The sequence below is a fragment of the Eschscholzia californica genome, unplaced genomic scaffold, assembly GCF_041429995.1.
Source record: "Eschscholzia californica isolate CP2 unplaced genomic scaffold, dmEscCali1.0.p SCAF_2, whole genome shotgun sequence".
Classification (NCBI taxonomy): Eukaryota; Viridiplantae; Streptophyta; class Magnoliopsida; order Ranunculales; family Papaveraceae; genus Eschscholzia; species Eschscholzia californica.
In genome coordinates this window covers 13,442,696-13,513,280 of record NW_028238309.1, presented here as the reverse complement: position 1 = coordinate 13,513,280, position 70,585 = coordinate 13,442,696, and the positions used below count along the sequence as shown (strand labels likewise).

The window sequence follows — 70,585 nt, the reverse complement described above, 5'->3', positions numbered from 1 at the left end:
AATTATGTAAGTCAGATGATGAAGATATTGATCATATATTTTGTACATGTTAAATTACTCGTGAAACATGGATGGCGAGTCCATTAAATCTCCGGTTGGATGGGGGCATGGAATTCACAGAGATCTTGTGTAAATGGTTAGTAGGGGAAGAAGAGGAAGTTATTGCATTGAGATTATATGTCTTATGGCATTTGTGGAAATCCAGGAAGAAGTTGGTTTTCGAAGGGATTATACCATGTAGTTACTCGACCATAAACTTGGCGAAAATCATGTTGAAGGACTTCTCGATGATCACCAAACTATCAGAGGTCGCAAAAGGAATGAAATACTTGCTACATTACCAAATTGGACTCCCCTAAGTGAAGAAAAATTGAAAGTTAATTTCGACGCATCTGACAAGGACGGGAAAGCAGGGCTAGCTGCTGTTAGGGGTGGCAATGGGTACCCATTTACCTCGAACTGTACCGAAACTGTTTATGCCGGTTCTGGACCCTTATTTTCATACCCGATAAGACTTTAATACCCGACGGATATTACCCGATTAGAACCGATAAGATTAAAATACTTATTGGGTATATCCGAAGGGTACCTGATGGGTACCCGCTACCCGAAATTTAATGCGTAATTAGTCGATTCTTTCACATATTTTAAGGTTCTAACAACTTATTTTATTTTAATTATGTTCTAATCATGTCATATTGAGTTTCTCACTTAACATAACATTCTTAATCGATAATCAAACTATATTTAATAACAAAGTTTATAACAACTTAAAATATACAATAATCAGATTTCTCGTAAATTTTAATAACTCATTCATGTATCTTTTACTTAATAAATTCTATAAAAATATTTGAGTTTTTGAATGAAGTATAAGTGTATAACCTTCCTAATTAGTGTTAAAACACAATTAAATAAAAACACCTAAAAAGAACCGATAAATATCCGATACCGACGGGTACCCGCATTTTTTATAGGTTCGGTTCTGGATCCTTAAGTTATGGAACCGGACCTGGAACGGCTAGGAACCGGAACTGCAATTTTTAATAGGTTCCGATTCTGGGTAGTGAGATACCCGAGCCGGAACCGACCCGTTGACACCCCTAGCTGTTATGTGTCGGAATGGTAATGGTGATTTTGTTCTAGCAAAAACAGGAAACACAATGGCATCCTCACCATTAGAAGCCGACGCAAAGGCTGCTAAACTCGAAATTGAAATTACAACGAATCTGCACCAATATGATTTCATCATTGAAGGTGATTCGATGATGGTGATACAAGTTTGTAAGGCAAGCGAAGATGAAGTCCCTTGGAAACTATGCACTTTGATGGTGGAAATAAAAGAACGAGCTCCGTTATCCAAGATTGTTTGTTCACTCATTGTAATCGTAATGCTAATCAAGTAGCGCATCAACTAGCGCACTTTGTTTTTAATTCTGCTTTGAACACAACCGAGGAGCTCTTGGAACCTCCAAGTTGCATTGTAAGCCAATTGGCTAGTGATAGAGTCATATTTGCTCCAATAATTGATTAATAAAGCTAGGCTTGGGCCTATTTCAGGCCTATTTCATTAAAAAAAAACTTCCAAACAATTTTGTGTAAATTCTTACTATACATGTTGGATTACTTTTTTTAAGTATATTACGTGGAAAACATTTAATTATATCCATTTGCGGATGATTTTATCGAATTATTTTTCTATTTTTGATCTTTTGTCAAATAATTGTAGCAGTTTCATGTTATGAAAAATACTGTAATGTCATGTCTTTGTTATCATGTTTTTGGACGAGGGAAACTAAACAAAGCCCATATTTAAATTTTTGTTTTTGATATATAAATATAAAAAAGAACTGTGCAATTTTGACGGATTTGATAAAATGGTGGTTCACATGAGAAAGAAAATCACCCTCATCTGAAATGTGGCGCAAAATCTTTTTTTTTTTCTAAAAGAAAGTTACATTGTTGAAAATGTCAAACTCACCGAGAATAAAAAATCTCCTATTACAAAACTCGTGATGGAAAATCAATCTTACTTCTTAAGATAGTAAAATGACTTTCGAACTAAAAGTGTCAAACATAACAGATAAATCATCACAGAAGAACATTTATAAACATCTAAACGTGCCAGAATTTAAAAAGGTATGGGAGTGGATCAGACATTGGTAAACATTTATGGACAAAGTGTATATAGACACTAGTTAAGATATTTTAAAACACTTCAAAACTGACTAAATGTCTGATAGATGTTTCCAGACCTTGCTCTCGTAGACAAAATGTCTTTTTTCAAGAAATTTCAAGACATTTTGTCTATGGACAAAATGTGTAGTGCACATTTTTAAGATATTCATTGTTGTTATTGTTACTATTACGATTTAGCCGTCTAGGTTACGATTTAGTTTCCTACCTTAACCCCTAATTTACACAAAATACCTATATATTTGTGTGTTATTTAAGATGTTAGGCGAGAAAGTGGCCACAAACTGGAGGTCAAACCAGAAATAACTGTTGTTATTATCATCAAATATTGGTGGATTATTACTATTTGTGTTATTATTATTATCATTATGATAATACGAAATATCATATTTGTACGGAAATTTCAAAATATCTTGTCGGACTTTTGTAAGCAATTGGTGGATATTCACTATTCTAATATTACTATTATCTTATTATATGAAGTAACATATTTTTACTGATATTGCGTAAAATACAGTATTGACTTCAGCAGACATTGTAGATATCAGTGGGAAATTGTTGAATATTTGTAACAATGATATTATTTATTATCTTATTAAATGAAATAACATTCTTTTGTGATAGTATAAAATATCTTGGTGAAAATCTGATGAATTTTCTTTATTATTATTATTATTATTATTATTATTATATTATTATGAAATAAAGCATTTAATGATATTGAATAAAAAAATATTGAGACGTCAAATGTTCATGATACTAAAACATTTCTAAATGTCTCTGAATTCATGTTAATCCCAATATTGTAACATTTAAAATTTCTCAAACTAGTGTCTCGAATATTGAGATATATTTTATGATCTTAGACAAATACTAGATACACAGGTTAACATTGCTATGTTCACTTACTTTATAGTTTATACTAGATACACTGGTTAACTTTGCAATGTTCACTTACTTTCAAATCTATTCTGCCTAATGATAGGAGAAGAAAACTTGAGAATTATCAATTATCATCACATGGAGCATTCAAAGCATCATGAGCTGAAAAATTCTTCAACTTCTATTTTAATCAAAATCAATCAAACTAGGAAACAAAGCAACATGGAGGCATAAGACTACAATTTTCATATATTTCCACCCCATCTTTCTCAACAAATCAATAAGTATGGAGTTATTTTATGAATATTTAGTATTTTATATGATTCAAAAGAAACAAAGGAACGTGGAGAGAAGTATTAATTCCCCTTGATAAGAGGAAGCAAGGTCTTGTATGCACGTTTGGTGAGAGTAAAGCGGAGGGTTGCTGCTCCGCTGGACCCATGCTGGTTCAGGGTGGAAATATCTTCACTTTTCCATATGGAAAGGCTTCAAAAATTGGAATTTCATATCTAGAAGAAATTAATTTCAGATTCATAGATAAATGCAAGTAATCTTGATTTAGTTACGAAAATTAATAAAAGAAAAGTCAGAGATCGATTTTTTTTTTTCTAACTAGTGAAATCCAAAATCCAACTTGAGGCTAGAATTGAGATGAGTAAGATTCATATGTTTTTATGAATGGCTAACTCGGTCTGATATTAGGTTAATTTGAGTCAGGCAATTCAGATTTTGACTAGTAAAACGAGTCAGATTCAGACATTGTGAAAAAATAAACACCACTTAAGTTTAGAAAAAAAAAGGGTCCGTGAGAGATTAGTCCAAAATAAAAAATAAATTAGGTTTAAGATCCAAACTTAATATAAAATAAGTAAACAGTCAATTTTTTTGAATATTTATTTTTGTCCCGTACAAATACACAAATGTATCACTAATTGGTTGATTGTTTAGTGAATGTGTAAGAATAAGTTTGTTTTTTACGCAACACAAACCAAATTGCGTGAACGTCAACAGTAAAATGTATAAGACTGCTTACATTTTGTTTAACGCAATAAGATAACGATGTCATGAAAAATATTTTTTTTTTGGTAAAAGCCAAAAATTGGTATATACAAAAATGATTTGTTCGGTACATTTCTATATATTATGTTTTTGGTCCATACACCGGACCTTTTGGACATACTTAGATGGATCTAATACATCTCTCTTATCTTTGTTTCCTTTATTCATATCTTTCTAGTCAAGTTGACCCTCTTTGTGGTAACCCATTGCAGGATCTGGTCAAAGTTACCCGCGGATCATATAGTGATTCGACGATCGTAGTTGGCTTCTAGTCAAGCATTACGATCCTTAAAACGATCGGACTTGATGATCTTCTTCATCATTTGCAATATCCGACAAATTGAGCACATTGACTTGGTCGAAGGACATCTCCTTCGAAAAATACCCTTCTTTGTAAAACTGAGTACTTTATGGTTTTATTTCCATTGTTTTTCAACAAAAACACAAGTCGCCTCTTTATCTCTCACCCTCACTCCGCCCGTTGTTGCTTTATAGAGAGAAAGTCTTCACAAGGCGAAAGCTTCTTTTTTGTCAACTTCTCTTATGGAAGAAGATTAAAACGACCCTCTCTTTATTCCTTTTTATTTACTTAGGTTGATATAAAGATGTGAAAAACATATTTGAAAAAAAGGTGAACTATCTAAATTTTGATTTAGGTTTTCAAATCGAAGGTATATTTTTGTTTTCTGGAATGGTAAGAAAATAACATTTATTTGATTTTTGATGATCTGATTTTTCGATCGTTTGTGCTTTTTATTTGGCTATTGATGATTTTGTTTATTGATTTGATCTTTGTGTGAATTTTTAAAAATACGATCTACTTTTGTTTCAATGATATGACTTTCTATATCTTTTTTCTCGTATCGATTTCATGTTGGAGATTTTCAATATTTAAATGTTGGGAGCCACCAATAGTAGCAAGGGATGGGTATATACCAACTCAGATGGATGCAAACTTCCATCAAATGGATACATCCCATGTGAATGGATGTATATCCATTAGTTGGTATCTCTTGATGACATATAAATGAGTTTCTCACCATTCGACAAAATAGATTAACAACCCAACAAATTTTCCGTTTCTCTCTCTCTCTCTTGCTCTCATTTTCTAATTTAAATAAACAATGAAGGTTCTTGGAATTTCAATCAAGTTATTTTGTGAATTTGGAGTTGATTTCTTTGGCATTATCAGTTTATTAATACAGAGTGTTCTTGATCTTGGTCAAAGCGTACATACTTTGAACCAAGCAGTTGTTGAAGGGCTTCATCGTATCCTGAAGGCATAATTCCTGACCCGTTGTGTACTTGTAGTTTCATACCATAAGGGGGCGAATTACTGTCTAAAAGAATCGATTTATCGAGCTTTGAAGTCTAGTGATCAACATTATTTTATTTATCGATTTTCTTCGACCTTCCATTTCAAATTAAACGCTATTTTTTTCCAACATTTCACATATATATGATGTATGATCCACTTTTTGTACCGATGATTTGGTTTTTCATGATATGCTTTATGTATAGGTTTTGAAAGTATATCTACTTTCTTGTTTCCGATTTTATTTCATTTTTTATATGATTATAAGATCATTCATGATATGTTGTTATCTATGTTGCAAACATTGTTATTGGTAAACTTTGTGATCACATTTAATGTCTTTAATCTTGTGATTGTTTGGATGTTTGATCTTCACCATTTTGGTTGAGGTTTGTTCTATTTAGCTTGGGGCGAAAAAACATGATTGAAATGATCAATTAAAATTGTGTTTGTTTTCTACAAATTGTTGTTTGTTCTAGAATACGATGTTCATACTTTTCTGAAAAGAATGAAGAGAAAGAGCTCAAACAAAATTTAGTATTTAAACAAAAAAAATAAAAAATCGCATGTTTGTTCGATACAAACTAGTGTTTGAGTTTGTTTAAAAATATGCTCTTTTCAATATTTTGTAAAAGACAATCAAAAACAAAAAAACAATAAAGAAACAAAAAAGAACCAAGAAGACACACCTTCAAAATACAAAAGAACAACATTTGGCAAAATCAATGAGGAAAATAATCACCAAAAAAATGAAAAAACAAACATTGTAGAAAATACACTGAAAATAACGATAAAAATATTTTAGGAAAAAACAACTAAAAATACGGCCAAAAAGAAAAAAAATAATTTGTTGAAGTTTTAGAGGGAAATGAGGAATTATGATATAAACATCATTTGTGGATTTGTTGTTGTCCTTTCAGTGATTTTATCCCTAGTGATTTTATCCCATTATAAAATTGTAGCTACCTTTTCTACCATTTCAAAAAAAATTGGCCTATTTGGCCTATTTGGCATGGCCCCGAATTATTATTATGTGAAATTTACGTATTTATTTTAACAAACGAACTTTCAATCTTTTATCTTTTGGACTATGTAGTTGATAATAATTATTAATTTAATAAATTTTACAAAATGCAAAATACAATGGTCAATGCTTTGGGGAAGTAAGAAAAGTTTTCGAGGAATAAAATATCAAGGGGCAGAAAATTAAAAATGTCCCCCAAATGCACCCTCTGTTTTATCTCGCCGGCATAGTCGTCGGTTGTCGAACTCGCCAGAGACTCATTTCTCTCTCATCTCTGTCTTCGCCAGACGTCCGGTTTGAAACTCAAACAAGATTTTGCCTGGTTTGGTTTCGTTTGGAAACCAGAACTCCAACGAAGGGCTCCTCCCCTTTTCCAGAGATAGAGAGAGAGAGAGAGAGAAGAGAGAAAGAAGAACGAGAGAGGAGAAAAAAAATGATAGAGGAAGAAGTGTTGTCTGAATTCAGGGTGGAGGTCTTCGGAGTTGATGGTTGTAGTGGGAAAGGAAGAAGAGTGAAGAATAAGCTGAAAAATATAAAGGGTCTGGTGTTTGGGGGAAACAAAACATTAACATCTTTTTTGTTTCCGCCCAAACTTTGCATCCAATTTTTTTTTATTTTCCCGTAACACCGACCAGTACAATTCATGTGTGATAATATACCGTCAATATTAAAAAATATTAAACTACTTTGAACTAATAGATAGATACTTGCTATGCAACAACAAAAAATAGATAGATATTTGCTTCTGGTTATACAACCTATTTTATGATCTTACACAAACTTTTCTCAATTTGGACAAACTTCAATATCCTATTTAAATATTTTATTAAGAGTCACGATGCTTTTATTTACACCTCATTAACATATTTTTTTTTTGTTGAAAATACACCTCATTGACATGCATACCTGTAAAGTTTGACTCCATAACTCAGTGCCTTGTGTCAAAAGAAAATTCTTGTCTTGCTCTTTACATCTAAGAGGTCGGCATTCATGCACCTTTGAAGAGGTTCCCTAAAATCTGAAGATGAAGGTTATACTTAGAATTTTATGGGAAAACTGAATTGTTGAACTTCATCCCGATAGAAAAACTATTATAGAAAAGATATTCCTTAAAACAGTGGCGATATTATGCCCGATGAGTATCCCGACCGAAGCACTTGGACGGACATGATCTAATTTTCTCTCACTAGATCACGCCGTCCAAGTACCCTGACCGGGATTCGGTCGGATACTTGTTGGCCATACCATCATTTTTATCCTTAAAATTGTCACCGTTAAGAAAACTTAGAACGCCTCAACAAAAAAAAAACTTAGAAATTCCTTTTTTGTTGAAAATGACAACTTAGAAATATTAATAAATAAGTTCTTTTCCAGAAAAAGGGAAATATAGTACCTGGGTGCCAAGATGGTACAAATGGAAAAGAGAAAGAGTGTGGCTAAAGGCCCGCAACCAAAGTGTTGTAGGCTCTTGGATTACACATGGGGTTCATTATATTATTTACTTTATATATTGTCTAAATTACATGGGATAAATTTTGATGACAAACTGCTTCCATCGAGACTCGATCCTACAACCTAATGGGGGCTTAAGAGGGGGTGTCAACCGCTACACCAAAGAGTGGTGGACGTTTTGAAGGTCTTAACATTTGAATGTGACCTCCAAAGTAGGTCGGATGTTATTTCGCACCACTACTAAAAAATTCCTCTATTCCCGACCCTTCCTTAACTTCGATTTTGGTCGTTTTAGTCGCTTGTCTCTATTTATTGCCGTATCGATTTCTTCCATGTATTTTCGCTCAATTCTTCTGCATCATTTATTCTTCCAAACAGTGACTAAGGCTAAGATAAATAGATTCCCCAAATTTTTCCTTAAAAGCCCTTATATATTGATACTTTGATTATTTACTTTCGGGCCATTCAAATGCAAATTTCGATGTAGAATCCGATGTTTACTCCGGTTTTATAACTAAAAGAAAAATAAATTATTTGCCACCGACCAAAACAAATCTAATTATACATTTTATTGTCTTGTTGGATTATCGTCTTCATCCATACCGACTAGTCAAAGTCACCATAAAAATAAAATAGAATTTGACAGGTGAGTTTATACTTTTGTCTACACTGGGCAAAGTTGGTTGTTTTATTTCCCCATAAAGGAGATTGTAACTTATAATAATAGAAAGTTAAGTCTTTCAAGTTAAAAAATGATAAAAGAGAAAACTAGTACTGCCTCAGCAAGCAACAACTTTAAAAAAAAAAAAAAAAAAGGATTTGGTGACTAATGTTGAAATGTTTCGATCTCCTTTGCCCTTTTCTAAAATTACAAGTTAGGAATCATAAAATTCTAACAACCAAAGAAGATTGTTGTAGTCACTTGTGGAGTTCTTGGTAGTTTTTTTTTTTTTGTTGAACTGAGTTCTTGGTAGTTGGATACTTGGATTTGGTATCCACCACCCATAGGAAACAAACCTAGGGAAGAGATAAATGTAGTATTTGATTAAAAGAAAGATAGAACACAGACTATTTCTCCATAGAATATATATTTATACAGATTTTCGGTTGACACGTATTTACTGAGAAACTATTAGATAATGAAGTCTTGTTAGTGCCCCATTCTTTTATTGCTTTTCTTTTTTATTAATCAATAGGATTGTCGATTACAATTTAGTTCTATTGCATCTTAATAGACTAACAATGCAAGATGGGACTTCTGTCTCCCTCTATTGTTTACAAATGTTGAACTCTAAAGCATTCTTAACTAGAGCATGAGCGACTTTATTTGCGGTTCTCGGAATATGTCGGAATGTGAGTGCTCAATTTTTGTAGCTTCTCTTTTTATCTCAGTAATCAGGTTCTTTATTTTCCAAGGGATCAAGGCCCTCTCTGTCGTACAAGCTTGGATCACATTGATCGCATCACTTTCTAACTCTATTTCCTTTATGTTCAGCTGAATCGCTAGCTTTATCCCCACTAGAACTGCTTGAGCTTCTGTTTCTATAGGATAATTAGTATCAAACCACATTGCTTTTGCTGCTATAAACTCACCATTTTCATCTCTAATAACAGCAGCTGCAGCCCCTTTAACCTCTTTGTGTGCCCCATCGACGTTGATCTTTAGTTTATCAGATTGTGGTGGTTTCCAAGTCTTGCTCGACTCATCAATGAACGTTCTCTATATTGGGACCAATTTCTGTTTTTCCTCTCTTTTGAAAATCTGACCACATGTTAATGGCGTCTTTAATCACCTTGATGCTATGTGGAACTTTGTTTTCAAACACTTTCTTGTTCCTTGTTTTCCAAATGTACCACAATAGGTAGAAACTCAATTGAGCACCTTCATCTTCTATTTTATGATTGATCCAATGTTGGAGTCTTTCAACAATTGTTTTCCCTGCCTCAACTCGAAAACCGAGTGGTGAACCAAACCAAACTTCTTTCGCAAATTTGCACTCTATGAATAGGTGATCAATGTCTTCATCCTTCTCGTAACATAGTTGACATAGTTTAGATTACAGCTGGTTATATTTTAGCGATTTCACTTTCGTTGGGAGGTCATTCATCAGTAATCTCCAAATAAACATTTGGACTGTTGGAGAAACATCCAGTTTCTTCCAAAACTTTTCCCATGAGACTTCATACAGCGAAGGATTGGTTGAATAGGAACAAGATGGTGTTTCGTTTATAAAGGACCGGTAAAAAGATTTTGATGTAAAATTTCCTTTCTCTGTATGTATCCAAATGATCTTATCTTCTTCTTCCAAATTGCCTAAGTGTATCTTCATTATTTCTCTGGCTGAGATGTCATCAAAAATCTTGCTTACCAAGTCAGATTTCCATTGCTTTTGGTGACCATCGATGAGTTCACTTACTCTGTAACTATTGTACACCTCTCCTATATTTTATTTTCTGCCTGGCCGAAACCCTCTAATGGTGGGGATCCATGGGTCCTCCCAAATGCGAGTGTTTTTGTCGTCTCCAACTATACAACATCTTCCGTCCTCGATAAATCTTCGTAATGCCAACATACTCTTCCATGTCGCCGTTGAGGATCCTTTACTTTTGTGCTTCCAAAAGTCTTCATGTTTTAAATACTTCGCCACAAGTAAACGTACCCGAAGAGCATTTTTTTCTGTTTGGAACCTCCACACCAACTTGCCTATTAACGAGTGATTTACTAGTTGCATATTTCTGATGCCCAAACCTCCATTGTTATGCTATTTATTGAAAACCATTCTTTTATTGTTATGCTATTTATAAAACTACAACTTACAATGCTTTAAGAAAATGTAAATGACCTCTCCATCTTGTCAGAGGATGATGTGGCACTAATGCACTCCCGTTGATGCACATCATCACTTGAGCTATGTTTACGATCAGGTCATATTAATGTCCGTAAAACAAGAAATTCTAGCAAGAGAAATTTTATCTATCGATATATTCAGTAGATAACAAATGAAGATAGATTAATTATAACAAACTTAAACTAAATTGTCTTTATTAACCCCTCTAGAGTACAACCAGTGAGACTACTCTAGTAATAGGCTAATAGCCCAGGGTCGGCATAGTGGTTGTTACTGTACCATTCTTAACAACGGTAAAGAAAAAAACTTTCAAAAATGTGTGAAAAATACATATTTAAAGGTGAAAAAATTAAGGGAATAAGTATAGTCGAAACTCCCTATAAATTTCTGTTTTGGTGAAAAAAGATTACTCGACTTATTTTTGGCTCCCAAAGTATTTTCTTAATTTACAAGTAATTGCAAGAGGTTTGCATTGATTCCAAAAATGTTGCAATTAGTTTATGAAAATATTACAACTGCCTACAAAAAGAAATTGAAAAATGATTGCAAAAAAATTGCAGCTGCTTCAAAGAGGGTTGTAAAAGTACTAGATTTTTAACTAGGGCTGTAAACAGTAGTTTATCGGATCAGATATTGACATATCCGTATCTTGTAAGCTATCCGATATCCGATAATTATCCAACGCGTATTATATATCAATATCCGAATCCGATAATATTAACATATATTGGATAATATCCGATATCCGAAAAAAAAAATATCGAATTTTAAGTTTTTAACCATTAGATATAAATAATAAATTTTAACCATACATTATATTTATATATATATATTATTAATAAATTTTATATTTTATTATATTTATATATTCTTTATCGGATACAAATATTTATCGGATCGGATGTTGGTGTATCTGTATCTGATAAGCTGATATCTGATAAGGAAGATCTGTATCCGAACAAATTTTTTCTTAAAAAGCGAATACAATACGGATTGAATGTCGAATGTTCGGATATTAATTAACAGACTTATTTTTAACCAAACAAAATACAAATATTAAGTTTTTAACGAAATAAAATGCATTTTACATTCAAAAAAAAATTTAAAAGTTAGGTTTTAGGAATACTTGTTTTTTTTTTCTGGAAGATTAGGAAAACTTGTTAGACAATCCAATTAATGTTCTTTCCGTAGAGAAGGTAACTTAAGGCCTAGGGGGAAAGATCTCAGAGATGAACAAGTACAACGTCTTTTCAAGTCTTTTTTTTTTTTTGTTGAACTAGTCTTTTCTCTCCTATTAAGTGAGGACCACTTTTCTTTTTAATAGAAAGACTTTTGAACAGCAAAAAAGTCATTAAAGATGAGGAGTACTTTGGTATATTTCCTAAAGAAGTAAGTTGAATAAAAAGAACCTTCATCAAAAAAAAAAAAGTTGAATAAAAAGAAGAGTCAAAGTGTTAATGCCTTCTTTGGCATTATTTGAAAAGAAAAGATAGAAAGTAGAAAAGAAGGAAATCTTAGCTCTATTTGTTAAAATGCTAATTCTACTTACATTCACACGGCTTCTACTGGTGTCCTTCCATCTTTGTTGTGATTGTGCTAGGATGATGCATGTGGAAATCCCTAAAAAAAAATAGAGTTGTTTCCGCACTAACCCCCTAATTAAGTTCATTTTAGGGCCACACTAACCCCTAATTAAGTTCATTTTCGAGCATAGGCCCTTTGTAAGAGGGGCGCGTCTACAAAGGCATCCCAAAATTTCTCTTCGTGCCTCCATCTGTAGGCGCCCTCCGTACGGCCCAAAACGCCTCCCCCCACGCCTCTTATTTTTTTCTTCTTTTTTTCGCACTCTTCAAAAATCTTGCAAGAAAGATCTAGGGTTTTGGAGTTTGAAGATACAAACTTGCTTATGGATCTGAACTTAGATTTTTCGCTCGCCTGTGAAGGGTTTGATGCCCTTGCTTGTCTATGAAGATCCGAGTTTGCTTATGAATTTGAGACTTAGATTTGCTTTTAATACCCACAGATTTCGAGTTTGAAAAGAGTTTGATTTATGTCCTAGATTTCGAACTTGAAGAGGGAGAGCGTGAAGTTTCAGACCGTTGGGTGGTCAGTCCGAGACCTCTTGGACTCGCCTCGAGTCCGAGCCGTTGCTTTGGGTCTTGGACGGGTCAGTCCGAAAAGGTCACTATAGATGTCGGAGATGAAGTCTGATGGAGTAAGGGAAATAAAAGGAGCTTTAATGTTTTTTTTATTAATTATATTTTAGCTCCAAAGGTAGTTCCCGAAAAGTTGGAACTTTTTTGGAGTTCTTTGAGACAAATTGAACCATTACCAGTAGACACTTATAGGGCTAAAATGGCGAATTGGTCACAATTTGAGAGTCAAAACGGAATTAACCCTAATTTAAATGTTGAAATATTCGTAAGTAATTTCTATCTTCAAACTTGAAATTGGATGTTTTATGATTGGTAGATATGTATCACTGTACTAGCTCAGTAGTCTATAATCAATGCCTACCTTAACCTTATTTAATAGAGTTACAAGTTTAAAATAAAAAACTAACTCCTAATTTATTATTGAGTGGATATTTTTTTTAATGGTCAGCGTGCCTCGAATTTTTGACCTCTAAAGTGGAAGACCTTGTCTATATATACACGTATAATCGATGTGTTATTCGATTTAGTTAAAAATTAAGTTAAAACTAGGTTTGAGTTGAGTATTTTGATACCAATTGTTTTTAATTGAAAGGGTTTTAGTTGAGTATTTTGATTCTAAATTGTGTTTACTTGCACTTATTTTTGGCATTAGAACGGTTAAAGAGATATAATCCAAAACTAAATTCACAGCTACATTTCCCTTTATGGACCACGTCTCCTTTCCCTTCCCTTTTTAATTTTACAGAATAATAGAGGGAATGTGATCACATGGTCAGGTCATGGTATCCCCACATCAACTAGAATGGAACTTTATGACCTCCCATAAATAAGAACAAAATTTCACTTGTAATTTGTCTAAAAACATAACTGAGTATTAATGGGCATAACAGCTACATATGTATAACCGACGGTCTAGATCACTCCTCGTGGAGGATTAACTCGAAGATTCTGGAGACTAGGGTTAAACCAGGCCCAGTCTAACGAGACGCTCAATTACTGTCCACAAAAGCTAATATCTGGCCCACGAGTTTATGGCCCAATAGAATATTTTTACATTTAGTCCTTAATTGGCAAACGTAATCTTCACTACTACTTTTAACTTACTGTGTTTCACTGCAGCCACGCCAACTTTATCAATGAAGTTAAGTTCCCAAAAAAATAACTACTCAAAGAATATAGATATATATTGAATTCACTTGATATTCCTAGCAATTACATAAAATCTTTTTAAGAGTTTTACAAGAGAGAAATTTTAACAGTTGTACCATGTGGGGGATTATATAACTTATTCTAATATTTTCACTCAAACGAATGACTTTTGCTAGTGAAACATTCATGAATTCGTTAAAAAAAGATGTCGTAGAGCCTAACTTGTAGTTGCTTGATAGGGGGACATCATTGTGAGGTCACTCTATCTGTATCTTGTATTTGTAATTTGTATCCTTTTACCGGTTATCTGTTATCCCTATTTCCTCTTTTCACTATTTGAAGGACAATGACTAACCATTGCGCGGTTTTGACAATTACCAACCATTGTCCAGTTTTGACAATTACCAACCATTGTCCAGTTTTGACAATTACTAACCATTGCTCGATTTTGTTTTGTTTTGTTTTGTTTTGAAGAGTTGTTTCACAACTATACACAACTATCCGGTTTTGTTTGGCGTTCCACCTCCCTGTTTTGACAATTACTAACCATTGCACGATTTTGTTTGAAGTTTCACCTCCTTTGTTTTTAATAGTCTTCACACACGATTTCTACTCCAACATCATCAATGTAATAAAATTCAAGCCCTCGATCTCACTCTTTGTGAAACACTAACAATCATCATTCTTGATTTTCCTATTTGTGTTCATTTGCTTCTTTATACTTTTCTCTTATTTCCTCTTCATTTGATCTTATTGAAAACTAAGGGAACAAAGCATCTAACTAATCTTAACAAAAAAAAAAGTATCTAACTAAAGAAACAAAAGTTTGAGCATTCTCAACTTGGATATAAGAAGTATGAGATCAAGTATGACCAAATCACATACACCATCATATTTTCAACAATGTTTCTTACTTCATAACTCTAATGGCAGATTCGAATGAAGAATGAAGAAAAACAAAGGCCATTAATGAAACATGAAGAGAAGAAAAATAATTGATTCTTCTTTTTCTGACTTTTAAATTGACGATGAAGGGCCAATTTTAAAACCTAAATCAGAAATAAAACTACTTGATATTACTAGATCCGGAACTTGAATCTGATTTGATGTAGAATTTATCTCTTGATCTCCTCAACAGATTACTCTTGTTTCGATATTTCTGCTTTTTGTTAATCTTCATCACTATCAAATACTATTGACAAAAGTATTGAATAATGACTAGATTTTAACAATAAAAGGGAACTACTCTTATTGAATGAAAGCTAAAACTGAAAACATAAAAGTAGAACTTCGGTGAAAGTCTGACGTAGGGTAAATGGGACTATTGATGTCGGCTAAGAGAAAGACTTTGCTTAACTAACTATCTTAAAAAAAAAATTAGGCTCTTGTACCATGAAAGAAAAGAGAAATTTATTTAATTCACTTGACATTCCTTTCCTACCAATTACATAAGGTCTTAAAATTTTACGAGAGAGAAGTTTTGAAATTGTACTATGTGGGACTACATGTATTATTCTTATAGTTACATAATAGAAGAGTATACAACCTTTTCAACAACTAGGAAAACACGATAGAGGTTATCCATTTTTTATGTTATTTTCTCTCTCACGAATATTTTGAAAACACTAGTCAAGAGAGAAGTTTTAACAATCGTATGATGTGTGACTATATGACTTATTCTAATATCTACAAAATAGAAAGTAAACAACCTTTTCAGGAATTAAGAAAACACGATAAAGGTTATCCATTTTTATGTTATTTTCCCTCTGACCAGTGTTTTGAGAAAGCTAGCCAGGAGAATCATAAATCTTTTCTTCACCAGTACACTATATTCTAGTGAGCATTAGATTCCAGTGTTTTGAGAACATTAGTCTTCTGTAGGTAATAACATAAGGTTAAATATCTTCACGCCTTTTTTCCTCTTTCCTACATTTTATATAATATCTCATCTTTTTGAAAGGTATGTATTTATTTTTTTATTCATATGTGATAAACTTACAAATGTGAATCAAATAACCATAAAGAGGTGATGCTTCTATACACATATGGCATATAGTTAGTGACTTGAGAGTTAAGCAAACTCAAAGTCTAAAGGTGTAGGATTCTTCCTATCTTATATGATTTATTTGTTGTTGTTGCAAACTTGCAATATATCTTATATGCTTCTTGGGATGTACATAGTGTTACTTTTGAAGATGTAGTTTTTTTTTTTTGATGAACAAGATGTAGTTGATATGGTAATTAAATAGTGGAGTGCTTTAATTTAAAAAAAAAATAGTGGAGTGGCCTAGGTACAATACAATCGACCGGGCGAATTTTTTTGTTAGCTCGGTATCTACTTTTCTTGAGTTTAAACTTCAAAATCCTAAATAAATACTGACAAATAATGAGGTAGTTTTGTAGTATTTCTTTTATAATTTATAATTCGATTCTTCTACTTGATTTTTGGATACTTGACCTGATAGCTGATCTTTCTTTTGATTATGATAAGCGGGAGAAGCCCGAACCGAATACAAAGAAATGAGATATCAAAAAACAACAAAGAAATCAAATTATATCATATCATTAGCCCCACCCTATCCTCATTCTCACTGTTCCTCTAGAGTCCGCATTAACAATATTGACTAATTCCACTGGAAGTTGACTAATATTCAAGTGAGTTACCCTCGGTCCGAGCTTCATCTTCGACAGGAAGTCAGCAGCCTGATTGACTTCTCTATAGACATGAAAAACCCGAAAACTCCTCCGAAGCCTCTAAACTCTCTTCCACAGACGTCTCGCCCTCCATGGTAATTTCTGATGTGGTTTTGCAAGAAGTAACTTGATATTCATCGAGTCAAGACCAAGTTCAACTTCCTGCAATCCGGCACTAAGTGCTAACTCCAATCCCAACTCAACACCCTGTAGCTCGTGTATGAAGATAGTCTGTCCATCAACCTGGCCTGTGGCTGCTCTCACAACAGTCCCCTCCGAGTCTCGAATAATGGCTCCATACCCCGCCTCCACCTCGTTGAGTGCACCATTCGTGTTGATCATAATCTCTCAGCCGTCGGCCGAGTCCATTTATACGAAGTATAAACCGACTTTTGGAGAGAGATAGTAAGATTCCAGCGATCGATGGTTCTTCGATTCTCCTCTGTATCTTCAAATCGTTTGGTAACGGTATTCAGGTTGATCCTCAGTTCATCACAAATAGTGTGTATAATCAGCCCCGGTGACATCGCATTACTTCTAAATACCCTGTTATTTCGCTCCTTCCAAATATGATATATATGCATTTAGAAGCATACGACCAACTCAGGCAGCAATTGAAAGCCCACCAAAGTGATTAATACACTACTATAGCTCCCGTTCCCAATCAGCAACACATATTCTCTGAAATCCCATCTTGAGTAATAACGATTCCCATATAATCTTTGTGACCGAACAGTCAAAGAATAAGTGGAAATCCGTTTCTTCATCTCCTCCACAGAATACACATGTAGTATCTATAATCATACCCCAACTAGCCAGTAGCGATCTAGTTTTGAGGCGTCTTCGAAAGGCAAGCCACGTGCTGAAGCAATGTTTGGGTATACCACCCGGTGACCATACTAAGGAAGTCCAACTCAATCGAGTTCCTCTAGGTCGAATTGCTTCATACGTCTCTTTGAGAGTAAACTCTCCATTCTGGCTTGACATCCATACCACCTCATCTCTGACAGTACTATCTACAACCACATTTCTTGCCTCGACCGCGATAGTCTAACATAGCTGCAGTACGAGATGGGAAAACCCATCCTGACTGCCCAATAAACTGAGAGACCCGTGCATCTAAATGTAGGTGAGAATTATATCTATACCCCTCATTAAATGCATCATGGAGAAGCCCGCGCGGATGCCACAAATCAGTCCAGAATTTGGTATCACGACCGTCCCCCAAAGAAGTACCAATAAGTCTCCGAGCCGTTGACCTGCTGCCTAGAATCCGACGCCAACACCATGAACTAGTACTCGGAGCTGAAAGAGTCCAGAAGTGCTGATCTTTGATAAGATTACTTCTCACCCAATCAGCCCACAAGGTCGGCTTATCACTAACCAAATCCCATATATGACGAAGATTTGATGCCTGAAAAAGCTTTTCGATATTGCGAAATCCAAGTCCTCCTTCGTCAGTTGGGTAACATAGGTTTTCCCAACCAATGGGAGCTTTCTTACATCCCATATCAACACCGGACCAAAGGAACTTACTAAAGATGGAGTTGATGTCGTTCATAACTCTTTTGGGAATAACAAACATCGCTGCCCAGTAATAACATGTTGTTCAAAACCACCTTAATGAGAAGAACACGCCCCCGCAAACGATAAAAAACGACTCTTCCAAGGCTGGATTCGTCCCTTGATTTTATCAATCAGCGGGATGCAGTGATTATAGGTAAGACGAGAAGATATAATAGGCAATTCCAGGGTTCGAATAGGCAGAGAATCAGTACCGAATTCCAGGATGGTGGTAATATCGCTCTGACCTTGAGTCGAAAGACCAGACAAGAAGATAGTACCCTTAAGCACGTTGGCCTGCAACCCCGTCGCCCGATGAAAACCAGTTAGCACACCTTTTAGAGATTGAGCCGAACCCGTGTCTCCTCGAAAGAAGACCATGAGGTCGTCTGCAAAACAAAGGTGAGTAACCTTCGGGACTAGACACTGAGGGTGTAGCAGAAACCGACATGCTCTTTCCTCTCGATCAATGAGAACCCCGAATACCTCCATCATTAAAACGAACAAATATGGAGATATCGGGCAGCCTTGCCGAAAGCCCCGTTTTCCATCAAAATAACCGTGGGCTTCACCGTTGACCAAAATATCCTTGGACAACGAAACTTAGACGTAGTAACACAAGCCCGTATCCATTCTATAAATATCCTTGGAAAACGAAACTTACCAAGGACTGAGAATAGTGAAGACCAACGGACTGTGTCATACGCCTTCTTAAGGTCAATCTTAACCGTACACCGAGCTGGACCAGTGGGTCGATGGTAATTCCGGACAATCTCATAGGCTAGCATGATATTGTCCTGGATAGTACGGCCAGAAATAAAGGTTGACTGGTTCGGACTAATCATCGAATAAATGACTCATTTCAGTCGAGTAGTGAGTATCTTTATAATGCATTTATACAGCACATTACAACAAGATATCGGTCTAAAATATGAAACTGAAGAAGCATTATTGATTTTTTTGAATAAGAGTCAAAAAAAAAAAACAAAAAACAAAAAAGATCGATAATGCTTCTTCAGTTTCAGATATCGGTCTGATAGCTGATCTTGTTGATTATTTCATGTACTTTTTTTATCGACTTACAGTCTTATCATTGTTTCCTTCTGTTTAACATATTTTAAGTGTTCATTACAAATTTAATGTTTGGTTGAAAATGGTCGGGGTTTATTTAAGCCGCCAAAAATGTTAAAGTTGTTTGACAAAACTTTTTTTTTTTTTTTGTTGAGAAAATAGAAAAACAACCAAACAAAACAAACACCTAAGCAGAAAGAAAAACCTCCCGAAAAGCCTGTTCCGAAAGCCACATCCAATTGCCTTCATGCGTCCGACCCCATTTTGCTAATTGATCCGCCCTCATATTCCTCTCTCTCGGGATAAAAGAGAATACTACTTCACCGACTTCATCTGCTAGCTGTCTAATATTAATCATAAGGTTCTCCGATTGCCAGTAGACCGTCGATTGCTGGTTATTAATGCGCCTTATAATATTGAGGTTATCACTTTCGATACGAATGCAGTGAATGTTGTTGTGTTTAGCCCACTCCAAAGACTTTATGATAGACCAACATTCACATTCTTCGGCATTTTGACCCTTGACCATGTAAGCTGCAGCTGCCATAAAAGTTGACTGATCGCCTTGTATGAAACAACCAACTCCAGCATTTTCCGTTACATCAGTGAACGAGGCATCAACATTTATCCGTACAAATGAAGATGAAAGGTGGATCGACTGCTCACGTACCTGCAACTCCTCGTTGACTTGACCTAAACTGGTTAGCATGGGGGAACCTCTAATCCTGGTTATCATCATCTCATGAGTCGTGTCAGTATGGGCAGGACATTTCTCACACCTAGCCTTCCAAATATGCCACAGAACGGTTGAGAAAAGAACCTGTGTATCTTCATCTACTTCCTTCCAAGAGATAATCCATTCCTGCAAACTGTTTATATTTTCTGAAATGATATTAAATAAAAACCATACAGATTTAGCAAAATCACAATGGAGAAGCACATGTAGCATAGTTTCCCTGTCATTACAATAACCACAGTTGTACATTTCACCAATGAATTTACCGATTTTGTCTCGCACTGGGAGGCTATTAGTACAGCATTTCCAGACGAATAGTTTGATTCTCGGTATAACAGGCAGATCCCATATAAATTTCCATTCCTTCGTTTCATTCTGGTTTCTCGCTGATCGTAAGAAGTTATACATGGATTTGATTGTAAAGTTACCTGTTTTAGTTAATGACCATCTAGCAATGTCCACCCGGTGTGCCTGTAAATTAATACTCAAAATTGCATTACATATGTTAGTATTAAAATATTGAGATAAAATATTCGTATTCCAATGGTTATGAGTAATAAGTTGCTCCACTGTAGAAAGCGGACAATTATGATCGTTAGCCAATGGAGGAGGATGGTTAGGAATCCAATAGTCATGCCAAATATTAATATGAGTACCTCGATTGACATCCCAGAAAACAAGATTAGACACCGTACTGATGTGTTTGGATATGGACTTCCAGAGCCAAGAATGGTGATGTTTAGCTTCTTTCGGAAAATGCTCTTTATTGAAGTATTTCGCCTTAAGAATTTTAGCCCATGGAGAATCCGGGTATTTAAGAAGACGCCAAACTAATTTGCTCAGGGAAGCTTTGTTATCAAGATCAGGAAGCCGAAAGCCAAGGCCACCCAACTTTTTGGGACGACAAATAGCCTCCCAGTGAATGGTATGAATAGTTTTGGATTTTCCCCTACCAGAAAGCCCTTTGCATGGCTTCAATGCGTCTGCTTACTCCTTTCGGGATTGCGAAGCATTGCATTTGGTATCGGGGAACAGCCGCAGCTATCGTGGAAATCACAATAGAGCGACCAGCTTGAGAAAGGAGAGAGGCTTTCCATTTGGAGAGCTTGAGTTGGATTTGGTTAGTGATAGAAGAAAAAAGTCTCGTTTTGCTAGCTCTAATGAACAGATGTGTACCAAGGTACTTATCAAGAGCAGAGGCTTGATGAACTTTGAGACTTCTGATAATCAGACGCTTGAATTTGGGACGAGTATTTTTCGAAAAGAAAACAGAAGATTTCTCGTAGTTGATTAATTGGCCCGAAGCTTTGCAGAACATATCTAGAATATTTTGGAGCACAGAAAGATTTTCCAGAGAGTTTTGACCAAAATGATGCAATCATCTGCAAAGAGAAGGTGTTTGATGTGAACACTAGACCGAGGAAGCTGAAAACCTTGAAACGTAGCTGCTCCAATGCCACCCTCAAGCAGTCTGCTAAGACCTTCCATGGCGATGGTGAACAGAAACGGGGAAAGAGGGTCTCCTTGTCTAATGCCCCTGGTAACATTGAAGGTCGAACCTGGCCTACCATTAATGAGAACCGCCATGGTGGACGTCGAGATGCATTCATGTATCATCTTAAGCCAATGATCAGAAAAACCCATGCGGCTCATCACAGTCTCTAAAAACTCCCACTCTATGCGATCAAAGGCTTTCGACATATCCAGCTTAAGGGCAAAATAGCTTTTAGAACCTCTAGTGACCTTGAAGGAGTGCGTCAACTCTTGACTGATAATGATATTATCAGTAATTTGTCGGTCCGGGACATAAGCAGCTTGAAAAGGAGAGATAATATCCGGAAGAAGCACTTTAAGACGATTAGCCAATAATTCAGTGATGACCTTATAAGTGGTATTCATGAGACTAATAGGTTTGTAATCTGCAGTTGTTTGCGGAGATTTGGTTTTCGGAATAAGGCAAATATGGGTGTGGTTAACCTGGTGAGGAAGAAAACCATTGTGGAAGAAGTCCACAACCAGCTTAGTGACATCACCTTTAACCGTACCCCAGTTAGCCTTATAGAAGAGAGGAGGGTAGCCATCCGGACCCGGAGCAGAATCAGATTTAAGAGAAGTAATCGCTTTAAAGATATCAGAATCCGAAGGAATGCTAGTCAGAATTCTGTTCTGATCAAGGGTAATCTGAGAAGGAAAAAGATTGAGGAGATTAGAGGCGATGTAAGACTCAGAAGAGGTGGAGATGGTCTGAAGATTATGAGAGAAGATATTAGCAATATCCGAGGCCTCATAACTCCAGGAGCCATCATTCCGTTTGATGGCCGAAATCCGGTTTTTTCTATTCCGATTAATAGCTTTGGCGTGGAAAATTTGGTGTTTCGATCTCCCAACTGAATATTGTCATTGCGAGATTTCTCCTTCCAGAGACTCTCAAGCTGGAGATATGTACTTTCGAGCGTCTGATTCAAAGAATTGCAAACCTCATGATCCTGAGCCTCTTGAGGAGCCTTAGTTAATTCCGAGATCTTAGTGTCCAGATTCCCAAAGACATATTTATTCCAACGCGACAGATGAAGAGCTAGTTGATTGAGCTTAGGATGGATAAGATTAGGAGTAGGAGGCCAATGATTCTTGATAAATTCCCCACAATCCGGGTGCGACATCCAAGTTCTGATAAATTTGAACGGTTTCCGCCCAAGATCCGAGGTCGGGAGAGTGGTAAGCAAGATAGGGAGGTGATCCAACCCAACTCCTTCCAGATGAGTGAGAAGAGTAGACAGGAAGTCCATTAACCAGTTATAATTAGCCAACGCCCTGTCCAACCTCTCTTTAATCAGAGAGCCCATAAAATGTTTATTAGTCCAAGTGTACTGGGTGCCTCTAAAACCAAGGTCTCTAAGGCCTAAGGCATTGATCTCATCTTTAATTTTATTAGCGTGGGTGGGGAAATTGAGGCTACCTCCCTCCTTTTCAGAGGGATGGAGAATGGTATTATGATCTCCCAATAACAACCAGGGCCTACTAGGGTTGTGGTTAACGTGCAGGTCACGCAGAGTAGACCAAGGGTACATCCGGTTTTTACTATACGGGCTCCCATAAAAGCCCGTAAGCACAAAGGGAGTGTCACTATCAATATGCTTGCTCTGAGTATGGATAATATTTTCATCGCGTGGATGATCTCCACCTGGTAGTCCGCCGACCAGAATAGGGCCAGGCCACCGGCCTTGTTACTAGGGTCCACCACGAAGGTATTATAGTTCAACAGAAAGGGAAGAAGCTTATAAAGCTGATCCTTGGATCTCTTAGTCTCAGAGAGGAAAAGGAAGTCAGGTCTATGCTGTCTAATTAACCGGTAGAGATGCTTACGATTGAGGACCCGACCACAACCTCTGATGTTCCATGCCAACACAGAGAGGTCATGGGAAGAGTCACCCATCCTAACGGCACCCCCAAACCAGCCGAGACACCAAACCAAAGGAACAGACCGCAGGCCCAGGAAAAAGGTCCACGACAAAAACCGGATTCTAAAGGCTCCCAACCAAGGCCCAAAGAACGGTCCTCAACCAAGGCCCAAAAAACGGGCCCCCAACACTGAAACAGGGAACTAAAGGCCCCAACCAAAGACCCCAAAAAGGTCCAGAGAGAGCCAAGTCAAACCTCAAACAGAAAACCAACCCACAAGGCAAAGGGAACAAAGAGCCCACACGCCTACCAACCAAAAAAACTAGCGGCACCACCCAAGGGCCAAAAAACTAGAAAAGACAGGATCACTAAGGAACCCCACCACCCAAGGCCTGAGAGCAAACACCCATCTCCACAACCCTAAAAACCAAACAAGGAACCCAGAAGAAGAAGAGGGAGAAGGCAAGAGACAAAACTAAAACAGAGAATACATCATCATATAAACTAAAACAGAGAATACATCATAAAACAACTAAAAACCTGCACAAGCCAAGAACTAAGAGCAAGAAAAGGAAACTAAATGCTGGAACAAATTGCCAGAGAGAACAAAAGGGACTGAACCACTCCTAATCAGACGAATTAGGAGTACTAACCTCTGGCAGTTGTACCAGCACCACCAACACCAAAAGAAACACACTACTAAGCAGATAACAAAACAAAGAACACAGAACAAGACCAACCAACTATCAGTACTGAGAAATAACTACAATGAAACAACAAACACCACTAAAACAGAACTAAGTAGACGTAGCTGGTGAAACTTGGACCTCCCCTTCATCCCCTGGATTCCTTATCTCCAAACTGCGTGACAGCATCATTGAATCATCTAGCATAGCTTGGGATTCCTGATTATCATTGAACAAGGAGTGAAGATCATGATCTGCCTCAGAGAAGTCTAATAGAGTGGGTGCTAGAAGGCTCCCTCAACCTCTTCCCAGAAGGATTGAAAAGGAGGTGAGGTGGTATGGGCTGATGGACTGGTGAGGGAGGAAGAGCTATCAACCTTGGCTCCTCAGGCTCTGGGGAAATCACTATGGTCTCATCCATAGGATCAGAGGCATAATCTTCTTCATCTTCTCCAGAGAAATAGTATTGAAGTGGATGAGGACACTGGTTCAGAGGATGTTCAACAATTCGACAACTCTGACAAATGGCACCCGGAAATTTCTTGTAACTCAATTTAATCTCAGCAACCGTATCCAAAAAGATAGGATTGATCACAGCCAGAAGGGGCGATCTCACGTCATAGAGGAAATGCACACGAATGACAGGGTTATTAACAAACCCCATGTTCCTAGGTCGAATTTGAATGATCTTACCCATGGATTCAAAGATAGCTTCAAGATCATCCCTGTTCTGGATAGCCTGAGGGATTTTGTAAAGAGAGCACCACATCGGTTCGTAGAAAAGATCATCGATAGGTTCGTTAAGAGGGACTTCTACTTATTTTAGAACCAGCAGCATACCTCTCAAGATCCATGGACGACCATAGTTGAGGGCATTGAGCACAAACAGACTTTTAGGTTTAATTAAAAAAGTATTCAGTGGACCTTGTAGGGTTGAGTATTCACAGTCTCTGAAAAAACGGGATTGAGGGTAAAGCAGACGTTTAATCAGGTCAAGAGGAGCTTCATAAGGATTACACCAACGAGCCACAAAGCCTTGACTGATTGGTTGAAGTTCAGGCTTGATTGAGAGTTTGTGAAAGCGGATAGATAATCTCCCACGAGATGTTAAAGTTGATTGAGTAGCCATGGTTAACAAAAAGAAACAGTAAGAAAGATGAAGGGTTCTATGATCAAGGGGTCTGAATTTATAGTAGTGGTAAAAGGGAGACGAAACCGAAAGACAACCGAAACCAAAAACAATAACCAAGAAGAGCCAAGAAACCATCATTATACTGCATGCAATAGGATTGGGGGGAGGTCACCACCAGCCGCGACTACTCAGTGACTCCGGCGAAGACTGTATACATTCTAGAGAGAGAAGAGGGCAAAAAGAGAGAAGAAACTAAACACAAACAAATTTCCGTAAAAAACGAGAAAGAAGCAATAGAGAGGAACCAACCAGAAAGCAAGAGCAAGGGTAGTTAAGATACTTAGCTGGAGTGTTTAAGAGGCCAAAAGGTATTGTTGCTCTGTCCGATGACTGTTCGACTTTAAGTTGATCTGATCATCACCCAATCACGCTCCTTTCTTCCTCGGGAATGTGCACTAAACGAATGGACTTCTTGTCTTCACTGGGAAGCACTCCTACTCGAACTTCCCTTCGCCTTCTAAGAGTTAATGATGATGACGGTTTTGAGAATCAAGTAAAAGATCTTGACGACAAATCAAGTGAGTGGGTGAAGGATGACTTTAGCCGTTTGAGAATCACTAGAAGACCAGAGATGAATGGTGAGTAACTACGCCGAACGCCGCCGTTAGGGTTTATCAGGAAGCCTTCAAGTTTGGGTGAAAAGGAGAGAAAGCTCTTTAGGGTTGCTGACGTCACCCCAGACAATCTCTCTCCTAAAAAAACCCCTGCACCTTTGACAAAACTTGGTGCTCATGTATATTGCATTCCAAAAACCACATTATGAAGAAAAACATTATCTTGTCTTTTGTCAAATAACTAAACATTCACAACTTCTCACCCCTTCCACGACTCTACAACAACCGGCCACCACCACCACCACGACTCTACAACAACCGGCCACCACCACCACCACGACAACGCAACCACTACTCCACATCGTCACGGCAACAATCAACATCACCACTATCACTTTCATCATCATGCCACCACGGACCAACATCACACCACCTCACCAATATTTTTAAATTTTTATTATATTCGATATTCTTACGTGTGTTTGAAAATTTAACTTTGTATCAAACATAGGTTATTGTGTTTTTCTTCATATACTTCTCTTAACCAAATATATTATTGTAATTACCAAAATATGAAAATAACTTACTTTTCAACGTAATATTCGACAATTTTAAGGATATAAAAGTAATTTTAATACAATGTTTGGAACATGTACTCAGCCGTTCAAGTGCTAATAGGAAAATCCTTGAGATAAACTACACAACCAAACCAACTGTGATAGACCGACAGATTCATCGTTAATTCACCGCTAATCTCCATCTAACGGTTTGGATTCACTCTGTTAATCCCCATCCAACGGTTAGGATTCACTCCGCTATTCCCCATCCAACGGTTTGGAGTCACTCCGCTTTCATCAAGACAGAGAAAGTGACGTGAATCCAAATATTGGATGGGGTTCAGCCAAATTCACTTAAAAAATGTCGGCTTCCCGTCTTTCTCCTAATCAAACATACCCAATTTACTAGAAGCTGAGGGCCTCATAAATGTAGGCATATGAAAATATCTAGGGAATAGGGATATAATACAAGTCGGTCAATTGCAATTAGGGGAAAGAAGTTATATTAGAAGAGATTCTTAATAGATAAATGTTTGATGTTGAAAGCTCAACAATAAATCTTAAAATCAATATCCTTTAATGATAAAGGACCACAGGTTTCTTCTCTTTCGTTTATAAAAATAATGCTCCTAGACCTTACCTTACCTAATAACCCAATGAAACACAACCTAAAAGAACATCATAATTATAAGGAAAATTCTTTTTTCCAATAAATGGTAATGAACCCCTACTTTAAATGTCAAACCCATAAAATATTGGCAAGGATATATTTATATACAAAATCATGCAAGACCGACACCGAAAAATTAAGAAAGGGCCAAAACACCTACTTAGCAATCAAGGGATCAATGATTCGTTTACTTTCCGAAAATACACATTGCTCAAACCTAATATGAAGTGTTATCCACCTAAGTACTTTGGATGTCTAGCTTTTATATATACATATAGAAGTGCTTTTAAATCACAAGTTATAGCTCAAATAAAGGAAGGTTTGAATGCCACTCAATGTGTTGTTTGGTGAATCTTTCTTCCTATAAACACATGTCTTCACCAAAGAGAAAGCAATAACAAAAAAGGACAACCAAATTCAATTATAATGATGTAAAACCCCATAAGAATCAAGTCTTCTCACCAACTACAATGTGGGTTTTGATGATTCAAATTAAGTCATTTGATTACACAAAAACAAGGGAAGAAGTACATGGCTAACTAAATTAATGAACCTGAACCTAGGTTTTTAAGTTTGGGAGAACTAAATTGCAAATAACAACCATAAACCCATAATAAAAGGCAAAATTTTGTGTTCTCATTAGATGAGAGTAGTTTTGTTACTCTTCATCGGAATAATTGAATTTTACCGAGTGAGACTGCAGATCGATCAGGCCTCCCCTGTAACTTCCCCGCTTTTTCTTGGTCTTCTCGTGACGGAAATCCCTGCAAAACAAAATTTCTAGCATTACTTCCTTATAAGAGAAAAATCTTAACTCCAGCCCCAGGGCCCAGGGCTAAGAGCATGATTTACCATATAGCACACTAGACAGGATATTGGCACCACTAGTTTTACTAAGACCAAACAAGGTTCAAGGCAAACCGCCAAAAATACCCATTTTTACGGTCCCACAAACCTTACTCGCACACTCTGCGCCAATGTTTTTTTTTTTTTTTAAGAAGCTGAACAGTCGACGACAAAACCCGCTGACCAGCAGGAGAGAGGAAGATAAAGGGGCACCCTCAACTTCACTTTTTTTGTTGAGTGTGGGTTAGGTTGGTGCTCATATAACTTCCCTATAGCACCTTATCTGATATTTTTCTTCCAACTTACTGATCACGAGATACAAGAACTAGGTGTCTCAGTGTAATTAGGTTGAAAGTAATAAAGAATTTCTCAGTCAAAGGAAAAAATTATAGAAACATACCTTCCTCTAACCTGCCCTAGAACTTCCTGTGCTTTTGCACCATAGCCACTATCGGCACCACTCTGAAGGAAAAAAATTCAGAGAAAACTGTTTATAAAGCATCTAAAAGCCTAAAGGGAAATACTTGTTGTGAAACACAAAATACACACCTTTGCCCAATAAGAATTATCTTGAAGCCTATCGTCTACAAATTCCACCTTCTCAATTTCAACCCTCCGAAATGCATTAACAGTCTTTGGCTGCACAAACAGTATCCAATAGAATTAAAGTATGAATCTTAACAAGCAAACCTCAACGCCAAAGGGTCAACGTATTATTAATAACTAACTTGATAATAGCAATATTAGATACAAGTTTATGAAGTGATTAAATCAAGAAAGAGTTCCTTAGTAGTTGGGTACTTGGGTTTGCATTTGTGCCCATTGAATCAAGTACGTAACTGAGCGAAGCAAATCCTCAAGTTACGACTTTTCCTCAACGGATGCATTCACGATGTTTGAACTTTGAACCCATCTAAGGCATACTAATTTGAGACTTCGGATAATATCAAAAATATAACTATAATATGAAGAAAAATACCTCGGCGGAACCAAGTTTATTTCCGCTCTTGTCATGTTTGCCATTTTCAAGTTTCCTTTTCTTGCCAGCATGTGCATCATTTTCTACCAAACCGTTTGTCTTATTATCCTCTTGAGAAGCCTCTGTCTTGCTTTCCTTTGACTCTTTACTCGCAATCTTATCATCAGGCTGCGATGTTTTCTCTTCAGAATCCAATCTTTTTCTTTTCTTAGAATCTTTTTTCACTATGTTCCCTTCATTACCCTCAGAAGTCGGAACATCTTCTTTCTTAGAATCTGTATTTGCCACATCTCCTCCCTCAACCTCTTCTGTCTTCTTGGATGTCAATTTAGTTTTCTTCTTTTTCTTATCTTTTGGTTTTAGGTTTTTCTCCTCAATGGGTGCCTCAGAAGATATATCCTCCGTGGATGACTTGTCTAAAGATACATTTTCAATTGTGTCACCCTGTTCAGCACTCTCAGCGATAGACTTAGAAGCAGGCTTGGTTTTCTTTTTCTTCTTTTCGTTTGTCTTTCTATCTGGCTCATCCTCTTGGTTTTTGCAAACGATATTGTTGGAAGGCTCCTGAACATCTGAACCAACAATTTTTTCACTGGTTATTTCAGAATCGGGTTTGCTTTTCTTTTTCTTCTCTTTGGATTTCTTAGGCAATTCTGGCTCTGCTTCTCCTTTTTCAGCGTCAGCCTTTTCCACAGAATCTGCAAGATGTAGCCTTCACATTATGGAAAACGAATTCAAATCTAAATTTCCTCAAGGCGCCGAGAGTAATGAAAATGGGTTTAACACGTAAGCTTAATATAGAACCTTTACAAAAATAAATGAAAAGTCACCAATACTATATGAGGATCGGGCATACCTAGCATCCCATTGTCGATTTCCTTTCCCTTGTAGTTACTGCATAAAAAGGGCAGACAAGATGACTCATAAAAGAAAAAGACATAATATTAGATGGCTTTTAGGGTTTAGTAGCTTAGAATATTTAATAATGACCAAGAAATAGGAGTCAATCACTTGGGGAAGTTTAGTTATAGCTTATAGGGTTACTTTAAGAAACCAGAGGCAAAGCCTTAATTCTGTAAGAAATCAAGTTCATGTATCAGCCTAGGATTGGATCGGGCTACCCTCGAGCCTAAAACAGTCCCTGAGTTACTCGATCAATCACGCCAATCACGACAGCTTCAATACCAACATGCAAATTGAGTCATAAAGCCAGTACACCCATTGTCCCAGTCCTAGTGAATAAAAACCATACATCTCAACTTACATTGCCTCTAGGTACTTGTAGTATATCACCTCCAAGTCTGCCGAATGTTTCTCCAACCCATCAAGCTGCAGATAATTGAAGAAAAATGAAGTACAGACAATGAGTATTCAGGATTTACTTGTGAATCAGAATGGCCTCTCTGAACATATCAGGTGTGAAAAATGGTCCATACATGCTTGATATGTTTAAAATTGCTGGTTACTTAAGGGATAAGTTGAATCAAATAGCAACTAAACAAATGCATTTGTTATGCATACGGGTGAAAGTTGTCGCATATTAGTTGGGACAGTTCAAACAATGTAACAAGGAATGAAATTTCGAAATAATTGTTAAGTTAGCCCTCATTGTGATATCAGAATTGAGACCACTCACAAATAACAATTCAACTGTGAAGTTCCAAAAAAACCTTTTCCACTTCAAACAAATCCCAAAAAACTCAAATAATATAAGTATAAAGCTATTCTCAGAATCATTTTTTTACCGATTTATGGAGTGAAGACCGAGATATCGACACCATCATAAGTTTGCAGAGTTTTCTAACCCAATAAGTTTGTTATACAACACGAAAAAAGAACGCCATATTGTTTAACTAGTAATATCAAATTTGGCATACTTCTATAGTTATTTCATTATAGGAATTAAAAGGATTTTTATACTAAGCAAGATTTATTCATTAACTTAAATCAAATAAATTAACTCATTTTCAAAGAATTATTTCACCTAATCTAATAACTGCGCAGTAAGAAGACAAAGAAAAATTTGAAACCAAAGACACTGAACTTTACCTCTTCGATTGAAGCTTCAGATTTCAATGCAGTTAGGCTTTTAGAGAACCCTTTCTTCTCAAGAAAACCAGCTATCGATAGTAAAAGGGGAGACAAATCTTTGCTACTATCACTACTATTCTTCTTCTTTTTCTTCGATTTTAGAGTTTGGGTTTTTTCAGGTACATCATTTGATGGGGTTTCTAAAGTGCTCTTCTTGTTGTCCTTCATCTTTACCTGTTGTGGTTGTTTGAGCTTAACAATCACTTACCTTTCTGCAAATTCTGAATCGATTAGAGGCTGTCCAATGCAACACACACCTAGTAGGAATTTTTAGAGTTTTTATTGAGTGTTGCACTGGATGCTCTTAGGGTTTTCAGAGTCGACGAGTTCGCCTCTCTTCACTACTCGAGAGAAGAGAAATAAGGGTTTTGTAGGAGAGAAGAGAAATAAGGGTTTTGTAGGTTAAATGAGGAATCCAGCCGTTCTAGACAATAAACATTCCAAAGGACTGCTGCTTTTGGGCATCTTAAAATGTCTTCTCAACATCCAAGATTTAGGGTGGAAAAATCTTGGATGCCCTCCAGCCTAAGGGTGGAAAATTAGCAAAGTCGAAGCTCAGCATAGGGTGTCCGAGTTCAATGGGAAAACAGATTACCCCAAGACCGAGATATGCAGTGCACGCACGCCTATAGCGCCTATAGGTAATGACAGGTTTGGGCTTCTACTCAACTATATGACCATTGTATTGGGTCTGCTGATACTAACCCCGCTTAGAAGGTCGAGCTTCACCCGTCTATAAGCACCACCATTTCAGGAGTTTTTCATTATAATTTCCCGGTCGGCGACCTTCAAACATAAAAAAAAAAATTAAACTTTTTTTTCTCTCTCCAAATATTTTTTTCCTTTCCTTTCCTCTCTCTCTCTAGAACAGATCTAGAGAGAGAAAGAGGTGTTCATCACGAACAGACCAGGTATGTTTGTGTAACCTCTCTCTCTCTCTCTTTAGATCTGTTCTAGAGAGAGAGAGGAGAGAGTTTTTTTTTTTATGTTTGACGGCCGGAAAATTGGTCGGTCGGCGACCTTCGCCGGAGAAGATGATGAGATGGTGTGAAGATGAGGTGGTAGAGAGAGGTGATGAGATGGGGGAGCCTTTTTTTTATAGCATCTTCTAAAATTAGAAGCCCCTTAGCAATAAAAAGAAACAATAAAAGTCAATCTTATTTGACTAGTTTTAAGAAAAGTCTTTATTCCTCGGAGAATATTCTTTATTCCCCAAAGTCGCGGCCTTTTTAATAATTAAATTATTGTTGATTTTCTTAGGGTTTTACCTTATTTCAACTTCATGGTTGCATTATTTTATCTTATCTTATGTTTTTTTTTCATTTTCTGTATGTTAAATTTATCTTATGTGTTGTTGATTTGTCAATTTTGGCTAGGTTTTACCTTAATCATATATATTGGTTACTTTTTTTTTTTTGTTAAGGTGATTAGATTAAATTAAAAAGACAAAGTGTTATTACAGTACATGGAATTAAGAAAATAAGGAATTCTATGCCAAGATTCTGCTTTATTCTTCTTCCTTGCATGCTTCGCTAGCTTGTCAGCTGGCTTATTAAATTTCCGATTAATGTAATTAAATTTCACGTTGTTGATATTGGTTACTTGGTTTAACAATGTTCCCCATGTGGTTGTTAATAGTCCTCAATGAATTGAAGTATTGTTCATGTTTGTTGAGGTCTGTTCTTACTTCATCTTCATTATTACGGTCATTTATTTTACGTACTTCTTTTGTTGTCAATTTACATGTTGAGTTCATTTTCTTGGTGAGGCTCCACCATCACCATGTGTTTGTTAGTTGTCTTCAATGACTATCATATTTGTATGTTTTGGTTGTTCACAATGTTCAACAAGTTTTTGTCAATAATCCACAACGAGTCGGTGTTATATATATAACTTCTAAATGTATCTCTTCTTTGTGATGCTTGACGATGTTCTCCTTGTGTTGGTCAATAATCTTTAAACATAAATTTCACCATTTTCTTATTCCTACGAAATTAGTCAGATTTAGAGGTGCATACTATTTGTATGTATTTTGAAAGTTGGTAGTGCTTTTAAGACGCGCAAATAATGAATTTATCTTTGTTTTGTAAGATAATTTGTAATGGAATCCGTGAGCATTTGTTATCCCATGGTGGTAGATTGGAAAATGTGAACAACAAATAAAGTATATTGGTGGTAAACAAGCCGGAATACTTCAATCAAACGAGACAATATTCTGAAAACTTTATAAAGTTGTTAGTGAAATAGTATGTGAAGATAGGAAGACTACTTTGACAAAATTAAGTTTCATGGTTCAAAGGACAATTCGAAGTACTTCACCTATGGGAATTCTGGTTGAGCGGGACTACAAATTTCACTTGACACTTGTCAAAGGTAGTTTCTCCAAGTGTATTCTATTGTACGTTACTGTGGAGGGTGGTTCATAGCCTTCAAATATATAAAATGAATACTTAATCCCGAAAGAAGTTCCTCAAAGAGAAGAAGTGTGTTCGACAAATTTGAATATTCCCACATTAGTTATCCAGTTATGTCAGCAAACAGAATAGTTATAGAAGAACCTATTATCTAAGAAAGCACATGGTGAGTTAGGTGGAGAAGTATAGGCAGAAGAGTTTAGACATGATCATTGTTATGTCGATCAAGAAGATTATGTGGTAGATTTAGTTGTTTTGGTATTAAGGAAGAACAACTTATCCGCAAATGTGATGAGTTAGGTTGTAAAGCACAAAAGAAGAGTTTATACCTGGCCTTTATTCTGTAGAACAAGAAGACTATTTATTTGATTTGAGTTGTTCTGAGATTTGGGAATACTCCGATGAAGTTAATTTGGAGATAGGGGTGGATCATCTGATGATGATGATATTGAAATAATTGGCAAAATACATTTGATGGAGGTGGTTGTGAGCGGGATAAAGGTAAAGGTAAAAAAACCGTCTGAAGAGTTAGAATCACCCTCATACTTTGTCCCAAACATAGTTTTGTTAAGAAAAAAGACTTTATTACAGAAGATGTTGATGTGCCTATAACAACTCCTTGTTTACATGATCATCCACCAATTTTGAGTAATTTTCGATCTATGTGTAACATGAATGAAGATGAAGACGAAAGGTGAGGTTTGGGAAAGAAAGACTTGGGTGTCAAATGCATGAGGTATTTAAATGTAAAAGTGCATTAAAATATAGGTTGAGTTTATGGGCTCTTAATGAAAAATTCGAATTTAGAGTAAAGACATCTACGTAAGTTTATGGTCAATAACTTGTGTAGTTGAAGGTTGCAAGTGGAATTTTATGGGAAACTAAATTCGGAGAATCTTTTTTCTTTAAGGTGTCCAAGTGTGACAACACTCATACTTGCAGCAAGATTGGCAACCTCTAGCATGTTCATAGACAAACAACTTCTCGAGTTGGAGAGTTGGTAAGGCACAAGTTTGTAGGAGTGAAACAAATACAAAATTGAAAGACATCATGGAGGGAGGTTAAAGAATGTGCGATTGAGTGGGTAATGGAGTCTCCTGATGAAGCGTATGTTGTATTAAGAAACTACTCAGATGAGTTGTGTCGGAGTAATCCAGATATCATATTTCACATTGAGAGAGGTAACTCAAATCACTTCAGAATTTATTTTATGGCACTTGGTTGTTGCATACGTAGCTTTAAGGAATGCATTTGACCAGTGATTGATGAGACATTCCTGAAAGCTAAGTATCTTGGTACTCTATTTGTGGTTGTTGGTTTGATGGCAACAATAAATTTAACCAATTGCATTTAGCATTGGTGATTCGAAAAATGATGGTTTTTGGCCTTGAATTCTATCTCATTTGCGTCGAGCTATTAGTGATGTTAACGACTTAGTGATTGTTTCAAATCGAAATAAGAGTATTTTGAAAGGGGTTCGAACTATATTTCTCGATGCAATGCATAGTGCATGCATTTACCACCTTAGTAATAATTTAAAGGTAAAGTTTAAGCAGGATGATTTCCTTTCCTTATTTTTAGCAATAAAATGCTACAAACTTTTGGAGTTTAGACGCTTATTTCTTGAGTTGAATCTTGCTTTTCCTAACGTTGGTCGATACTTGCGTGACGTTGGAGTTAAGAGATGGGCTCGTGCTTATGCGAGTAAGAGACGATATGATATCATGATGTTAAACATATATAGCTGAAAGTTTTAATAGTTTGATGCGTGATGCAAGTGAACTTACTGTTACACATGTTGTTGAATGCAGTAGAGCAACGATGCAACAATGATTTTATGACCGTCAACATCAAACTAGTAGGAGAGATATAATTCTTACGCAATGGGCAACGAACAAGATAATAAAACAGTTGGAAGGGTCATCCTATTTTTCGTTATACCGATAAATTGAACTGAATTCCAAGTAAGCTTTGGTCGTACAAGTGAAATGGTTAATTTAAAGAATAAAACTTGCACTTGTCGGGTGTTTGATCAATAGCAACTACCATGTACACGTGCTATCGCGGTTTGTAAACAAAGAGACTTAAATGTTTATTAGACCTTCAAATATAAGACACCGAGGAGGTAGACCAAAGATAGCAAGAAGAGAGTCACGAGGGGAGTTTCTGGCAAGGCAAAGGAAGGCGTGCATTAGATGCGATGAATTGGGACATAATTGGAAGACTTGTCGTTCAAATGAAGCTATTCTCTCTTTTTCCCAGACCCTTCCTCTTTAATGATGTAAGTGTAAAAAACAAGATTTCTTTACTCTTATTAAGTTCCGGGCCTCCAATCTCGAAACTTTTAAGAATTCTGACTTATAAATGTTTAAAATTTTACAGGTTCAGAAACTTTGAAGTTTTGAAACTTCTAAAAACCCGAGACATTAAAAGTCGTGGGTCATTAAGTTCTGAAACTTTTTTATTAAAATTTTGAAGATCCAGAACTTTTTGTTAAAACTTTAAATGGTCTATTTTAAATCTAAGTCGTCCAAACTAATGGTTGAGATCAAAATGAAAGTTACATTATTTTAAGAGCTAAACTTTAAATATTAGTAGTTGGTTACTCCTCTTCTCCATCTTCTCTGTATCTTCGCCAAACACCACCTATCTTTTTCACGCACTCACTTTCTCTTTGTCTCTCTATTTAACTCTTATGTAAATACGAGACGATAGAAAAATGGAAAACTTTTTTTCTCCCCCCCCCCCCCTCTCTCTATTTCACGCACTCACATTATTTTTATGTAAACACGAGATGAGATAGAAAACAAAAAAACAAGTATTATGCATTTTTTAGTCCATAAAACACAATAATAACTACTAAAATTCGACAAAAAATAGTTATATATTCGACATAACTATATGACTCTGTCGTTCCACATTCTTTCAGCAATATTATCTCTCCAATAACCAGCTTGTTGTCTTTGTTGTTCTTGAGTTTGAAATTCTTCATCATAATCTTCATTGGTTTCTTCTTCATTTGGAGCATATTCGTCTGAACTGCATTCTCTTCGAGTAAAGTTTTAAAATCCTGCACATGCTAAAACTAATTGTGCTTGTAATTTAAATGGAAATGACAGAGCAGTTTTGAAAATTTTGAGTCTAGCTTTAAATATAACGAATATTAATTCCACCGCGGTTCTTAATGAAGAATGACGATGATTAAATAATTCTTCTTTAGCTTCTGGACGTCGAATACTTTCAAACTCTCTTAAATGGTATCTAACACCTCGATATGGTGTTAAAAATTGAGTATGATTAGGATATCCGGCATCTGCCAAGTAAAATTTGCTTACAACAAAATTACTGAGATGCAATTTATATTTTCATATATCAGTTAAATATAGGGAGATTTTGATATTGCTCCCCACTCTTATATTAATATTAGGACTATACCCCCGTTTTTTTTTTAACTTTTGATTTATACCCCACGTGGAAGGAAACTGTTAAATCGAAGTTAAATTGAGCGTGTGCGAAATGCACATGTGAATGTGGACAAAAATGCCCTCGTTACAAATTTCAATTTGAACTGGAGCCCGTCTTCTTAAACATCACTAATCACCTCCATCACCAAAACCACACCATTGCCACTATCATCTTCATCTTCTCCCACCACCATCACCACCATTTTATCTTCATCTTCACCTATTACTACCGCCAATATCTTCATCTTAATCATCCTTAATCACTCTCTTTCACTGCTTCGGTCTCAAAATCCAAAGATTTTCTTTCTTTGAACTATCTCTTTCTTCATTATTAATGAACTCATGATGAGTAAGGCAATCATGATTCATCTAAGAATCATTCAGTGACATATGAATAAATTGGAAATAATTTGGAATTCAAGAAGTTAGAGAATGGGTTGAAAATCAGAGGGAAAAATTAAAATTTTGAGCTTCCCCACCTTTCTTCTTCTTAAATCTTCCTCTCTCTAGACCTTCTAAAACTAAATTCTATTAAAATTAATATCATCACCCTTACTAAAATTATTAGTAACTTCATAATCTCCATTTTCAACAACAAAAAAAAACTTCATAATCTCCATGACGCCGACGATGAGTTTTGACGATGTTGGTGTTGTTGACACTTTTGGATGATGTTGATGATGATTTGAAGTTTTATTAGCCTGATTAAATGACAAATCCCTAAATTTATTAGAAATCAAACATTTTGATGGTTTCACCCTTAAAGATGGTGGATTTAGAAATATTTTGTGAGAGATGATAATCCTTGCCGAAGATGATTATTAACTTAGTGGACTAAATCTCCTGGTCTCCTATTGTGATTGCTTCATCGGAGGAAATGTTTGTGTGAGTGATTTGCTACCTGTGTTGGTGTTTTTGTCTTCAAAAAAGTTACTCTCCAATTTGCTTTACTTACCTCTCTAAACCTAATAGGAGCAATGATGGATATTCTTCCTCCTCCCATGGAATCCTGAACAAAGTGAAGATCTTTTGAAGTATAAGTGATATATGGATACAGAAAAAGCTGTAAAGAGAAGCACTATAGGTGGGAGAGGGGAGTGGATATCCTTTTTTCAATTGATCGTTCTATTGTTGAGTTGTTTTATAGATTAGGGTTAAGAAAATGGACATGATTTTCTATTTGGGAAGAAGGAAGTTTGAAAATTTGGGAAATAAGGACATTTTCGTCCAGTGGCGCATGTGCCACTTGCACACATACAACTTGGCAGATCTTTAACGGCAATTACGTTATTGGGGGTGTAAATCAAAAGTTTTGGAAAAACGGGGATGTAGTCCTAATATTGATATAAGAGTGGGGGTCAATGTCAAAATCTCCCTTAAATATATCAAAAGAATTTGATTAGAATATAACTATTTTACTGCAAGGAATTTTAAATCCACCGTTTCTCTCTAAAGCATCTTTTAGTACTCGTGAATCATTTGCTGAACGTTCCCGCCCACTACAAATATATATAAATTGGAAATCAAAGGTGCACGCCGCCAAATCATTTTGTGATACGATTTCTTTTCTATTACGATAGGCAATTGAATTTTTTATTGGTACCATAGCTGGAATATATGTACCGTCAATTGTTCCCACACCATCCAGTGTTTCATACATAAAATGATTAATGTAGTTAAATACAAATAAAATATAAAATTAATTTGACTTTAATCATAAGTAATTTTTTTCTATTACTAGAAAGTAATGATTGAACTAATCATCTGTTAGGATCTTGAATGAGGTGGTTGTTGGAGTTTATGAACTCCAGAGCTAATAAAGTCAATAACTTGAACACTTTATCGAAGTTCATGCTTGTACAAAATTTAGATCTATCAAATCTTTTTCGAGTTACAGAATAACTATTATTTTGGTTAACCGTTAAGAGAAACAACCCCAACATCTCTTCCACATTGACGTAGCGTGTGTCCTCTAATAAAGACTTCTCCTTTAAAAGACGACATACTTGAGAAATGGATCTGGATACATCTTATAAATCTCACGAAATTCATCAGGCGAATCAACCATTTTTTGTTGGATGTAAATGGATCATTTAATAGTAACTGACTTTCTTGGAGCCTTAAGTTTACGTACATGGATATTGTAACAACACGTTATTGAAGCTGCACGAATAATAGTTTTATTTTTACTATCAATTACTACTACATGTTCATTATCTTGGACATCATCTTCATTATCCATCCGAAAAATCCTAATAAATAAACATATACACGTAAGAAAAAAAAGTTATTCTATAACACTTATTAATTAAGCTTTATAAGATCAACATGAAAAGTATAACATACGAAGTCTCAATAAAAAATAGTATGCCAAAATAAACAAACCAAAATAAATATTAAATCATAAAGTATAAACTCTCATTTATCAAACTAAGATAGTATCCATTTTAAAACATAAACTAAATAAACCAAAATAAATTATAAACCCTAAACTCTAAGCATCACCCGAGGTCTCTCTATCTCAAGCTTTTCGGTCAGAGCAAAAGAGCATCATGGTTCACAGATACGTTCATGCTTTATCTTTTTAATCTTTTTTTAAAATAAATCATGTCAATAGCAGGAATCACGTTATTGTTGTATGATGTAGTCTGAAATTGTTCAAATAGACAACAAATCCAAAGAATTAGGTGGTGACAGTGAAATTGATTGGATGTAGGTAATGATTGTAGGTGGTGGCGAAGCCGTAAGTATATAGCTTAATATTTATAATAATCAATATCATACCAAGTAGGCACCTAGGTTTGACCTAAAAGTTATAATAATTAATTTTATATCAAGTACCTTCGTACAACATGAGCGTACCTTCACTGTGTAGGGGATGGTGTCTTCTTTTTTGTTTTGTTTTTTCAACAATGATACTATGCCCGACTGATTTCCCAGCCGAAACCCGACCGGGTGAGTTGGCAAGCCAACCGGGCATAGTATCATGACGTGGGAGTTATTTTAAGTGGGTTTTGGAAGGAATCTAAAGATGGTACCTATATTCTAATGTAATTACTATTGAGGACTTCCATAAAAATGAGAGAAAATCAGATTTTCTCATCAAACCTAGCTTCAACTTTCCCTTTCACGAACAAACTCCTCCAAAACCGAGCTAGGGTTTCTTTCATCTTACTCAACAAATCTAAAGCTCGGTTCAGAGAAAGAATCAACCGAAAATCACTTAATAGGTAAGTTTGTTTGATTTCTTCTTCTTTTTATTTCTACCTCTCTCTCTCTCTATCTAACTCTCTCCCTCTCTCTCTACAAGTTTGAAGGGGAAGTCGATTTTCTTCATCTCTCTGCAAATTAACCAAGGTGAGTTCCATGCCTCATTTCATTTGAAAGTTTCATTGTGTCATAGTTTTGGTTTGTAAATTTGTGAAATACTTATGATTTTGACCCAATTTGTGCCCTAAATGTTGTTGATGATGAAATTGATCCATTTTGCATAATTATTATTTTGTAATATGTTTGATTTATGTTGCAAGTGTTATGATAATGTTCAAATATGACTGATTTTGTCCTAATTCAACCCTAAATGTCTTATATGTGATCCAAATTAGGTAAATATCTTTTGCCGTAATTGTTGTGTAATAGGTTTTATATATGTTTCAAATGTTATGAGAATATTCAAATATGACTGATTTTGCCCTAATTCAACCCTAAATATCTTATATGTGATCCAAATTAGGTAAATATCTTTTGTCGTAATTGTTGTGTAATAGGTTTTATATATGTTTCAAATGTTATGAGAATGTTCAAATATGACTGATTTTGCCCTAATTCAACCCTAAATGTCTTATATGTGATCCAAATTTGTAGAATTTACCCTAATTGTTGAATTTGACAAAATTAGTCGAATTTGCGTTATGAAATTTTGTAATAGTTCTGATTTTGCAGGCGATGACTCGACTAACCGAAAGAGAAAGGTAATAGTGTGGTTGCCTGCTGTGTTTATTTAAATACTATGTTCAGCTTATAATAAAGGTTAACGGTTAACCTATTTTTGACAGTAGAAAATCAATGATAATGAATTTTGTTCAAGAAAGAAAACAAATCATGTGCGCTTGCTCGAAGGGTTTCCTTAAAGTGTTGCTTTCCAGAACTGAGCGTAATCCTAATCGATGGTTCACAAAGTGTCCAGAAGCGGTATCGTTTTCTTACTAAATTTTATATGTTGAATCTGTGAAGTATATAGTTACGACAAGTCATTATTCCTTTTTCTTTTTATATGTGTAGAGAGGATTTCATGACAAGGGATGTGGATTTTGGTGTTGGTTGGATGAACTTCGCATATGTCAATGTGGAGATAGTCCTGCCAAGCTCATCACATCAAAATCTGAAGGTCGAATGTTCTATTGTTTCCCAAAGTCGTCTTATAATGGAAAGCGTGGATGTTGGTTTCACATTTTTGAAGAAGACATCTATGATTGTGATGACATACCGGAGACGTCTACTAGAAAAGAAGATGAAATAAGTCGTATTGCTGAAAAATTGATGTCGTTAGAGTTGGAATCTCGTAAAGCCATGGAGCACTATCGGCAATGTGAAGAATTGAAGAAACAACTTATAAAAAGCGCAGAGTTGAATTTGAAAGACATCGGAAAGATGTAGACATCAGAAAGATGTAGTCATCTGTAATGCCATGTACTATGTATGTAGTTTATTTAGGGTTATTTATGTTGTATGGTTTATGTTCATGTAATGTCATGTACTATGGTGTATGGTTTATTCAATACATTTCATGTGTCTGCTGTTATGGACAGTAAAGTTGTGTTGGGATTTACACCCTTCTACTAGTGTTTATAGCGGAAATAAGACATCTAATGTCTACACTAGTATTCCCAGGAGCACATGCATAAGCCCATAATAATACTAAGTAAAACTAGAAAGATAAATACCTTATTCGCTAGTTTTCCCTCGAACCTTTCCAATTGCTTATGAGGAGACCAAGAGCTTCAAGCGTAGCTCCTCTACTTGGGACACGAGCAATCAACTTGATCTCCCACCTTGTTGTTTAGCTAGCACACCAATGGTGGTTGGAAGAAGAACTCCTTTCTTCTTGACTAGATAGATAGTTAATGGGAATTAGCTCACTTTCTCCTCTCTACTTGATATGGTACAGTAAGAAAGCTTAGAGAGAAATTCCACACCTCATTCTCTGCCCTAAAAGTGTTTATATAGAACCCTAATGAGAATACACCTCCTCAAAGGTTTCCTAAAACACCCTTTAGAATAAGATTTAGAGAAATAGTTGAAAATAGCAACTATTGATATTTTCTCAATTCCCTAATGAGGAGGTGTCGAAACACCACGAAATTTTGCATGCACACTACCGGATATGTCAGAAATCTCTCCTTAAAATTTCAGCCCAATCCGAGCCCTAGAAGTGCCCGAATCGACTAAGGCCCAAAACCCTATTTTTGGCCTTTTTATACTATCTTTGCCTAATTCCTTTTTAGGTCTATGAAATATGTTTATGGGACATTCCCATTGTTATATCTCACTCCCACTAGTCATATCCTAGATCAATTTGACACTCTTATGTGTAACCGGTTGTAGGATCCGATCGAAGTTAGCCGCGAATTACTTCGTAATTCGACGATCGTAGTTGGTCTCTAGCTACAACTCTACGATCCCTAAATCAATCGGACTTGATGATCTTCCACATCAATTGTCCTATCCGACAAATTGTTCGCATTGTCACCTTGGTCGAAGGACATCTCCTTCAACTCCTTCAAGTTGAGCATTTCATGTTTTGTTGTTCATGTAATGTCATGTACTATGGATCATTTATGTTGTATGGTTTATTCAATACATTTCATGTTCTACTTTATTTTCATGTAATGTCATGTACTATGGTGTATGGTTATTTCTGCATCTATTTTATTTGCATCTCTATCCTATATTAGGTTATTTTGACTGCTACTGTTTAAGCAAGACATGAAATCATGAGGCCTAAGCTTACAATGGCAACATTGCCAAATCCACGAACCAAGTGGATAAGCTGAGCTTTATCACAAAGCCTTTACCAAGACTAGAGTATATCATGAAGTCCGAAAGACATCGCTGGCACTATAATTACTTCATTTTTGTACCACTAATTGTTTATACTCTGTTTGAACTTCCACAGGACTACTAAACATGTGGTATAGCTCATCGACAAGGTATTTTTGTAACCTTGTTGGGAATTTTCAATCACACATGATCTATCTCTCACATCCTGCTGCTACAACCTCGACAGGACATTTCACATTGTTGTATTTTTTAACATGTTAATGTTATCATATGGAAAGGATAAATACAAACTGCTGTAGCTGCTACCATTTCAACAGTAACGACAATTTTAGAATTAAGTATTTGTTACAACCATCACAAAATTAAGTCTACGTTACAACCATTACTAAATTAAGTTTGTCATTAAAACAATTACAAAATTAAACGCATTCTTCCTAGTCCTTCCATCGAAAACACATTCTTCCTATTCGTCGACTGAAAAATCAAATTCATCATCGGGCTCGTCGATCAATTGAAAATGTGTCCTTCCATAATCAGATTGTCGAACTCCCGCATTTGCTGAAAACGGGAAATTTGAACCACTTGCAAATTGAGGGCGATACACTCCCAGTAATAAATCCATGTGAGACTGCACCAAGCGAACATATTAAGATTTCTAAACTAAAGTAAACAAACAAACTTAGATTTTTTAATTAAATAAGAAGAAAAGAGGTAAGTTAAACAAATTACCATCCTAGGTTCCGGTGTAGAACATATCTTTTGACTACAACGAAGCGAACTCTCTTGTATACTCAACTCGGACTCACATGAAGACATCTTAAAAGTTGGAATCTATAAAGTAAACACAAACATGTTAAGAATTTTTAACTAAATAAGATGAAAAGAAGTAAGTTAACAAACTACCATCATAGGTTCCGGTGTAGAATATACTTGGGGCGAACTCTCTTGTGTATTCACCTCGGGCTCACATGAAGTCATCTTATAAGTTGAAACCTATAAAATAAACACAAACATGCTAAGAATTTTTAACAAAATAAGATGAAAAAATGTAAGTTAACAAATTACCATCATAGGGTTCCGGTGTAGAATATACTTGGGGTGAACTCTCGTGTGTATTCACCTCGGGCTCACATGAAGTCATCTTAGAAGTTGAAACCTATAAAATAAACACAAACATAATATGATTTAATATAGTAGACAATGTAAGAAAAATATGAAACATAAATAGAGGTAAATTAGACAAACACGACTTACTTTTCTCTTTTTGTATGGTTTCTTTTTAAATCTAGTCTCTCTTGGACGACCCTTCGACTTAACTAACACAGGATCACGGGCATTATCCTCACAGTCGACTGTATAACCCGTTTGTCGACTTGTCCCTAAACTAGTTCTCTTGTCATCTTTTGAGTTCATCTTCAACTTATATTTCGACATCCATTCTTTTAAATGATTAGTGCTTCTCTCGTCCAAAGATGACTCATCTGCTATTTAACTAAATAACAAACATAATTCATCATAACGTTTCTGCTTTGGTGTTGTATCCCACCCGCCATAGTTTACATTAACCCGTGTATGAGATCTTTTCACATCCTTCCTCCATCTCCTTAGAATGTATTTCTCTGGTATGACCTTCACATCATTTCTACATAGCACCATCAGTGATTGTCGGCATAAATGCCCTTAGACTCAAACAAAAGACAATTACATTTAATCTCACACTAAGTAGGCTGAAACAACACCATATATCTAGCCTACCAAATTCTTTTTTCTCTGAATTTAAATACTCATACTGTGTGCCATACTCTCTAACCTCCACATAGTCACAAGCAAGCTTTCCAGATAGTTCGAAGTGAAAATCTTGAAACTTAGCTAGTGTGTAAATGTCCCTCATATGTTTTTCTATTTCGAAAGGAGTCACACCAGGCAAGAAAAAATTATAAGACCTGAAGTCTTCTCTTGCCTCTTTCTCAACTTTATCCTTTAAAACGAGGTTGTATAGTTCAACAAAAACCTTTAATGAGGTTTTCGCGTTAACATATCCATCAAAAAACGCATTTATACTCTCACTTCGTTGGGTATTAGACATTCCCGCCCTAAAGTAAGGTTTCATAATTATTGGAACTCATCGTTTTCTCTCTCTATACATATCATCCAACCATCGATTATCACATAAACTATAATGATCCATCATATATTTCCACTTATACTCGCACTCTTCGATGCTAAATGTGTCATAAACAATATCATGTAGCGCAGTATTTATCTTCTTGTAGTCTTTGTAGCTACTTAGTTTCTGAGGTATCTTCTTCATTATATGCCAAAGACACCATCGGTGTCTTGTGTTAGGAAAAACTTCCTCAATAGCACACCGCATAGCTTGATCTTGCTCTGTAATAATACCATCAGGCGCCTTACCATCCATACAATCAAGCCAAGTCCTAAACAACTAACTAAAATGTCTTTGTATCTTCATTAGACAATAGACCACAACTCAAAAGAATAGATTGCCCATTATGGTTAATCCCAACAAAAGGAGTAAAAGGAAGACCATATCTATTTGTTAGGTAGGTTGTATCGAATGTTACAACATCCCCAAATTCTTTGTATGCCTCCTTACTCCTCCTATCTGCCCAAAACATATTACATAAGAAACCCTCATCGTCTAAATCCATACTAAAAACAAAACCACTGCCCTTCTTCTCCGTAGTCAAAAGGTATTGTTGAATAGTTGCAGCATCTCTTTCCCCAAGACGAATTGTTCTTTTCTTTTGTATATAATTTCTGCAATCTCTTTCATTAAATGGAACATTCTCATGCCCACCAGCTACTACAAGCAACATGTTGCTTATAGTTTCGGTTCACTTTAATTCCTGCTATATCACTAATTTCAAGTTGTCTTGCCACATGTGCATTAATCTTCCGATAACATCTGAAGTGGCGAGCTTTTCCGGGGCTAATAATATGATTGTGCTCTAAAAGAACACTAGTAATTTCGTACTTCCCACTTTCATTCAACTTACCACACATTTTGGCTTTACACCCATTTCTACTAGTAGGTTGTGGTTGAATAAGATTGCTACTTGCTGATTTAGTTCGCCCATTTTTTCCACAAGTCAATGTAATGTATCGAACTACTCCTCCCCCTTTTTTTGATGAACGTTTTCTTATTGAGAATCCTTCTTTTCTAGCATAAGAAAAACAAGCGTCATACATTTCATCAATGTTTTGGAACTCCAAATCAACACTTTTTACAATTACTTCTTTATGTTTGTCACTTTCTTTCTCGGACATTAGCTCAAAATCATCCATATCTTCACTTTCTGAAGATTGCGACATCTCTGTAAAAGAGATTTTCCTAAATTGGATCACATATAAGACATTCAGGGTTGAATTAGGGCACAATCAGTCATATTTGAACATTCTCATAACATTTAAAACATATATAAAACCTATTACACAACAATTACGATAAAAGATATTTACCAAATTTGGATCACATATAAGACATTTAGGGTTGAGTTAGGACAAGATCAGTCATATTTGAACATTATCATAACACTTGCAACATAAATCAACTATTATACAATAATAATTAGGCAAAATGGATCAATTCCATCATCAACAACATTTAGGGTACAAATTAGGGCAAAATCATAAGTATTTCACAAATTTACAAACCAAAACTATGAAACAATGAAACTGTCAAATGAAATGAGACATGAAACTCACCTTGGTTAATTTGCAGAGAGGTGAAGAAAGTCGACTTCCCCTTCAAACTTGTAGAGAGAGAGAGAGGGAGAGAGTTAGACAGAGATAGAGAGAGAGGTAGAGACAAAAAGAAGGAGAAATCAAACAAACTTACCTATCAAGTGATTTTCGGTTGATTCTTTCTCTGAATCGAGCTTCAGATTTGTTGAGTAAGATGAAAGAAACCCTAGCTCGATTTTGGAGGAGCTTGTTCATGAAAGGGAAAGTTGAAGCTAGGTTTGATGAGAAAAGCTTATTTTCTCTCATTTTTATGGAAGTCCTCAATAGTAATTACATTAGAATATAGCGACCATCTTTATATTCCTTCAAAAACACACTTAAAATAACTCCCACGTCATGATACTATGTCTGATTGTCTTGCCAACTCACCCGACCAGGTTTCGGCCGGGAAATCAGTCGGGCATAGTATCATAAATTCCATCTCTTTTACTTTCTAGTCTTATTCATAACAAGCATGCATATGACAATTATTATTTTTAGTATTTAGTCAAATCTACATGCATGTAATTTCTTCCTTGACTTCAATCACCTCAACAGGCAAAGATCATCTCCCACCACGCTCTTCTTTTAATTCATCAAAATAACTCTGTTTTCTTTCTTCTGATTTCTTTGTTAGGTGTCTATATATATAGCATTCTTCCTTTTCTAGCTTGTAGTTATTTTTTTTTTAAATTATCAGTGCACGTCATTAAATTAGATGCAACAAAATAAATTGCCAGTGATTTAGTTCTTACGAATAGAGGATGTCTTCATATGCAGTTATGGCTTGTCTAACCACCTCGAGAAAACGAAAAATCTTGATTTTTTAGATAGTTTGAGGTTATTATTAAATATGTTGACGTTATTGTCAATAATGGTCGTCACACAAGTCGAACACTATTATAGGTCTCACATACTAAAGTCATCATCAACTTTTATGAATAAATTACGTAGAGAGAATATGCAGAGAATGGTTTGGGATAGTGATTTAGTATGCAGAGAACAATTTCAGACGGACAAAAACACTTTTACCATTTTGTGTAAAATGTTGCGCACTATTGGTAAAGTGTATGACACAAATGAGGTTTATGTGGAGGAGATGGTCGCGATATTTTTGCATATACTTGTCCACCATGTGAAGAATAGAACTATAAAAATAAGGTTTTTTTCGTTCCGGAGAAACAGTTAGTAGATGTTTTAATAATGTGTTAATGGCATAATTCGGCTGCAATCAGTTTTGCTAAAAAACCGCAAGCTGTCTCTGAGAATTCAACTGATGCAAAATGAAAATGGTTCAAGGTATTCATCTTATATATATTTTGAGTAATAAAGTTTTTTTTAGGTTAGATTAAGTTAGAAATACATCTTAATCGAATAAGTAATTAAATTTGATGTAGAATTGTTTGGGAGCTCTAGATGGTACGTACATAAGAATTAATGTGCCAGAAAATGACAAACCTCGATATCGTATACGAAAGAGTGATATTGCTACCAATGTATTAGGAGTGTGTTCTCAAGATATGCAATTCATTTACATTTTGGCTGGTTGGGAGGGATCAACAACGGATTCTCGAGTTCTAAGGGACGCCTTACTTAAGAGAAACTGGTTGAAAGTTCCTCATGGTATAACAATATGATTTCAGTGATTATTCTTGTGTCTTTTGTCTCACCTTGAATGAAAATTATAACTTGTAATTTTTTACTAGGTTGTTACTTCATTGATGCTGGATATCCAAATAGAGAAGGATTTCTTGCCCCGTATAGAGGTCAACGCGATCATCTAAATGATTGGCGGGAAAGACACACACCAACCACTGCTGCAGAATTTTTTAACATGAAACATTCAAATGCTCGGAATGTGATAGAAAGATGTTTTGGATTACTAAAGCTTAGATGGGTCATTTGAGAATTTTATCCCGTTAAGACGCATAATCGGATAATAATGACTTGTTGTCTCTTACACAATCGCATACGTCAAGAAATATCAGTAGATCCATTAGAAGAAACATTAGACCGACATATGTCAAATTATACACAACCACATGGTGATCCAATATCGTATATCGATTATACAAGACAGTGGTCTACATGGAGGGACGAATTAGCATCTAAAATGTTCAATGAGTGGCAAACATGTAGAAACACTCAATCTCATGCATTCATCTTACTATTATATTGAAAATTTTGATATTAGATAAAAAAAACTGGCTTATTTCTTTTTCGCATTACATCGAATATTAATAATTATAATAATCTTATTTTTATTGCTAGTTTGTTTATTGATATTGGTTATTTATTTTAATTATATGTGATATACTTGTTTCTTATACATTCAGATGACACCTCCTACTGATTTACAATCTCGCTCCAAACCAGCAAAACATTTATGGCTACCTAAAGAAGATGACGAACTGGTCGAGTGTCTGATAGAAATTGCTCTTGGTAGACAGTGGAAGGTGGAAAATGGTTTTCGAACAGGATATCTTTCTCATCTAGAAAAATTGATGGAAGAAAAGTTACCAGGATGCAATATTAAAGGGGTATCTCACATTGAATCATGAATTAAAATATTAAAAACAGACAACAACTATCTCAAATATTATTTCAAACGCAAGCGAATTTATATGGAGTGATGAAGAAAAAATGATTATATGTGAAAAGAGCATTTTTAACGAGTGGGTTAAGGTAAGTCCATTATTATCATTTATTAGTATTCTTATTGAATTTATTGTGTATGTTGAGATCTCTATTTATCACTTAATATTTATTTTTTCAGACTCATCCATCGGCCAAAGGGCTTAGAAGTAAGCCTTTCCCACATTATGATGCTTTAGCAGATATATTTTTGAAAGAAAGGGCAAACGGAAAGGATGCAGGAGCACCAGTTGACGAGGAGGAACAAATTGATGCAAATGAAAATGATTCCTTTGTTGATGGTGTTGATGGGTTTGATGGCGAAATCAACAGGGAATGTGATTCTGAAGCATCATTTGCTAACAAGGAAGAAACCCCTAACCCTAGTCCAGCTCCAACAACAAAAACCTCAAACTCTAATAAGAGGAAACGTTTCCGAAAATCAAATGAATTCGTAACGAGTTTGGAAAACATTGCTAGTTCGATTGAAAAAATTGTTGAAGGAACGATCAAATATATGGATACGATGGTTGTAGCTCTTACTCATAACCAAGAAAATGAAACTGCAACCAAAGTGGTAGTCGAGTTATCCAAGTTATCAGAAGGATTAGATTACGACCAATTGCTAGAAGCAGCAGACATCCTCAATAGTGACTCTTCGAAATCAGCTATTTTCTTTGCACTGCCACCTGAATGTCGTCTATTGATCATAGAATCGTTTTAAAATATTCTCATACTAAGCATGAAATAAATATCAAGCAATCGATTTGAATAGAAAATTAACTAAAGATCATTGAAATACCTACAGTGAAGTGTCCTTCTAATAAAGAAGAACATACACATAACAAATCAAGCATGACAACTTTCTCTGTACTTTCTCTCTCTAGAGTTTTTATGTTGTTCTTTGTCTCATATTATATTTGTTAAAAATAAACATGTACCTCTATTTTATATTAAGTCATTGTCTGTGTTGTTCTTGTAGGTAAAATAAAACTAACGTACCATGTGTTGTTGGTTTTTGTTGTTACCTGCCCACTTACCCATTCCTACTGTAAGTTTTATTTATTTTACTAGCAAAATTGCTCATTTATGAGCCAAAATCCGTCATCCGCCCAATTTGAGAGTGGACAGCTAATGTGTTTCACTTATTAAACAAGGTTCTATGGTCGGCCTATGACCCCTGGATGCCGAAGGCGAAGCGCCCCTAAAAATCCACAATTAATGGGCCTACGGGATGACCAAGCACGTAAACTACATGGCAAATGGGCCTGACCCGTCGATCTTCGAACATCCGAAACAACAATATAATGTGCAAACACTCACAAAAATCCAACCCTGGAAAAAGAGGTCGGTTGTTGCCACCTGGGCAACCCTCCCTCCGTATATCCGTTGAAGAAACGTTACTGCCATTTAAAGTGACAATATCACGAATATACCCGTTAGGAGGGCTGCAGATCTTCATATTTATGTTGACATCTCTATAAGTTACCGCATTGAAGACGACAACTCATTGTCAGGTTATAGTCGACCATGGACACTATAAAATGGTTGAGGAAAGAATCATACGATCATCGAATTATCACCTAATACATCTAATTCTCGTGCAATTAACTGATGACTTACTCTCTCATCGATCGTCCAAATCGTCTTGTAAGTAATCTACGACTGTTGTGATATTTCTCTCTCACGAGGATTACTTTATCAAGGAAGGGCGACCTATCCCTCTCTCTTGACAATCGCTTTATCAAGAAGAACAACCATTTTTTCTCTCACCTGAACAACTACTTCATTAGAGAGGCGGTCCACTTTATCCCTCCAAGGAGGCAAGCTACTTTATCTCTCCAAAGAGGCAGGCTACTTTATCTCTCCTAAGAGAAATTGCCTACTTTAGCTAGAAGATAAGACTCCTTCATCACCCACGTGATTTCCTTTTTACAAGATACAAGCTCGACCCTTCACTAAGGCAAACGTTCAAACTTTATTTACGATACATACCCCCTGGACGAGGCAGACCTCACAAGGGTTGTCTTATTAAACGACATACCTCACAGGCTGTTTCACTCCAAGCAAGTCAGTATAACCCGTAGAGATCGAGCTCCGACCACTCTACGAGTCGCGCCATACTCTGACCACTCCCTCGACGGTAACATTCCAGCCCGATGTCCCCCAAAGATCTTGCGGTCACGTATGTTTCGTTTCTTGTCACAGATTAAACCCAAAGATGTCGTTGGTGCCCATAAAAATATTAACAGGTGAAGGTTTGACTTCCGGTCAATGACGCGGTCCCGCTGACTTCTTGACCCGCAATTTTGGCCCCTCACAACTCCTACTCTTCACATTGAAATAGAAAACCTAAATTAATTTCAAAAAACATGGGTTGCTTGTGATAGCATCTTTGCTTTTCTTGCAATAGTCTTGCAAGTGAACCTCTGGTTTTGCAATAATAAATACTCCCTCCGTCCCATTTTGTTTGGGTGTTATTCCTTTTGTGGAAGCCCCAAATTGTTTGTCCACTTTCTTTATTTGTTTATCATTTAATTACTATTTTCCAATATTACCCTTTATTTATAATAACAATAAAAATAGTTATTTATCCTATCAATGTCCAATTTATTCTACCAAGGTCTAATTTATTCAATGAATGTTTAATAACCTCTCTTTTTCCAAACACCTAATCAATACCTCTAATTAATGAGAAACAAATCAGACTTTTGTTGTTACTCATTTTTTAGGCTTTTGGTTATAGAAAGACACCTTAACAAATTGTCCATTTCATTTTTCTTAAAAACAACCAACAAATTCATAGCAAAATAAAACAAAAGTTTCTTCAAGTCCAAACATAAACTAAAGTTTAAATCAATAATGACTCAAAAATTTTGTTGTTCCAAGTAGTTTCGAACATTTTCTACTAATTCGGAATCACATTCAAGTTGAATTGGTAGATTACTACTTCTCTCTAGTCGATGTTTTCCCATATGTGGAACTTTGTAATTGTTGCCTCCAAAAATTTTCATTGTCTCAATCATGCACATTTGAAATGTCAAAAAAACATAATTCAGGTTTTCAAATGATAAATCTTCAAAAGATTTCTCTACGGCATGGACTAATTCATCAATTGTTTTAGGTGCTTCTTGATATTGCAGTGATTGAATTGCCCGAAAATAACCAAGATCCAAAACATTAAAATCTGGACTATTTGGTGGTTGAAATGACAAATGAAATTTGAAACCATCTCTAGAAGCGGCTTCGAGAAATTCATTGTCGTTGGGATCTATATGTGGTCTTGCATTGTCTTGTTGAATAAATATCGTTTCAGTAATGTTGCTACGTGGCCATTTACTCCGAATTGCCAGTAAAACTTTGTTAATCAAACACGATCGAATAACATCTTTAGTAACCGATAAAATTGGTTTTGTCTCTAAAGTTCCGGTAATACGATTCTTACTATTCCGTTTTGCTGGCTCTTGAAAAGTAAATGGAAAAATTCCATCTTTTCCATTGAATTCTTCATTGCTATAAGAACCATATCTTGGGCGTGCAACCACCGCTAGAAACATGACTTTTGTGATGAAGCGTTTACTTTTACAACTACGTAGAGGTTCTTCTTCTTCCGGGAGAAGATAATATTTTTGTGATTCTTTTGTTAAATAAAACCATTTTTCATCAATATGCACATAGTTGAACATATTTTTGAAGAGTGGTTTGCTAGGAAAATTGTAATCTTCAAGCATTGATAGACAAAAATTTAATCTTGCCTTCTTATTCACATCCGTTAACATCGGTTTTAAAGCATTTGAATGAGGTTTAATGACACCTTCTTTGATTCTTCTATGAAGTGTAGATTTTGACATGTTTGAGGCCTTCGCAAGAGAACGAATATTTGTGCGTTGCCGTGAAGGAATTTCAGAAATTTTGGTTGGGTCAATCTCAACTCGCTTACGTCCAACTCGTTTTGGTAGCTTATGCGACACATTAGCCAACAACCCATTAGAAATATTGGGTAATCCTTGATGCCAAATACGAAGAATTATTTTCACACTTACACAAAACATAGCTGCAACTTTAGTTGTAACACCTCTTTTGAGTTTCCCATTATGACTTTGTTCGAGGAGAGATTCAAAAATTGTTTGGCGTTGAAGATTTGTTAAATTTCTTCTCGATTTTGATTGTGTAGAAGAATTAGTTTCCAATGAAATTTCCATTTTATTTACTGTATCAAAGAAAGAACATGTAAAAGGTGAAGATGGAGTAGTTGGATAAAGGGGTATTTATAAGAAAACAGTACTCAATGTTTGGTGACATTCAAATTTTAAATTAATTGGTGCCAAAAGTTTAAGCAATTGGCTCAAATGAGATAGTTTTGGTGTACAAAATTTCAAACAGTTTGTTTGAGCAAATTCAATTTTGGCGCCACTAATTTCACCCAATTGGCTCCAATGTGATAGGTTAAATTCAATTTAGAATAGAATTAAATTTGGCACCAGTTGTTTGAATAAGTTTTACTCCCTATCAATTCATTGGAGCCAAATTAATCAGAATTCATTTTAGCTTTTGGCATCCCTAAACATTAATCACACAGACTAAGGTAATTGCTTTTTGAGTATTAAATGAGAAGACTTATCTCATAGTAGTCCAAACTAATTTGACTTGTTCAAATTTATGTTTAATGTATATTTAATGAAGTATTCTAAAATATTTGAGGGTAAAGTGGGAAAATATTTCTAACTTCAATCTCTCCTTAATAAGTTGGAATTTCGAAAAGGTCGAACAAATTGGGACGGAGGGAGTAGTAAGTAAACCTCTATTTTTGCAATATTACAAAAACCTAACCTATCATGTGTACTGGCAATAGTAAATAAACCTAATCTACATTATTTCTGCAGAGTAACAATAATGTGTACTTGCATTAGTAAATAAACCTAACCTACCCTAGCATACATTGTTCTTGTAGAGGAACAATAATGAATAAACCTAACCTAAGCTATTAAACACAACAAAATATGCAAAGTAACCATGACGATGGAACAGATAAGTACCTGTTCGTTGTAGTTTGAAGAGAGAGAGAGAGAGAGAGAGAGAAGGAGATGTGAGCAGAAAAGTGAGAAATGACTAAACACAGGAGATGAAGTATTCCAGTCTTTTAGAAGATGTAGTCGTTTTTATTGGGAGAAATAGGGTTTTGGTTGTTTCAACCATATGATTTTTATGCACACCCAAATTAGTTACAACTTTAAAGGATCTTTTTATTAGTAAAAAATGTGAGCAAAAGTGTCTCCAAAAGATCCCAGAGAAATTTTAGGTTAAAAGATATAAATGTCCAGTAAAAAACGAATAACACGTCCCACAAAAGTTATTAAAATAATATTTTGAACCAATAACACGAACTTTTAAAGTTCTTAAAAAAGTTTTGAACCAATAACGCTAACTTTTAAAGTTCTTAAAAAAGTTTTCAAACTAATAACCCAGATTTTTAAAGTTCTTAAAAAAACTCTAAACCAATAACGATGAACTTCAAAGATCTTAAGAACTTTGAATATCTAATAAAAGGTTCGAACAAATAACCGCCACTAAAGGAACTCCTCTGATCAAATCTTTTGGAGTGAAAGTACAAAATTTTTGATAGTATGTCACAGTTTCTTGATACATGGTGAATGAATTTGTATTTCTGATTTGCAATTATTGAATACTTCGACTGGAAATCTATTACAATTTAGTAATTCGAATGTTTAGATTTCTTATGATTATGGTGTCACTTCTTGACACAGTAAGATTATATTTTTTGAGTTTTTTTGCAGGTTCTGTCCCGGATCACGAAAAGTAGTTCATTATTTAGTTTGTTGAATCTTCATATCCCGACTGATAAACTAAAAGTCATTTTTCGACATCATCAAAGTGAATATCCCTCAGGGGTTTGGCGTCATCCTCGACTCGAAATATTCCGGATCTGATAGACTCCTCTAGTCTATCAAACACCTATAAATAATTAGCGACTTGGCTAAAACGGACATCTAGTATTAACTAGAGCATTGTGTCTCAAATATCCTCAATAAAATTCTATTGATCTAATTTCTTCTCTCACACTAATTATTTTCTAACTGACTACTCTAGATGACGACAATTTGCCTTCAAGAGATCTTGGCCCCTAAAGAATAAAGATTCTCATGGCCATCTAAATGACATGAATGGCGACTCCTACCTTTACTTTATACCTTTTAACACAAGTCAATAAATAATATATTAAGTTTAGAAAATGGTTGTTTAGGTCTAAAAAATTATTATAATAACTAAAAAAGCCTAGACTTTTTTCTATTAGGTAGAAATTACCACAATATTATGTGTAATAATAGGTGAAGTTTAAAATAATATTGATAATTATTATTAAGGTCATTTTTTTTCTTTATCATTCCCACAATACCCTTACTTAATAAAACTCTCCCTCTCTCTCTCTAAAAACACATTTAGGTTTTTTTCTTTCTTCTACTCGTTCTTCTTCTTCTACCCGTTCTTCTTCTTCTTCAAATCATCTTATTCTTCTTCGAATCATCTTCTTCTTCTTAGAATCATCTTCTTCTTGACTCGACCTAAGTTTGAGGTTCCTGTTCTTCATCTTCTTCATCCAAAGATGATGAGTTTGATGTTCCATATGGTGGACCTCTTGGATCAAACTATGGTGGTAAGAAGAAGAGAAATTTGATAATTATAATTGTAGCTGGTGTTTTGGGTGTTGTTGTTTCATTGTTGTTAGGGTTTGCTATTTGGTGGTGGTTCTTCTTAAGAACTGGTCAATTTGATAATCAATTAGAACAAGGGCATCAATCAATTCTCACTTTGCTTTCTTTATATAAGTCAATCTTTATACCTCCAAATCTCTTACTTGCTTTCACACAGACTCTTCCTACTTTCATAATGTGATCAATATATGAACCAAGCCAACAGATATACGAGAGATATTTTACCCAATTCAAAGGTATGAACTATGAAGCCTCAAAAGTGAAAACAACTCAGTTTGCATTGTCGCACATGCAAACACATGTTTGCATTGTCGCACATGCAAACACATGTTTGCAAAATCGCAAATACAAACACTTGTTTGCAATATCGCAAATGCAAACACTTGTTTGCAAACGTTTGTTTGCAGAACAGATTGCTACAAACAGTTGTTTGCATAACAGATTGTGCAAACACGTGTTTGCAGAAAAACGTAAGCGAAAAAACACCGTATTTTTCTGGTTTTTTTTTTTTGAAAAAAAAGTATTGAAAGTAGATCTTGTTAGAAAGCTAATGAAAAATCATTTCTAAATTCATAAATTTTATTGAAATCCGACATCTCAAACAAAAGTTATATCGATTTAAAGTTTAAAGAAAAATAAAAGAATTTAGTTATACAAAAAGACAAAAAAGGATAATTTAGTCTTTGTATACTTTTTGACCTGAATAATAATTTTCAAATGTTTTGTGCTTTTCTACTCATTTTCAATATTATTTTGACCTTTCTAGTTATTACCCCTATTAAGTTCCACTCGGACGTTAATCAAACCTGTGATTTCCGCGTATATAGAGTGAAAACTGCCAAATAGTTTTTGGTTGGAAATCCACACTTGAAAGGCCGATTTCGGCATTTTGAATTGTTTATCCTCTCGAACGGCCAGATTACTCTTTTAGATTAAAACACAATAACAACCGTTAGATATCTTAGGTTAATTGTTACAAACCCTACAAAAACCTTATTTCTCTGATCTGAAGGAGCTTCATAGAGGTAGAGAGGCGGACTCGTCGACTCCAAAACCCTAATCGATTCAGAGTTTGCAGAAAGGTAAGTGATTGTTAAACCCTAATTATCATTCTCTCAATTTATGCTGTTGTAATATCATCACTTTGTTTCGGTTAACAGTTATCTTAATGTCATTTAGCAAACCTAGATTGAATCAGAATCAGGTTACTTTCATTTCTGGGTTTTCCTTGAATTGCATTTGCTTGTGTTCACCGATTTCAGAGTCTTCTATTCATGATTTCTGAACGTTAAATTTAGTACTTGTTTCTATTTGAATTGATTCTCATTTAAAAATTGAATTTTTTTGCTGTTTCATTACACATTCTAGGGTTTCTCTTATGATGTTATTGCCAAATGGATGACTAGAATTTCAGATCATCCTTTTAAGACGATAACATTAAAAAATGTAGGGCTCTTAGAAATGAAATATAGGGTTAGCATGATTTAGCTAGAGATCTTCGTTAGTAAATTTGTATGTAATGGTTCAAGCTGCAAACTGAATTCTCATTAGGGGTGTCTACTAAGATTGGATTGTTGGTGATTAATTGGTACATATAGATATCTACTGTGACTGAAAATTCAATTATAGAAGAAGACAGTTCATGTTAACTTTTCGGGATTGGGTTGTTTTACTTAGAATGTGATTGACTTGCAGTAACAAGATGGTTGAAGAAGTCAAGAGCGGGCACGTTGTCCCTGAGTCAGTTTTGAAGAAGAGGAAGAGGAGTGAAGAATGGGAGCTATCACAGAAGCAAGCACTTGTAGCTGCTAAGAAGAAGAATGCAGAGAACAGGAAGCTTATTTTCAAGAGAGCTAAGCAGTACGCAGAGGAGTACGACGAGCAGGTATTCCAAACTGCTTTCAATGTTGAAAGGATTCTGCACACACTGCCTCAGAAACAGAAACAGAACGCATACACACAGTCAATGTTTTAAAATACATTTTACGCCTCAACGTGGGTTGCTCTCACAAGGCGAGGCGGCGCCTCGAGGTGTAAAAGGCGTAAACTATTTCTTTTACAAGGAAAATGATATCAATTATGTAGAAATATAATCCAGTTTTTTCTACTTCACTAATATAATTTAAAGTCCTAAGTGTTTGACAAATAAAAATACCAATATTTTTGTGTTGGCCAACAACTCCAAAATAACATGCGACTTCAGATGCAGCCGCTTTATTCTCGAGTACAAATACGTACGCCTCTAGGCATCAGGTGACCGACCGCCTTGCACCGAGGCGCGCCTCAAGGCGTACGCGTTGGAAGTTTTTAAAACATTGCACACTATCACACATGCTTATTTGGACTTATTGCTGATTTTTCCATTTTATATTAATAATGTTCTGGATGTTCATTGTTTAGCAAAAGGAGCTGATACGTTTGAAGCGTGAGGCTAAGTTGAAAGGAGGGTTTTATGTTAACCCAGAAGCTAAGCTGCTCTTCATTATTAGAATCCGTGGGTATGGACATCTTATTTTTCTATTATGCGATGTTTGTGAAGTCTGCTGTGTTGAGATGGTATCGTGATGTACGCTTTTTTTGGTAATTACAGTATCAATGCCATGGACCCAAAATCTAAAAAGATTTTGCAGCTTCTGCGTTTAAGACAGGTAATTATTGTTTCTCTTCTTGGTAGGTTTCATGGGAAAGACAGTTATTCTATTTCTTATTCTGTTAAATGATTTATTTAGTCGGAGAACCGTGTAGCTGGTTATAGCAACAAACGTTGGCAGCAGCCTTTGACACCAAAACCATCTTATTCTGTTAAATGATTTATTTAGTCGGAGAACCGTGTAGCTGGTTATAAGAGTTTCATGTGAAGGGTAGGTATAGTTCAATACCGCATCCTTGGTTGCAAGTATGCAACAAACATATATATATGTATATATGTCCTGTTAAGATGCCGGAATAGGTTTTATAATTTATATATTGATACAAAATGTTGAAAAAAAACACACCTCTTTGCTCCACATTACTAATGCTATTTATTCGGCTCCAGATATTTAACGGTGTATTTCTTAAAGTAAACAAAGCAACAATGAACATGTTACAGAGGGTGGAACCATATGTTACTTATGGGTATGTATCTTTCCTTTACCTCCAACTTTTAAATGGTTTTACATAACTATCAGACCCAGTTTAAGTTCTTAACTCAACCATTTCGTGATTCAGATACCCCAACCTGAAGAGTGTCAAGGAATTGATCTACAAGAGAGGTTATGGAAAGCTGAACAAGCAGAGAACTGCTTTGACTGACAATTCAATCATTGAACAGGTTTGAATTATACTGGTACTCTATATTCATTGTTTTATGTTTGTTTCTAAAAGTGTTACTTAACAATTCAGGCTTTGGGCAAGTATGGAATTATATGCATAGAAGATCTTGTGCACGAGATCCTGACTGTCGGACCTCACTTCAAGCAAGCAAACAACTTCTTATGGCCATTCAAGCTATCGGCACCATCAGGTGGCCTAAAGAAGAAGAGGAATCATTACGTTGAAGGTGGTGATGCTGGTAACCGTGAAGACTACATCAACGAGCTCATCAGGAGGATGAACTAGAGACCCATCAGGTGTTAGTTATCTTTTTGAACTTTGAAGTTCTTTCTGCTTCTTACTGATAGTAGTTTAGGGAAATATCAGTTATTCTCGCAACTTTTGGTTCTTCTAGCTACTAGCTTCAAATATGGTAGTGATTGTCAATCTTTCTCTGTTTTCAAGTTTTGAAGCTCATCCAACACATACTGTCGTACAATCTATTTGCCTTGGTACCAATTTGTTGCAGTTTTTTAATGTACTGAAGTTTCCGTTGATTGAGTATTTTTTGGTTGTGCTGTTGAACTTGTTTCTTCTATCTCTACGAGACTGTGATAATAGTTAGTCTTCCCTTATCTCGCGATTGGAATTAGAAGTCTGGCGTTGGTTGGCGTATTAAATGGCACAAAGTCAAGACTTATGGATAGTTCATTCCTTGCTCCACCTCCATCTCGAGGTGGAAAATGAAGAGCTTGTTTGCTCACTCTTGCTTCATTTTTGGCTTTTAGGTTGAGAGTTCCGTCTATAGTACTTCTATTTTTTGGACCTGTGGAGTTTTTTTTACCTATTTCTGGTAAAGGTTAATTCCAATTTGGCCCTCATTTGTCCAACATTTCAATTTCTGTTTGACTAACTTAAAATCAGATTGTTTTCCTAACAAAAAAAGAAAACTTAAAATCAGACTGTTTTCCTTTCTTTTTTTTTACCCTTTTTTGTGGATTCATGGGGCCGTAAAAACTTAGTCAATCAAGATTGACTTATTTCTTTTTTAATCCGAAAAGACTTAGTCAATCAAGATTGACTTACAGGTATGTTTCTTCTTTAACCCAAAAATTTACTGGGAGATTTGCTGTTTGGACTCCCTTTCTCATAATTGACTTGCTGTTTGGACTCCCTTTTTCCAGAGTTGCATTTTGGACTCCCTTTTGATGGAATCACCAAGGAATATTCCATCTCTAATGTTAAACTTCCAATAATTCCCAGTATACCCTTATATAATCAGTATACCCTTATATAATAAATATTGCACTTTTGATCCCCTACTTTGTTTAACTCATCTTCTTCTTCTTATCTTTAACTCATCTTCTCCTTCACCTAAATTGTATTATAAACTCATCTTCTATCTCTAACTCCCATTTGGAATCCCATAACTCGAGATACCTTCAGCAGATAGGAAAGAAGAGCCAACCCTTTCTCTCGCTCCTAATTCACATCTTATTTCGACTCCATTGATTTCCCCTTTCTCTATCTTTACTTTTCTCTCTGCTTCTTCTTCTTCTTCTTCTTCTTAAATCATTTCTTTGACTTATATACTTTCCATTTTTATTCTAATAGATGAGGGATTATTAGGTAAAAGAAAAAGTATTATGACGGATCTGATTCAACTTCAGTCGAGGTTATAGAAATGATTTCTGCAAAAGTGTTATCAAGATGACACAAATGTCAAATTTCTCTTTCTCTCTCTACATTAATCAGATTGAAAGAACAAATTTTCTGGATCCATTAATCAAGGTTATAGAAATGATTTCTTTTGTTTGTTTCTTTAGAGTTGATTTGGGGATAATAGATGAGGGGTTATTAGGTAAAAGAAAAAGTATTATGATGGAAGAAGAGCAAGTCGGGTCAAGTGGCACCTTCGTTGAGTACAATCAAAGCAATTGAAGTGGGTGGTGGACCACAGGAAGGAGAAGATAAGTCTGAACAGGTCAATTTGAAAGATCAAGGGACGAAAGTGTTGGAATCTCAGGGCAATAGTTATTCAATTTGTGATGCATTAATGTCATGGTGAATCATTCTTCTGCCAATGGCTTATTTGGAGATTATTGAGATGCAAGAGCATGGTGTTTTGAGCCCTGGGGCCGAGAAACAATATGGTCAGACCATCACAACCATTATAAACAAATCAACTCATATTCGCCATGACATTAAAGCATCACAAACAATGGGATTTGAAGATAGAAGAAGAAGATGAGTTTATTATTGAATTCGGGTGATTAAGTGATTATGGTTGACGAGGAAGAAGATGAGTTAAACAAACTAGGGGTCAAAAGTCCTATATTAATTATATAAAGGTAAACTGGGAACTATTGAAAGTTTAACTTTAGAGATGGAATATTCCCAAGTGATTCCGTCAAAAGGGAGTCCAAAGTGCAACTCTGGAAAAAGGGAGTCCAAACAGCAAGTGAATTATAAGAAAGGGGGTCCAAACAGCAAATCTCCCAAATTTACTCGATTCTTTTTAGTCTCCTAAGCTTCATCTTCCCCCGTCCTCTATCTACAATTCCTGGCCACCACCGTTTTCGATAAATGCGCTGCTCACACACTCTCTTAAGCCATGAATAAAAGTACTCAAAGTAGATGTAAATCATCGTAAAGAAAAGATGGAAGTTATTGCAGATACTTAAAGCTAAGAACACTTGCCCAACTCGAAAACTCAAGAATGAAACTCACTGGATCTTCACCGAGTTGACTCGTTACCATTTATGTCGTTCCCTAACACTCTTTCTCTCTTTCTCACTCTTTCTCTCTTTCTCACTCTTTCTCTCACGGTAAATATCTCGTTCTCTCCATCTAGCTGTCTGTATGTTTCTCTCTCGCAGTCTGTGTGTTTATCTCTCGCAGTCTGTTTCTATCTCTCTTTGTAGATCTCTCTCCTTATTTGTAGTCATCTCAGACTTCGTGGCTGCCTGAGCACGAAAATCCATGGTTGGCCGACCACGAAACCTTCCTTTAGGTTAGGTTCTGGCGGAGGAAACACTTCCTTTGTCGGAACTGTGTGTGAAGAGAGAGAGAGATAGAGAGAGAGAGAGAGAGAGAGAGCAACGTACAATGATAGTGAGAGAGAGCAGTTAGAGTGAGAGAAAACAACAAGAGAGAATTTCTTTTCTATCTTCTTTTTCATCTAATTTGACCCCATTGTGTTTTAAATCTGTTTGAAGAAATCTCGTGGGGCTTTAGTTTAAATAGATTTGAAACCCCATTATGTTTTAGACCTGTTTGAAGAAATCTCGTGGGGCTTTAGTTTAAATAGATTTGAAACCTTATGAGTTTCTTTGATTTGTTCGAAGAAACAATATGTGGTTCGAGAAAGAGTGAGAGTGAAAGGGATTCAGGTGGTCGAGTGGGTGGTTAGGTCAGAAGAACATATTTTTTTCTTTTATTTTGTATCTTGAGGGTCGCTAGCATCTATTTCGCCAAGTAAGAACGAGTGACAAAATATAGAACGGAAGACTTTTAGAATCGAAGTAAAATTGAAAAGAAAAATTTAATTGTTAGGTTTAACCGAAAGGAACCCTCTTCGAAATAAAAGAACCAAACTTTTCGATTGGTTACAAATTGGATGCCAAATTAAGATTAATCTCTTTCTTAATAGATCCATTCTAAACTTTTGCGTTAAAATTATCATTTTTACGCTCTTTTTTCGCTTTGATGCTGCTCAAAATTTCTAGGATCTATAGTGATAGAGTGCTACCTAGACATAGATAATGACTCGAGAGATTATAAAGAATAAAGACGGAGAAGCAACGCATCTCATAAGCTCGATAATGGTTGCGGTAATGTGGTGCAAAGTAACGTCCCTCTCTTTAGAAGGAGAAAACTTCTAACGAACGTCAGAGAAAGGGTTAATCTTGCGATTCACATGACGTTTTGGACTTTAAAAGAATTACCATCTTACACATATACCTGTCAATGACTTGCCTGACACCCACGCGGCAAATATCTGTAGAAATAAGTAATACGTGTCTTGATTACACCTTAGGTCAGTCTCCTCCTGCTGACACGTGATATTAACCCTCTAATTTAAAGATAATGGGTCGAAACTCTTGAGAAGGGAATTAAGTGAAGATCAGAGAAATGGAAGCAAATAAAGAGAGAAAAGAAATGGAGAAGAAACAAGAAGAACAAGGAGAAAGTAATCAAGAACGTTCATCGTCTATGAATCCAATGGCTAAGACATTGATTAAAGAATCAATCATGAGAGGTGGAAGAAATGAAAAAGAAGATGGGGGGTCAGCAGAGAAAGCTGATGATGTTCTTGCCTTTGATAGATCTGTTAATAAAATCGATTCTTCATTGGAGTAGATTGAATGAATGAGTTATCTTATGGTTGTTATTATATCATCAACTTTGTAAATTTATGTAGTAGTTTGTTGTTGTTGTTGTTAAATCCGACGGTGGGGATTTCAGTGTTTTGTTCTCTCTTGATTCCCAATCTTGTGTATTTGTTTGGAGATGCTCATTAACACCAAGGAGCTTTAGATTTCTGGTTATGGAGATCTTCCATATGATCATAGGGAGGGTTTTTCTAGGGAGTGGTGGATCCAGAATTTTCGGTTAGGGTCTTAAAATTTAGAAATTTTTTTTTTTTCCGCAGTTTCATAATTTTAAAGGAAATGTTTTTTTTTTTTGATGAAATAGACTAGCATTAAAAAAACAAAACAAAACCATCCGTACAAAGATCTAACTCGAAGCGGAAATAAAAGAGGAAATTGCATTCCAAATTCTTTTCTGACAATTGTTTCTATCCCATTTTGCTAGAGCATCGGCTTTGGCGTTGTATTCCCTAGGAGCGCAAGTGAAAACTATGTCTGTGAACTAATCCTCGAGTGTCAGAGATTGTTCTATTATTTTTTTGGATTGCCAGTGTAGTCTGTCATTTTTGCCGTTTATGTACTGGACTAAGTTTTGATTGTCGCTCTTTATGTGCACATACTGGATGCGCAGTTGAATGACCCATAAGATGCTATAGTGGATCGCCAGACTTTCACATTCTTCTGCATTCTGACCTCGTACTGCGTCCGTTGCTGCTATTATGAAATTTGCTTCTTTATCGTGTATTATACACTCAATTTATCGCTGTTCTGAGAGTGTCGTGAAAGAAGTGTTTACATTGACTTTAAGGTAAGGTGTCGATGGAGCGGTCCATTTGTGTTGCTTTGTTCCCTGCATTTGTTAGTAATAATCGATTCAATTTTGAGAGGCGTGGTAGAGGTGTTGTTTATCCTCGCTATTATCTGGAGAGGGGTCTGTTTTTGTCCGTAAAGCAGTTTTCGCACCTTGCTTTCCATATAAACCATAATATTTTGGCATATAAATTAGTAGTGTCCTCATCTAAATCTTTCCATTGTTTGATCCAAAGACTAACTGTTTGTAATTGTTCTGTTCTGACTTGAAAAGTGAACCATATCGCTCTAGCGTAGTTGCAGTGTAACATCACATGGTCAAGAGTTTAATTTTCAATACAATTGATACAAGCGTAAGAGTTGCCAACATACTTACCGATTTTGTCCTTCACTGGTAGACTGTTTGTACAACATTTCGATAGGAATAGTTTTACACGAGGTATCGTGTTCATGTTCCAAATGAAAAACCAGTCATTTTGGTCGTACATGGATTTAATTGTGAAATTACCAGATTTAGTGAGCGTCCATTTTGCCGTGTCCTCCTTGCCTATTTGCAAATTGATGCTGAGTATCGCGCTGCAAATATCACTATCAAAACAATAGTTAATTAAATTTATATTCCAGGTATTATTGGTGATGAGTTGGGCAACCCGTTCAAGATTAGTGCCGCTATGATTGGTGAGAGGAGGGGGATGATTAGGAATCCAGTAATCATGTCAGATATTGACGTGATTTCCATTGTTAATATCCCAGAAGGTGAGGCCTTCCACGTGACTGAACTGTTTACTGATCGATTTCCAAGGCCAGGAGTGGTTGGCTTTAGGAGGTGTGTGCTTATGCGATTTGGGAAATATTTGCTTTTGAGAACTTGGACCCAAATCGCCTGGGTGTTGTTGAGCAGGCGCCATTTAAGCTTGTTTAGGTAAGCTTGATTATCCAGGGAGGGGAGGCGAAGCCCTAATCCGCCTAATTTGCGAGGTTTGCAAATGGCGGGCCAGTTGATAGTATGGAATGTTTTGGATTTTCCCCACCAGAAAGTCCTTTGAAGAGACTCGATGTTGTTACAAATGCCTTTAGGGATGACAAAGCACTGCATTTGATATCGGGAAACGACCGCTGCAATAGTCGAAACGACTATGGAACGACCAGCTTGAGAGAGGAGGTTGGTTTGCCACTTGCCAAGTTTGTTTTTTATCTGCGTAAGAAGAGATTTGAAAGCTTGATTTTTGTTTCTGTCAATGAAGAGATTTGTACCAAGGTACTTATCGCCAGACGAAGATTGATGGACCTTGAGATTACGGATGATCATTCTCTTGAATTTGGGGTGAGAGTTTTTAGAGAAGAAGATGTTTGATTTCGCATAGTTTATCATATGACCGGAGGCCTCACTAAACTCTCGAAGGATTTGTTTGAGGTTATGAACATTTTCGAGGGAATTTTGGCCAAAGATGATGCAGTCGTCTGCGAATAAGAGATGTTTGTAACAATTTCCGGCCGGCGACCTAACCGGAGAAGACAAAGAGGTGAGGTGGAGAGAGAGTGAGGTGAGGTGGAGATAGAGTGAGGTGAGGTGGAGTGTTTTTATTTATTTCCCCTTAAAATTTATTTCTCCGGAAAATTTCTAAAATTCTACATATTCTCTTTAAAATTTCACACCCCGGAAACTATTTAGCTTTCCCCAAAGCGCTGGCCTAAAATATATATGGGTGATAAAGGATGGGAACTTCCTGTTTTGGTTAGTTGGCTATCAAGAAAACTATAAGGTGTACCATGGAACATTGCAACAAGTTGCCAACAACCCTTGGCTCAAGTGGTAAGAGGTAAGTCTTCCAACTTAGAGGTCAAGGGTTCGAGGCACACGCTTACCAATTCAAAAAAAAAAAAAAAAAAAACATTGCAACAAGTTACCACGGGACCCATATGAAGCCACGTGTCTTCTAGCAGATGGTCAATTGAATATTTTAATGGCCTAAATTATGACCGGCTCTTTTTTGTTCATCCGGTCTCCAATTTGACTTCCTATTTCGCCGTTGGGTTCGTCTTGGGTTGTAATTTTCATCCGAGCATCAACACTGCCAATCACCAGACTACCATAATCCCCAAATGACTAAAATTCCCACAGACGTGTCTTTCTCCCGGATTTATGTGTTTTTCGTGCTCAATTCCTTAGAACAACACCTGAGTAAGAGAAACAAGTAATTCATCAAAGTAACGGCTCAAAATGGACTAACTAACCCGAGTTAAGAGATTCAGATGGGACATTTTCATGTCTCATCATGCAAGTTCAAGGATTTTCACTTATAGTTCTCCTCTTATATTTTGATGATATTATACTCATTGGAAATTCTTCTCAAAGTGTCCAGGATCTTTTTCAAACATTGAGCTCTGAATTTGCAATGAAAGATCTAAAGGATCTTTATTACTTCCCTGACATTGAGGTACATTGAGCTCTGAATATGCTCTTGGCTTACTTCAGAAAGTTGATTTCTTGGATTCCTAAGTCAAGTGGAACTCCAATCTCTACTGGTAATCGAATTTCTAAGCTAGACGGTGAGTTGTCGGTTGATCCCCCAAGTTATAAAAGCGTAGTTGGAGGATTACAGCCGGCTGACATTTTTACGATGGTCTTCCTACAGAACAAGCTTTCGGTTCTTACAGATCCTTTAGCTTGAGTGGGCATGATAAAGTACATGAATATAAGATGATTTTAGCTCAAGCATCATTAAAAGAAGAGTAAAGATGGGGTGCCTATATAATAAACAATTGAAGAGTTAGTTAGGAAAGTCCAACTAACTTGTAACAGAATTGGCTTTCTCTCTCTCCATCCTTCCCCTAACTGTAAAGACGAGCTCTCATCTATAAATATGAGCATAACTGCCTTGATTCAATACAATGTGCTCGCTATCTCTGTGATTATTTCTCTTATTCTGAAATTTAACCTAACTTTTCATCTCTCTCTAAATACATTTCCTCTCGTAATCTCCACCAAAACGGATCAAAGATTTTGTCCATTAATCGAAGTTTATAAGTTTCGAACCCCTTCTCTCTCTAGAATCAATCAAGAAAATAAAACTAATCAAAAGAAAAAGAGCAACTCTTTTCAATGGAGTTTTCTCCCAATGGGAGATGTAGAGGTAAAAGAAGAGGAAGATCTAAAAATTTGAGCATGAGTGGGAAAATACAGAAGAAGAGATCTACTAGTAAATATCTTGCTTCAATCCATTCTGATTCTCAATTTTCGTGAATTAGTCACCTTTAGGGGGCCATATTTGAATCTACCCTAATTATAAATTTGAGACTAGGAAACAAGAAACTGATTGAAAAATTTGTGATTTACTTACAATTATATTTTGAAGACGATATGATATATCAAGATATATTATGGTGGCGTCGTTATCTTTTCTGATTTTAATTCATCAGAGTTGGACCTTTTCGAATCTAAATCTATCTTTTAGTAGTTTACGGCACAATAATAATTTTTTTTATTATTCGGTAAATTTGAGATTAGACAATAGCGAAATAAAAAGGGTTATATCCCAAATGGCCCCCAACTTTGTGACCAGCTTCCTGCCTAGCCCCCTAGATTAGCAAAAATACCCATATGACCCCATTTTCCCGTTATCTTTAACTGTCCGTTACTCTCACTCCTCCACCTCATTTCCTCTCTCTGCCAAGTCACCTGAAACGCCACATCATCATCTTCTTCGGTAGGGGTCGCCGGACAGTTAAAGATAACGGAAAAAGGGGGCCATATGGATATTTTTGCTAATCTAGGGGGCCAGGCAGGAAGCTGGTCACAAAGTTGGGGCCATTTGGGAAATAACCCTATCATTAAGATGTATAAATGATAGATAATATATATTTTTTAAGGCCAGCGCTTTGGGGAAAGCTAAATAGTTTCCGGGGTGTGAAATTTTAAAGGGAATATACAAAATTTTGAAAATTTTCCGGGGAAATATATTTTATGGGGAATATGTTTCAAAATAAAAATAAAAAACTCTCCACCTCACCTCTCTCCTCCATCTCATCTTCTATTTCTGCCACCTCATCATCTTCACCGACGAAGGGCGCCGGCCGGCGACCTTCAAACATTAAAAAAATAAAAATCTCTCTCCCCTCTCTCTCTAAAAAAACAATTTTTTTTTTTGTTTCAAGAACTGTTCTTAACGAACAGAACAGACCAAGATCTGGTTTGTTGAAGAACAGACCAGATCTAGGTCTTAAAATAAATTTTTTTTAGAGAGAGAGAGAGAGGAGAGAGAAAAATATTTTTTTAATGTTTGAAGGTCGCCGGTCGGAAAATTGACCGGCCGGCGACCTTCGTCGGTGAAGATGATGAGGTGAGGTGGGATTTTTTATTTTTCCCCCTAACAATTTACAAAATAAAATTGTCAAACAAAATTGACCAATTTTTGACCAAGTCTTCACACCCCGAAAACTATTTAGCTTTCCTCAAAGCAATGGCCTTTTTTTAATTATCTGGATTTGATTCATCAGAGTCTGTCTTTTCTGAATCTATCTTATCGTAGTTAGAGGCACACTGATAATAATTATTTTTAGTTAATTTGGTAAACAAGTTTCTTCATTCACACTTATCTTATGTTTGACTAGAAAAGAGCCCAATGTCAATCCAACCTAAATGTCTTCTGACTGGCAGACAATATACAAGCAATCTAAATTTCTTATTTTGGATAAAGTGCGAGAATGAAGAGAAGGTACCAGTTAGGGGATAAAGCGAGGATTAATATTTAATAGACAGAGATGGTTATGGGCCTTATGGCCATGAGTCATGGGCCCGATTAATAAGAAGGAGGAGCGCCTTTAGAGAACTTCAATAGAAAACGGTAAAGATTAAGCAAAAAGAAGAAGGACAAAACAAGTCCACTTGAAGCCTGGAACATCAGAAGATTTGGGGAAGAAGAGATCTGTTTGCATACTAAAAAAATTGTAATGCAATTTCATTGAGTTTAATGTATAAAATCTAGTTTCCTATTTTATTGAAAAATATCTATGAAAATCTAGTTTCCTATTTTTTTTTTATTAAACTTAACTTAATAAATTGTAATGCAATTTCATTGAGTTTAATGTATAAATAAAGTTCCGTAATACTTAAAGTAAGTTCCAGAATAGAGATATTTTCTATACTAAATAAAATTTATTAAAAAAACAAAGTTTATTAAAACGCAATTTCATTGACTAAAAAAAAGTAGGATTTTTGAGTTTAAGGTCCAAAAATAAGGGGGGTAATGAGTCATATATTCACTCCTAAATTAATAAATAAAATAAGACCAAAATAAATCGAAAATGTAAAATAAGTCCAAAAATTAACTATTTGGTGGGTCCCATGCATCAATCCTTTAATTATCTCTCATTTTTGCCCTTTCATAAATATATTTTAACCATTGTTAAACCAAAGGTTTATACTGGTTAAGTTAATAACTCTTTCCATATATTTTATGAAAGAATATTTATGTTGGATATTTAATACCAATCTTTATTTCCATAAACTCCATAAATATTTAACCAAATTAGTGGATATTTAACAAAATGAGTTGCACTCTAAAAAAAACGAGTTTCTATCTATGTAACTCTATACTTTTTGAATTCAAGAAAGTATATTATTTCTAAATCCGTTGTATTTGATTAAAGTAACCTACCAAATCAATGGATATTTACCTAAAACGAGATGCTCAATCCCAAAAACGAATTTCTCTCTCTATAACTCTTTATTCTTTGAACTTCAAGAAAGTATGAAGTTGTGATTTGCGTTTTATCTCTACCTCGATCTAATTAGACATATACAAATTCGTTTGTGAGGTATGTCCAACTTAAATTGATCGTCAGAATCTATAAATCTCTATTACTACAATCTTCTTAAAAAAATTATTTATTCTAACAAAAAACTTATATGTAACATTTTTTATCACTTTTTGGTAAA

General features: G+C 35.7%; 5 protein-coding genes and 1 pseudogene across 5 annotated transcripts; 3 read left to right on the top strand and 3 right to left on the bottom strand.

Annotated features, from left to right (window-relative positions):
- Positions 1–27,599: 27,599 nt before the first annotated feature.
- On the bottom strand, positions 27,600–31,570 carry LOC147556366 (nucleolar/coiled-body phosphoprotein). Its single transcript, XM_086664250.1, has 7 exons — positions 31,079–31,570; positions 30,294–30,358; positions 29,886–29,923; positions 29,030–29,727; positions 28,600–28,689; positions 28,451–28,512; positions 27,600–27,968 (listed from the first exon to the last, which is right to left on the bottom strand). Exons 1-7 carry the CDS (start codon positions 31,286–31,288, stop codon positions 27,863–27,865), a joined length of 1,269 nt encoding a protein of 422 aa, XP_086520376.1. The 5' UTR covers positions 31,289–31,570; the 3' UTR covers positions 27,600–27,862.
- Positions 31,571–45,869: 14,299 nt separating this feature from the next.
- LOC147556365 (protein FAR1-RELATED SEQUENCE 4-like) lies at positions 45,870–46,394 on the bottom strand. The gene has a single exon (XM_086658618.1). The coding sequence runs from the start codon at positions 46,392–46,394 to the stop codon at positions 45,870–45,872; it is 525 nt and encodes a 174-aa protein (XP_086514744.1).
- A 1,507-nt stretch (positions 46,395–47,901) lies between these two features.
- Positions 47,902–50,163, top strand: LOC147556364 (uncharacterized; annotated as a pseudogene).
- Positions 50,164–52,306: 2,143 nt separating this feature from the next.
- LOC147556363 (uncharacterized) lies at positions 52,307–53,641 on the bottom strand. Its single transcript, XM_086658617.1, has one exon. It carries the CDS (start codon positions 53,639–53,641, stop codon positions 52,307–52,309), a length of 1,335 nt encoding a protein of 444 aa, XP_086514743.1.
- Positions 53,642–56,889: 3,248 nt separating this feature from the next.
- On the top strand, positions 56,890–60,049 carry LOC147556362 (large ribosomal subunit protein uL30y-like). Its single transcript, XM_086664248.1, has 7 exons — positions 56,890–57,252; positions 57,866–58,055; positions 58,571–58,668; positions 58,761–58,818; positions 59,208–59,287; positions 59,381–59,483; positions 59,555–60,049. The coding sequence occupies exons 2-7, from the start codon at positions 57,873–57,875 to the stop codon at positions 59,768–59,770; spliced, it is 738 nt and encodes a 245-aa protein (XP_086520374.1). The 5' UTR covers positions 56,890–57,252; positions 57,866–57,872; the 3' UTR covers positions 59,771–60,049.
- A 3,516-nt stretch (positions 60,050–63,565) lies between these two features.
- Positions 63,566–64,014, top strand: LOC147556361 (uncharacterized). Its single transcript, XM_086662932.1, has one exon. The coding sequence runs from the start codon at positions 63,599–63,601 to the stop codon at positions 63,824–63,826; it is 228 nt and encodes a 75-aa protein (XP_086519058.1). The 5' UTR covers positions 63,566–63,598; the 3' UTR covers positions 63,827–64,014.
- The last annotated feature ends 6,571 nt before the right edge of the window (positions 64,015–70,585 follow it).

What these genes read in the sequence shown, in the direction of transcription:
- LOC147556366 (XM_086664250.1), bottom strand. Translation starts at nt 31,288, where the DNA reads ATGAAGGACAACAAGAAGAGCACTTTAGAAACCCCATCAAATGATGTA. An exon ending in ATAAACTTGGTTCCGCCGAG is followed by an intron (nt 28,690 to 29,029) that starts GTATTTTTCTTC and finishes CTGTTTGTGCAG; the next exon opens with CCAAAGACTGTTAATGCATT. An exon ending in CTAGGGCAGGTTAGAGGAAG is followed by an intron (nt 27,969 to 28,450) that starts GTATGTTTCTAT and finishes TTTGTTTTGCAG; the next exon opens with GGATTTCCGTCACGAGAAGA.
- LOC147556365 (XM_086658618.1), bottom strand. Translation starts at nt 46,394, where the DNA reads ATGTCGCAATCTTCAGAAAGTGAAGATATGGATGATTTTGAGCTAATG.
- LOC147556363 (XM_086658617.1), bottom strand. Translation starts at nt 53,641, where the DNA reads ATGGAAATTTCATTGGAAACTAATTCTTCTACACAATCAAAATCGAGA.
- LOC147556362 (XM_086664248.1), top strand. Translation starts at nt 57,873, where the DNA reads ATGGTTGAAGAAGTCAAGAGCGGGCACGTTGTCCCTGAGTCAGTTTTG. An exon ending in AGCTTCTGCGTTTAAGACAG is followed by an intron (nt 58,819 to 59,207) that starts GTAATTATTGTT and finishes ATTCGGCTCCAG; the next exon opens with ATATTTAACGGTGTATTTCT. An exon ending in ACAATTCAATCATTGAACAG is followed by an intron (nt 59,484 to 59,554) that starts GTTTGAATTATA and finishes TTAACAATTCAG; the next exon opens with GCTTTGGGCAAGTATGGAAT.
- LOC147556361 (XM_086662932.1), top strand. Translation starts at nt 63,599, where the DNA reads ATGGAAGCAAATAAAGAGAGAAAAGAAATGGAGAAGAAACAAGAAGAA.